The following is a 72,089-nucleotide window of genomic DNA, read 5'->3' as shown; positions in this document are numbered from 1 at the left end:
TTCATTCCGTTTGGACTCCGTTTGATATTCTTTTTCTGTGAAACTCTGAAATAGGCAAAAAAAATAGCAATTCTGGGTTGGGCCTCCCGTTAATAGGTTAGTCCCAAAAATAATATAAAAGTGTATAATAAAGCCCAATAATGTGCAAAGCATGATATAATATAGCATGAAACAATCAAAGATTATAGATACGTTGGAGACGTATCAAGCACCATGAATAAATGTGAACCACCATCAGTCATTAAATATCTAGGGACTCCAAACCTCGAAAAAATAACTTCTTTAAGCATCTTAATAGAAGTGTTATGATCAGCACTACTAGTTGGAATGGCTTCTACCCACTTAGTAACGTAATCAACAGCAACTAAAATATGTGTATACCCATTAGAGGAAGGAAAAGGTCTCATATAATCAAAGCCCCAAACATCAAATGGTTCAATAACAAGTGAATAGTTCATAGGCATTTCCTGACGTCTACTAATATTACCAATTCTTTGACATTGATCACAAGACAAGACAAACTTACGAGCATCCTTGAGGAGAGTAGGCCAATAGAAACCGTATTGCAATACCTTCTGTGCAGTTCTATCTCCAGCGTGGTGTCCTCTGTAAGACTCGGACTGGCACTTGCATAGGATCTTTTCATGTTCATGCTCAGGTACACAATGGCTAATAACACCATCTACTCCTTCTTTATAAAGGTGTGGGTCATCCCAGAAGTAATGTCTTAAATCGTAGAAAAACTTTTTCTTTTGCTGGTATGTGAAACTAGGTGGTATAAATTTAGCAACAATGTAATTAGCATAATCAGCATACCATGGAGTATTATGAGAAGCATTTATGACATTTAATTGTTCATCAGGAAAATTATCATCAATAAGCAGTGGGTCATCAAGAACATTTTCTAACCTAGATAGATTGTCTGCAACGGGGTTCTCAGCTCCCTTTCTATCAATAATATGCAAATCAAATTCTTGTAACAAGAGAACCCATCTAAAAATTCTAGGTTTAGCATCTTTCTTTTCCATAAGATATTTAATAGCAGCATGATCAATGTGAACAGTTACTTTGGAATCAACAATATAAGGTCTGAACTTATCACATGCAAATACAACTGCTAAAAATTCTTTCTCAATGGTAGCATAATTTCTTTGGGAACTGTCTATAGTTTTATTAGCATACTGAATAACATTTAATTTCTTATCAACTCTTTGTCCTAGAACAGCACCAATAGCATAATCACTAGCATCACACATAATTTCAAAGGGTAAATTCCAATCAGGTGGCTGAACAATAGGAGCAGAAATCAAGGCTTTCTTAAGTAATTCAAATGCTTCTACATAATCATCATCAAAAACAAAAGGGACATCTTTTTGCAAGAGACTAGTGAGAGGCCTAGAAATTTTAGAGAAGTCTTTAATAAACCTCCTATAGAAACCAGCATGACCAAGGAAACTTCTTATACCTTTGATATCTTTAGGACACGGCATCTTTTCAATAGCATCAACTTTAGCTTTATCAACTTCAATACCTCTTTTAGAAATTTTATGCCCCAAGACAATACCTTCATTAACCATAAAGTGGAACTTCTCCAAGTTCAAGACAAGATTAGTTTCTTCACATCTCTGCGAAACTCGATCAAGGTTGCTTAAGCAATCATTAAAAGAAGTTCCGTAAATGGAGAAATCATCCATGAAAACCTCAACAATCTTTTCACAGAAGTCAGAGAATATAGTAGTCATACATCTTTGAAAGGTACCGGTGCATTACATAAACCAAAAGGCATACGTCTATAAGCAAAGGTACTGAAAGGGCAAGTAAAAGTGGTTTTCTCTTGATCATCTTTTGACACAGGTATTTGAGAGAAACCAGAATAACCATCTAGAAAGCAAAAATGTGTATGTTTGGATAGCCTTTCTAGCATTTGATCAATAAAAGGTAGAGGGTAATGATCTTTTCTAGTAGATTTATTTAATTTGCGAAAATCAATTACAATTCTATAGCCTGTAACAATTCTTTGAGGGATCAATTCATTCTTATCATTAGGAACAACAGTAATACCTCCCTTCTTAGGGACACAATGAACAAGACTTTCCCATTGACTATCAGCAATAGGGTAAATTATACCTGCCTCCAGAAGCTTTAGTATTTCATTTCTTACCACTTCTTTCATCTTAGGATTTAACCATCGTTGATGATCAACAACTGGTTTAGCATCTTTCTCTAGTTTAATTTTGTGCTGACATAAAGTGGGACTAATGCCCTTAAGATCATCGAGAGTATATTCAATAGCAGCACGGTGCTTCTTTAGAGTTTTCAGTAATTCCTTTTCTTCATGCTCTGAATGGTTAGCAATAATAATAACAGGATATATCTTCTTTTCATCAAGATAAGCATATTTCATAGTATCAGGTGATTGTTTAAGCTCAAACACGGGATCACCCTTGGGTGGAGGGGGATCCCCAAGGATTTCAACACGCAAATTGTGTTTCAAAATAGGTCCTTGATTAAAGAATACTTCATCTATTTCCCTTCTTTCATTCATAAACATATCATTTTCATGGTCTAGCAGATATTGTTCTAAAGGATCATAGGAGGCACGGCAATAGAAGCAAGACCAATAATTCCATCCTTACTAGGCAATTCTTTATCATGGGGTTGTCTATGAAATTTAGAGAAATTAAAATAATGAGACATATCCCCTAAACCAACAGTAACAATATCTTTTTCGCAGTCTATCTTAACATTAACCATATTCAAGAAAGGTCTACCAAATATAATGGGACAAAAATTATCTTGTGGGGAACCAAGAACAAGGAAATCAGTAGGATATTTAATTTTCCCACACAAGACTTCAACATCTCTAACAATCCCAATTGGTGATATAGTATCTCTATTAGCAAGCTTAATAGTAACATCAATATCTTCTATCTCAGTAGGTGCAATTTCATTCATGATTTCTTTATATAAGGTATAAGGAATTGCACTCACACTAGCACCCACATCACATAAGACATGATAACAATGATCTCCTATTTTAACAGAAACAACAGGCATGCCGACAACAGGTCTATGTTTATCTTTCATTTCGGGTTTAGCAATTCTCGCAGCTTCATCACAGAAGTAAATAACATGCCCATCAATATTATCAACCAAGAGATCTTTAACAATAGCAACACTAGGTTCAACTTTAATTTGTTTAGAGGGTGTAGGTGTTTTAGTATAACTCTTACGAACCACGGTTGAAGCTTTAGCATGATCCTTTATTCTAACAGGGAATGGTGGTTTCTCAATATAAGCAGTTGGAACAATAGGATCAACATTATAAGTAATAGTTTCTTCTTCAACTTTAATAGGTTCTACTACTTTAACTTCAATGGGAGGATGATATTTAAACCACTTCTCCTTGGGGAGATCAACACGAGTAGAAAAATATTCACAAAAAGAAGCTACTATCTCAGAGTCAAGTCCATATTTAGTGCTAAAATCACGAAAAGCATCGGTATCCATAAAATATTTAACACAATCAAACTTAAGGTTCATACCTGACTCTTTACCTTCATCGAGATCCCAATCTTCAAATTTTTATTTAATTATTTCCAACAAATCCCATTTTAATTCAATATCCTTCTTCATATAGGAACCAGTACAAGACGAGCATGGATCGATCATTATGAGAAAGTTGAGCATAAAAGTTTTGAATAATAATTTCTCTTGAGAGCTCATGATTGGGGCATGAATATAACATTGCCTTAAGCCTCCCCCAAGCTTGAGCGATACTTTATCCTTCAGGAGGCCAAAAATTATATATATAATTCCAATCACGATGAACCAAATGCATAGGATAAAACTTCTGATGAAATTCCAATTTCAATTGGTTGTAGTTCCATGATCCAATATCATCCAATAGCATGTACCATACCAATGCCTTTACCTTAAAAGATAAAGGGAATACCTTATTATTGACAACATCCTCGGGTATACCTGCAAGCTTAAATAATCCACAAACTTCATCCACATAGATTAGGTGCATATCGGGATGTAATGTTCCATCTCCTGCATAAGGATTAGCTAGTAGTTTCTCTATCATGCCCGAATAAATTTCGTAATAAATATTTTCAGTAGGTGCAGTAGGTTGAGGAGTAGCTAATTGTGGTTCCTGTCGAGGTGAAGATACCCCAAACAAACCCCTCAAAGTATTATTTTCCATACTAACAAGTGACAGTAAATTTCAGCACACTATGTAAATGTTTCATTACCAAATTCCACTTACCAAACGCACTTCATTCCCCGGCAATGGCGCCAGAAAAGAGTCTTGATGACCCACAAGTATAAGGGATCTATCATAGTCCTTTCAATAAGTAAGAGTGTCGAACCCAACAAGGAGCAGAAGGAAATGATGAGCGGTTTTCAGCAAGGTATTCTCTACAAGCACTAAAATTATCGGTAACAGATAGTTTTGTGATAAGGTAAATCGTAACGGGTAACAAGTAAATAAAGTAACTAAGGTGCATCAAGGTGGCCCAATCCTTTTTGTAGCACAGGACAAACCTGGACGAACTCTTATATAATGCAAAGCGCTCCCGAGGACACATGGGAATTGTTGTCAAGTTAGTTTTCATCATGATCATATGATTCGTGTTCCTTTGATAATTTGATATGTGGGTGGACCGGTGCTTGGGTGCTGCCCTTCCTTGGACAAGCCTCCCATTTATGATTAACCCCTCTCGCAAGCATCCGTAACTACGAAAGAAGTATTAAGGTAAACCTAACCATAGCATGAAACATATTGATCCAAATCAGCCCCTCACGAAGCAACGCATAAACTAGGGTTTAAGCTTCTGTCACTCTAGCAACCCATCATCTACTTATTACTTCCCAATGCCTTCCCCTAGGCCCAAATAATGGTGAAGCTTCATGTAGTCGATGTTCACATAACACCACTAGAGGAAAGACAACGTACATCTCATCAAAATATCGAACGAATACCAAATTCACATGATTACTTATAACAAGACTTCTCCCATGTCCTCATGAACAAACGTAACTACTCACAAAGCATATTCATAATCATAATCATAGGAGTATTAATTATCATTAAGGATCTGAAAATATAATCTTCCACCATATAAACCAACTAGCATCAACTACAAGGAGTAATCAACACTACTAGCAAGCCACAGGTACCAATATGAGGTTTTGGGACCAAAATCAAATACAAGAGATGAATTAGGGTTTGAGAGGAGATGGTGCCGGTGAATATGTTGATGGAGATTGACCCCCTCTCAATGAGAGGATCGATGGTGATGACGATGGCGATAATTTCCCCCTCCCGGAGGGATGTTTCCCCAGCAGAACAGCTCCGCCGAAGCTGTAGATTGATTCTGCCCAGGTTCCACCTCGAGATGGCAGTGCTTCACCCCGAAAGCTTCTCTCTGATTTTTTCCAGGGAAAAACACACCATATAGCCAAAGATGGGCACCGGAGACCTGCCAGGGGCCCACAAGGTCGGGGGCGCGCCCAGGGGGTAGGGCGCACCCTCCACCCTTGTGGCTGGCTGGTGGCCCCCCTCTAGTTCTTTCTTCGCCCAATATTTTTTATATATTCCAAAAACATGCTCTGTGAAGTTTCAGGACATTTGGAGTTGTGCAGAATAGGTCTCTAATATTTGCTCCTTTTCCAGTCCAGAATTCCAGTTGCCGGCATTCTCCCTCTTAATGTAAACCTTATAAAATAAGAGAGAATAGGCATAAGTATTGTGATATAATGTGTAATATGATGCGGCTTGAAGCTATGTCGGTATTTACCCAAAGAGGAAGGGATGATGCAGCACAACGACGGTAGGTATTTCCCACAGCGATAAAACCAAGGTTATCGAACCAGTATGAGAACCAAGCAACAATACGTAAACGACACATGCACACAAATAACAAATACTCGCACCCGACGTATTAAATGGGTTTGTCAATCCCTTTCGGGTAACGGCGCCATAAATTGGCAAACGTGCGGGAATAAACTGTAGTAGATTGATAGATCGAACACCAAATAAAATAAATAAGAATAAATTGCAGCAAGGTATTTTTGTATTTCTGGTTTAATATATCTGAAAATAAAAGGCAAATAAAATAGATCGCAAAGGCAAATAATATGAGAAAGAGACCCGGGGGCCATAGGTTTCACTAGTGGCTTCTCTCGAGAGAAATAGCAAACGGTGGGTAAACAAATTACTGTTGGGAAATTGATAGAACTTCAAATAATCATGATGATATCCAGGCAATGATCATTATAGGCATCACGTCCAAGATTAGTAGACCGACTCCTGCCTGCATCTACTACTATTACTCCACACATCGACCGCTATCCAGCATGCATCTAGTGTCTTAAGTTCATGGTGAAACGAAGTAATGCAATAAGAACGATGACATGATGTAGACAAGATCTATTTATGTAGAAATACACCCCATCATTTTATCCTTAGTAGCAATGATACATACGTGTCGGTTCCCCTTCTGGCACTAGGATCAAGCACCGTAAGATCGAACCCACTATAAAGCACCTCTTCCCATTGCAAGATAAATAGATCAAGTTGGCCAAACAAAACCCAAATATCAGAGAAGAAATACGAGGCTATAAGCAATCATGCATATAAGAGATCAAAGAAACTCAAATAACTTTCATGGATAAAAAGAGATAGATCTGATCATAAACTCAAAGTTCATCGGATCCCAACAAACACACCGCAAAAAGAGTTACATCATATGGATCTCCAAGAGACCATTGTATTGAGAATCAAACAAGAGAGAGGAAGCCACCTAGCTACTAACTACGGGCCCGAAGGTCTACAAAGAACTACTCACGCATCATCGGAGAGGCACCAATGGAAGTGGTGAACCCCTCTGTGATGGTGTCTAGATTGGATCTGGTGGTTCTAGACTCTGCGGTGGCTGGAACTAATTTTTGTGAATCCCCGGGGGTTTCTGGAATGTTGGGGTATTTATAGAGTAAAGAGGCGGTTCAGGGGGCACCCGAGGTGGGCACAACCCACCAGGGCACACCTGGGCCTCCAGACGCGCCTTGGTGGGTTGTGCTCCCCTCGGAGCAGCCCCCAAGCGCTTCTTCAGCCCATTGGTTGTCTTCTGGTCCAAAAAATCCACAAAGTTTCATTGTGTTTGGACTCCGTTTGGTATTGATTTCCTGCGATGTAAAAAAACATGCAGAAAATAGCAACTGACACTTGGCACTATGTCAATAGGTTAGTACCAAAAAATGATATAAAATGACTATAAAATGATTATAAAACATCCAAGATTGATAATATAACAGCATGGAACAATCAAAAATTATAGATACGTTGGAGACGTATCAGCATCCCCAAGCTTAATTCCTGCTCGTCCTCGAGTAGGTTAATGATAAAAACAGAATTTTTGATGTGGAATGCTGCCTAACATGTCATCTCATATTCTTTTCTTTATAGCATGGACATTTGGACTTTTATATTATTCGAAGCAATAGTCTAGTTTTGACATGATAACTTAAATACTCAAGCATATCAACAAGCAACCATGTCTTTCAAAATGTCAATGCTAAAATAAGCTATCCCTAGCCCATCATGCTCAATCATTGATCCATTCGTGAAACACACTCGCATATTAACCCAATGCTCAAGTACGATCATAGTGCCTCCTAGTTGGTGCTTTTATAAGAGAAGATGGAGACTCAAATTCAAAAATAAAAAATGCATAAAGTAAAAGAAAGGCCCTTCGCAGAGGGAAGTAGGGATTTGTAGAGGTGCCAAAGCTCAAAGCGAAAATTGAGAGATAAAAACATTTTGAGAGGCATACTTTTCCCACCAATGAAAACGACTTAGAGTTCCCAACACTTTCCATGCTAGATATATCATAGCCAGTTCCCAGACAGAAATTAAAGTTTATTCTTTTTTCCACCATACTTTCACTTTCCATGGCTAACCGTATCCATGGGTGCCTTCCATACCAACATGTTCCAAGGAATTTATTATTTGACAACATAAAGTAAATTCATTTTTCATTTCGGGACTGGGCATCCCTAATACCTTTGCCTTACTCTCATGCAATGATAAGTGAATAAACACTCATAGTGAGAATCTAGTATGGAAAATATTAGCCACCCCTCACCGCCTCGCGAGCGGTACGAGCACACAAAAGAGAAATTTATTTTGAATACTAGAGATGGCACATACAAATTTGCTTAGAACGGCAAAAGAATGCCGCATATAGGTAGGTATAGTGGACTCATGTGGCAAAAATGGTTTAAAGGATTTTGGATGCACAAGTAGTGATCATACTTAGTGCAAAATGAAGGCTAGCAAAAGATTGAGAAGCGACCAACCAAGAAACGAATAATCTCATAAGTGAGCATTAAGCATAATTAACATCGAATAATGCACCACAAGTAGGATATAATTTCATTGCATGACTATTGACTTTCGTGCTTACATAGGGAATCACAAACCTTAACACCAATATTCTTACTAAAGCATAATTACTCATCAACATGACTCACATATCACATCATCATATCTCAAAACTATTACTAAGAATCAAGTTTATTTTGTCCAATGATCTTCATGAAAGTTTTTATTATATCCTTCTTGGACATCTATCACTTTGGGACTAATTTTCATGTGTTGCTTTTGATAAGCTCAAACAAATATAAGTGAAGATCATGAGCATTATATTTCTTTCTCTCCAATTAATTTAAGTGGAGCAAGAGAGAATTTCTTCAAAATTTTACTAACTCTCAAATAAATCTAAAAGAATCAAGAGAGCATTTCTTCAAAAATACTAAAGTGCACCGTGCTCAAAAAGATATAAGTGAAGCACTAGAGCAAGTCTATAGCTCTTAAAAAATTTAAGTGAAGCATAGAGAGCAATTCTAACAAGTCATGGCATAATTTTGGCTCTCACAAATAGGTGTGTCCATCAAGGAATCAAGACTTAAAACACAAAATAAAACAAGCAAAGACTCATATCATACAAGACACTCCAAGCAAAACACATAGTATAAAAAAAAGGGCAACCTGGTGCATGTAGCTCCCGCTTGCGCAGGGTCCAGGGAAGGGTCCGACCACTTTGGGTCTATAGTACGCAGCCTTTCCCTACATTTCTGTAAGAGGCTGTTTCCAGGACTTGAACCCATGACCTCATGGTCACAAGGCAGTAGCTTTACCACTGCACCAAGGCTCCCCTTCAAGCAAAACACATAGTATGTGACGAATAAAAATATAGCTTCGAGTAAAATACCAATGGTCGTTAGAAGAAAGAGGGGATGCCACTCGGGGCATCCCCATAGCTTGCTCTCTTCGGATAATAGCTTGAGATGTTGGGGCATCCCCAATCTTGGGCTCTTCTTACTCCTTATTTCTTCATCCATATTAAGATAACCCAAAACTTGAAAACTTCAATCACACAAAACTCAACAAAACCTTCGTGAGATCCGTTAGTATAAGAAAGAAAATCACTACTATAAGTGTTGTAGAAAACCAATTCATATTTTGTTCTTGCATTATATCTACTGTATTCCAACTTTTCTATGGCAAAAACTCATCAAAGAAAACCATAGAATCATCAAAACAAGCACACAACGCAAAGAAAACAGAATCTGTCAAAAACAAAACAGTCTGTAGCAATCTGGATATTCTGAATACTTTTGAAGCTCCAAAAACTCTGAAACATTAGGACGTCCTGGGCAATTTTTATATTAATCTTCTACAAAAAGAGTAGGTAATTTTATCGCTCTCTGGTTACAAATGAGAATTGTTTTCATGAGCGTGAAAGTTTCTATTTTTTAGCAAGATCAAACAACTATCACCCAAGAAGATCCTAAAGGCTTTACTTGGCACAAACACTAACTAAAAAAAACACAATCATAACAGTATTATGATTGTGCTAACACTCAAGAACAGAAAGCAAAAAGTAAAAATAAATTTTATTCATTGGGTTGCCTCCCAACAAGCGCTATCGTTTTACGCCCTTAGCTAGGCATAAGATTTCATTGATGCTCACATGAAAGATAATAATTGAAACAAAGAGGGCATCATAAAACATGTGCAAAACATATTTTAGTCTAAAATACTTCCTATGCATAGGAATTTTATAAGCAAATAAATTATTAAGACAAGAAATATCTAGCATATGCAAAGGATAGGAATAAAACATTGAAAATCTCAGCATAACAAGAAGTAATTTAGTAACATAGAAATTTCCACAACCATATTTCCCTCCCTCATAATAATTACATGTAGGATCATACTCAAATTCAACAATATAGAAATCATATAAAAATTTCTCTTCCTGATCCACATGCATAAAAGTTTTATAATCTTCCAAGATAGTGGGATTAACATCAACTAAAGTCATGACCTCTCCAAACCCACTTTTGTCAAAATTTTCACAAGATTGAACACTCTCCAAATATGTGGGATTATTTTGAGCTAAAGTTGACACTCTTCCAAACCCACTTTTAATATTATCGCAAGCATAGCCATCATGAGATTTAAATAAATTTTCAAGATCATAAGAATCATTATCACCCCAGTCATGATCATTGCAACAAGTAGTGGACATAACAAAACAAGCATCCCCGAGCTTGGGGGTTTGCATATCACTAACACAATTGACATTAATAGAATTTACAATAACATCATTGCAATCATGTTTTTCATTCAAGGGGCTATCATGAATCACTTTATAAATTCCTCCATTTAACACTTCATCACAATTTTCATATTCATGAATCTCAAGCAAAACTTCATAAAGATAATCTAGTGAACTCAATTCACTAGCAATTGGTTCATCATAATTGGATCTTTTGAAAAGATTAGCAAGTGGATGAGGATCCATATCAATTGATTTTTTAGCAAGCGAAGATGCAAGCAAATAGAAGACACATGGCAACACAAGCAAACATGAGATCTGACGAGGAAACAGTGAACGAAAAAGAGGGTGAATAAAACAGCAATTTTTTGTGAAGTGGGGGAGAGGAAAACGAGAGGCAAATGGAAAATAATGTAAATTGCAAGGAGATGAGATTTGTGATTAGGAACCTGGTAGATGTTGATGATCCTCCCCGGCAACGGCGACAGATATTCCTTTTGATGCGGCTTGAAGCTACATTGGTATTTCCCTAAAAAGGAAGGGATGATGCAACACAGCGACGGTAGGTATTTCCCTCAGTGATGAAATCAAGGTTATAGAACCAGTAGGAGAACCAAGCAACAATACGTAAATGGCACCTGCACACAAATAACAAATACTCGCAACCCGACGTATTAAAGGGGTTGTCAATCCCTTTCGAGTAACGATGCAAAAATTGGCAAACGAACGTGAATAAATTATAGTAGATTGATAGATCAAACGCCAAATAAAATAAATAAGAATAAATTATAGCAAGGTATTTTTGTATTTTTGGTTCAATAGATCTAAAAATAAAAGGCAAATAAAATAGATCGCGAAGGCAAATAATATGAGAAAGAGACCCGAAGGCCGTAGATTTCACTAGTGGCTTCTCTCGAGAAAAATAGCAAACAGTGGCTAAACAAATTACAGTTGGGCAATTGATAGAACTTCAAATAATCATGATGATATCCATGCAATGATCATTATATAGGCATCACATCCAAGATTAGTAGACCGACTCCTGCCTACATCTACTATTATTACTCCACACATCGACCGCTATCCAGCATGCATCTAGTGTATTAAGTTCATGGAGAAACGGAGTAATGCAATAAGAATGATTACATGATGTAGACAAGATCCATTTATGTAGAAATAGACCCCATCGTTTTATCTTTAGTAGCAATGGTACATACGTGTCGGTTCCCCTTCTGTCACTGGGATCAAGCACCGTAAGATCGAACCCACTACAAAGCACCTTTTCCCATTGCAAGATAAATAGATAAAGTTGGCCAAACAAAACCCAAATACCGGAGAAGAAATACGAGGCTATAAGAAATCATGCATATAAGAGATCAAAAAAAACTCAAATAACTTTCATGGATAAAAAGAGATAGATCTGATCATAAAAGTTCATCGGATCCCAACAAACGCACCGCAAAAAGAGTTACATCATATGGATCTCCACGAGACCATTGTATTGAGAATCAAACGAGAGAGAAGAAGCCATGTAGCTACTAACTACGGACCCGAAGGTCTACAAAGAACTACTCACGCATCATCGGAGAGGCACCAATGGAAGTGGTGAACCCCTCCGTGATGGTGTCTAGATTTGATCTGGTGGTTCTGGACTCTGTGGCGGCTGGAATTGATTTTCATCGACTCCCCTGAGTTTTCTGGAGCATTGGGGATATTTATAGAGTAAAGAGGTGGTTCAGGGAGCACCCGAGGTGGGCATAACCCACCAGGGCGCGCCTGGGCCTCCAGACGCGCCCTGGTGGGTTGTGCTCCCCTCAGAGCTGTTGGGGAACGTTGCAGAAAACAAAAAATTTCCTACGGTTTCACCAAGATCCATCTATGAGTTCATCTAGCAACGAGTGATTGGATTGCATCTACATACCTTTGTAGATCACGCGCGGAAGCGTTCAAAGAACGGGGATGAGGAAGTCGTACTCGACGTGATCCAAATCACCGGAGATCCTAGCGCCGAACGGACGACACCTCCGCGTTCAACACACGTACGGTCAGCGTGACGTCTCCTCCTTCTTGATCCAGCAAGGGGGAAGGAGAGGTTGATGAAGATCCAGCAGCACGACGGCGTGGTGGTGGATGCAGGAGTCACCGCAGCAGGGCTTCGCTGTTCTACTGTGAGAGGGAGAGGTGTAGCAGGGGAGAGGGAGGCGCCAAGAGTCAAGGGTGCGGCTGCCCCTCCCTCCCACCTTTATATAGGCTCCCCTAGGGGGGCACCGGCCCTAGGAGATGGGATCTCCTAGGGGGGCGGTGGCCAAGGGGTGGAGTGCCCCCCAAGCCAGGTGGGGCGCCCCCCCCCCCCCACCCTAGGGTTCCCAACCCTAGGCGCATGTGGTGGGCCAAAGGGGGCGCACCAGCCCACTATGGGCTGGTTCCCCTCCCCACTTCAGCCCATGCAGCCCTCCGGGATGGGTGGCCCCACCCGGTGGACCCTCGGGACCTTTCCGGTGGTCCCGGTACCGGTGACCCCCGAAACTCTCCCGATGGCCGAAACTGCACTTCCTATATATAATTCTTCACCTCTGGACCATTCCGGAACTCCTCATGACGTCCGGGATCTCATCCGGGACTCCGAACAACTTTCGGGTTACTGCATATTCATATCTCTACAACCCTAGCATCACCGAACCTTAAGTGTGTAGACCCTACGGGTTCGGGAGACATGTAGACATGACCGAGATGGCTCTCCGGTCAATAACCAACAGCGGGATCTGGATACCCATGCTGGCTCCCACATGCTCCTCGATGATCTCATCGGATGAACTATGATGTCTAGGATTCAAGCAACCCCGTATACAATTCCCTTTGTCAATCGGTACGTTACTTGCCCGAGATTCGATCGTCGGCATCCCAATACCTCGTTCAATCTCGTTACCGGCAAGTCACTTTACTCGTACCGTAATGCATGATCCCGTGACCAGACACTTGGTCACTTTGAGCTCATTATGATGATGCATTACCGAGTGGGCCCAGAGATACCTCTCCGTCATACGGAGTGACAAATCCCAGTCTTGATCCGTGTCAACCCAACAGACAATTTCGGAGATACCCGTAGTATACCTTTATAGTCACCCAGTTATGTTGTGACGTTTGGTACACCCAAAGCACTCCTACGGTATCCAGGAGTTACACGATCTCATGGTCTAAGGAAAAGATACTTGACATTGGAAAAACTCTAGCAAACGAACTATACGATCTTGTGCTATGTTTAGGATTGGGTCTTGTCCATCACATCATTCTCCTAATGATGTGATCTCGTTATCAATGACATCCAATGTCCATAGTTAGGAAACCATGACTATCTATTGATCAACGAGCTAGTCAACTAGAGGCTTACTAGGGACATGTTGGTGTCTATGTATTCACACATGTATTACGATTTCCGGATAACACAATTATAGCATGAATAAAAGACAATTATCATGAACAAGGAAATATAATAATAATCCTTTTATTATTGCCTCTAGGGCATATTTCCAGCAGTCTCCCACTTGCACTAGAGTCAATAATCTAGTTACATTGTGATGAATCGAACACCCATAGAGTTCTGGTGTTGATCATGTTTTGCCCTAGGGAGAGGTTTAGTCAACGGATCTGCGACATTTAGGTCTGTATGTACTTTACAAATATCTATGTCTCCATCTTGAACATTTTCACGAATGGAGTTGAAGCAACGCTTGATGTGCCTGGTCTTCTTGTGAAACCTGGGCTCCTTGGCAAGTGCAATAGCTCCAGTGTTGTCACAGAAGAGTTTGATCAGCCCCGACGCATTGGGTATGACTCCTAGGTCGGTGATGAACTCCTTCACCCAAATTGCTTCATGCACTGCCTCCGAGGCCGCCATGTACTCCGCTTCACATGTAGATCCCGCCACGACACTCTGCTTGCAGCTGCACCAGCTTACTGCTCCACCATTCAACATATACACGTATCCAGTTTGTGACTTAGAGTCATCCAGATCTGTGTCGAAGCTAGCATCGACGTAACCCTTTACGACGAGCTCTTCGTCACCTCCATAAACGAGAAACATGTCCTTAGTCCTTTTCAGGTACTTCAGGATATTCTTGACCGTTGTCCAGTGTTCCTTGCCGGTATTACTTTGGAACCTACCTACCAAACTTATGGCAAGGTTTACATCAGGTCTGGTACACAGCATGGCATACATAATAGACCCTATGGCTGAGGCATAGGGGATGACACTCATCTCTTCTATATCTTCTACCGTGGTCGGACATTGAGCTGAGCTCAATTTCACACCTTGCAACACAGGCAAGAACCCCTTCTTAGACTGATCCATATTGAACTTCTTCAATATCTTATCAAGGTATGTGCTTTGTGAAAGACCTATGAGGCGTCTTGATCTATCTCTATAGATCTTGATGCCTAATATATAAGCAGCTTCTCCAAGGTCCTTCATTGAAAAACTCTTATTCAAGTAGGCCTTAATGTTGTCCAAAAGTTCTATATCATTTCCCATCAAAAGTATGTCATCTACATATAATATGAGAAATGCTACAGAGCTCCCACTCACTTCTTTGTAAACGCAGGCTTCTCCATAAGTCTGCATAAACCCAAACGCTTTGATCATCTCATCAAAGCGAATGTTCCAACTCTGAGATGCTTGCACCAGCCCATAAATCGAGCGTTGGAGCTTGCACACCTTGTCAGCATTCTTAGGATTGACAAAACCTTCCGGCTGCATCATATACAATTCTTCCCTAAGGAAACCATTAAGGAATGGCATTTTGACGTCCATTTGGCATATCTCATAATCATAGAATGCGGCAATTGCTAACATGATTCGGACAGACTTCAGCTTCGCTACGGGTGAGAAAGTCTCATCGTAGTCAACCCCTTGAACTTGTCGATAACCCTTAGCAACAAGCCGAGCTTTATAGATGGTCACATTTCCATCCGCGTCTGTCTTCTTCTTAAAGATCCATTTATTTTCTATGGCTCGCCGCTCAACGGGCAAGTCAGTCAAAGTCCATACTTCGTTTTCATACATGGATCCTATCTCGGATTTCATGGCTTCCAGCCATTTGTCGGAATCCGGGCCCGCCATCGCTTCTTCATAGTTTGAAGGTTCACCATTGTCTAACAACATGATTTCCAAGGCAGGGTTGCCGTACCACTCTGGTGCGGAACGTGTCCTTGTGGACCTATGAAGTTCAGTAGCAACTTGATCTGAAGTTTCATGATCATCATCATTAACTTCCTCTCTAGTCAGTGCAGGCACCTCAAGAACATTTTCTTGAGTTGCGCCATTTTCCGGTTCAAGAGGTAATACTTCATCAAGTTCTACTTTCCTCCCACTTACTTCTTTCGAGAGAAACTCCTTCTCTAGAAAGGATCCCTTCTTGGCAACAAAGATCTTGCCTTCCGATCTGAGGTAGAAGGTATACCCAATAGTTTCTTTAGGGTATCCTATGAAGACGCATTTTTCCGACTTGGGTTCGAGCTTTTCAGGTTGAAGTTTCTTGACATAAGCATCGCATCCCCAAACTTTTAGAAACGACAGCTTAGGTTTCTTCCCAAACCATAATTCATACGGTGTCATCTCAACGGATTTCGACGGAGCCCTATTTAAAGTGAATGCGGCAGTCTCTAAAGCATAGCCCCAAAATGATAGCGGTAAATCGGTAAGAGACATCATAGATCGCACCATATCTAATAGAGTGTGATTACGATGTTCAGACACACCATTATGCTGAGGTGTTCCAGGCGGCATTAGTTGTGAAACTATTCCACATTTTCTTAAGTGTGTGCCAAACTCGTGACTCAAGTATTCTCCTCCACGATCTGATCGCAAGAACTTGATTTTCCTGTCACGTTGATTCTCAACCTCACTCTGAAATTCCTTGAACTTTTCAAAGGTCTCAGACTTGTGTTTCATTAAATAGACATACCCATATCTACTCAAGTCATCAGTGAGGGTGAGAACATAACGATAGCCACCGCGAGCCTCAACACTCATTGGACCGCACATATCAGTATGTATGATTTCCAATAAGTTGGTTGCTCGTTCCATTGTTCCTGAGAATGGAGTCTTGGTCATTTTACCCATGAGGCATGGTTCGCACATGTCAAATGATTCGTAATCAAGAGACTCTAAAAGTCCATCTGCATGGAGCTTCTTCATGCGTTTGACACCTATGTGACCAAGGCGGCAATGCCACAAGTATGTGGGACTATCATTATCAACCTTACATCTTTTGGTATTCACACTATGAATATGTGTAGCATTACGCTCGAGATTCATTAAGAATAAACCATTCGCCATCGGAGCATGATCATAAAACATATCTCTCATATAAATAGAACAACCATTATTCTCGGATTTAAATGAGTAGCCATCTCGAATTAAACGAGATCCTGATACAATGTTCATGCTCAAAGCTGGCACTAAATAACAATTATTGAGGTTTAAAACTAATCCCGTAGGTAAATGTAGAGGTAGCATGCCGACAGCGATCACATCGACCTTGGAACCATTCCCGACGCGCATCGTCACCTCGTCCTTCGCCAGTCTCCGCTTATTCCGCAGCTCCTGCTTTGAGTTACAAATGTGAGCAACCGCACCGGTATCAAATACCCAGGAGCTACTACGAGTACTGGTAAGGTACACATCAATTACATGTATATCACATATACCTTTTGTGATGCCGGCCTTCTTGTCCGCTAAGTATTTGGGGCAGTTCCGCTTCCAGTGACCACTTCCCTTGCAATAAAAACACTCAGTCTCGGGCTTGGGTCCATTCTTTGGCTTCTTCCCGGCAGCTTGCTTACCGGGCGCGGCAACTCCCTTGCTGTCCTTCTTGAAGTTCTTCTTACCCTTGCCCTTCTAGAACTTAGTGGTTTTATTCACCATCAACACTTGATGTTCCTTTTTGACTTCTACCTCTGCTGATTTCAGCATTGCAAATACTTTAGGAATGGTCTTTTCCATCCCCTGCATATTGAAGTTCATCACAAAGCTCTTGTAGCTCGGTGGAAGCGACTGAAGGATTCTGTCAATGACCGCGTCATCCAGGAGATTAACTCCCAGCTGAGTCAAGCGGTTCTATAACCCAGACATAGTGAGTATGTGCTCACTGACAGAACTGTTTTCCTCCATCTTACAGCTGAAGAACTTGTCGGAGACTTCATATCTCTCGACCCGGGCATGAGCTTGAAAAACCATTTTCAACTCTTTGAACATCTCATATGCTCCGTGTCTCTCAAAACGCTTTTGGAGCCCCGGCTCTAAGCTGTAAAGCATGCTGCACTGAACGAGGGAGTAATCATCGGTACGTGTCTGCCAAGCGTTCATAACGTCTTGTTCTGCAGGGAGAGCAGGTGCTTCACCTAGCGGTGCTTGTAGGACATAATCTTTCTTGGCAGCTATGAGGATGATCCTCAGGTTCCGGACCCAGTCCGTATAGTTGTTGCCATCGTCTTTCAGCTTGGTTTCTCTAGGAACGCATTGAAGTTGAGGACAACGTTGGCCATTTGATCTACAATACATGTTGTAAAGATTTTAGACTAAGTTCATGATAATTAAGTTCATCTAATCAAATTATTCAATGAAATCCCACTTAGATAGACATCCCTCCAGTCATCTAAGTATAACATGATCCGAGTTAACTAGGCCATGTCCGATCATCACGTGAGACGGACTAGTCAACATCGGTGAACATCTTCATGTTGATCGTATCTTCTATACGACTCATGCTCGACCTTTTGGTCTTCTGTGTTCCGAGGCCATGTCTGTACATGCTAGGCTCGTCAAGTCAACCTAAGTGTTTGCATGTGTAAATCTATCTTACACCCGTTGTATGTGAACGTTGGAATCTATCACACCCGATCATCACGTGGTACTTCGAAACAACGAACTGTCGCAACGGTGCACAGTTAGGGGGAACACTTTCTTGAAATTATTATGAGGGATCATCTTATTTACTACCGTCGTTCTAAGTAAACAAGATGCAAAAACATGATAAACATCACATGAAATCAAATAATAATAGTGACATGATATGGCCAATATCACATAGCTCCTTTGATCTCCATCTTGGGGCTCCATGATCATCTTGTCACCGGCATGACACCATGATCTCCATCATCATGATCTCCATCATCGTGTCTCCATGAAGTTGCTCGCCAACTATTACTTCTACTACTATAGCTAACACGTTTAGCAATAAAGTAAAGTAATTTACATGACGTTTCTCAATGACACGCAGGTCATATAAAAATAAAGACAACTCATATGGCTCCTGCCGGTTGTCATACTCATCGACATGCAAGTCGTGATTCCTATTACAATAGCATGAACATCTCATACATCACATATATATCATTCATCATTCATCACAACTTTGGCCATATCACATCACAAAACACTTGCTGCAAAAACAAGTTAGACGTCCTCTAATTGTTGTTGCAAGTTTTTACGTGGTTGCAATAGGGTTCTAGCAAGAACGTTTTCTTACCTACGTGAAAGCCACAACGTGATTTATCAACTTCTATTTACCCTTCATAAGGACCCTTTTCATCGAATCCGCTCCAACTAAAGTGGGAGAGACAGACACCCGCCAGCCACCTTATGCAACTGGTGCATGTCAGTCAGTGGAACCAGTCTCATGTAAGCGTACATGTAAGGTTGGTCCGGGCCGCTTCATCCCACAATACCGCTGAAGTAAAATAAGACTAGTAGCGGCAAGAAAGTTGACAACATCTACGCCCACAACAAATTGTGTTCTACTTGTGCAAAAAGAACTACGCATAGACCTAGCTCATGATGCCACTGTTGGGGAACGTTGCAGAAAACAAAAATTTTCCTACGGTTTCACCAAGATCCATCTATGAGTTCATCTAGCAACGAGTGATCGGATTGCATCTACATACCTTTGTAGATCACGCGCGAAAGCGTTCAAAGAACGGGGATGAGGAAGTCGTACTCGACGTGATCCAAATCACCGGAGATCCTAGCGCCGAACGGACGGCACCTCCGCGTTCAACACACGTACGGTCAGTGTGACGTCTCCTCCTTCTTGATCCAGCAAGGGGGAAGGAGAGGTTGATGAAGATCCAGCAGCACGACGGCGTGGTGGTGGATGCAGGAGTCACCGCAGCAGGGCTTCGCCGTTCTACTGCGAGAGGGAGAGGTGTAGCAGGGAAAAGGGAGGCGCCAAGAGTCAAGGGTGCAGCTGCCCCTCCCTTCCCCCCCTTTATATAGGCTCCCCTAGGGGGGCGCCGGCCCTAGGAGATGGGATCTCCTAGGGGGGCGGCGGCCAAGGGGTGGAGTGCCCCCCAAGCCAGGTGGGGCGCCCCCCACCCTAGGGTTCCCAACCCTAGGCGCATGGGGTGGGCCAAAGGGGGCGCACCAGCCCACTATGGGCTGGTTCCCCTCCCCACTTCAGCCCATGGGGTCCTTCGAGATGGGTGGCCCCACCCGGTGGACCCCTGGGACCCTTCCGGTGGTCCCGGTACAATACCGGTGACCCCCGAAACTCTCCCGATGGCCGAAACTGCACTTCCTATATATAATTCTTCACCTCCGGACCATTCCGGAACTCCTCGTGACGTCTGGGGTCTCATCCAGGACTCCGAACAACTTTCGGGTTACTGCATATTCATATCTCTACAACCCTAGCGTCACCGAACCTTAAGTGTGTAGACCCTACGGGTTCGGGAGACATGTAGACATGACCGAGACGGCTCTCCGGTCAATAACCAACAGCGGGATCTGGATACCCATGTTGGCTCCCACATGCTCCTCGATGATCTCATCAGATGAACCACGATGTCGAGGATTCAAGCAACCCCGTATACAATTCCCTTTGTCAATCGGTACGTTACTTGCCCGAGATTCGATCGTCGGTATCCCAATACCTCGTTCAATCTCGTTACCGGCAAGTCACTTTACTCGTACCGTAATGCATGATCCCGTGACCAGACACTTGGTCACTTTGAGCTAATTATGATGATGCATTACCGAGTGGGCCCAGAGATACCTCTCCGTCATACGGAGTGACAAATCCCAGTCTTGATCCGTGTCAACCCAACAGACACTTTCGGAGATACCCGTAGTATACCTTTATAGTCACCCAGTTACGTTGTGACGTTTGGTACACCCAAAGCACTCCTATGGTATCCGGGAGTTACACGATCTCATGGTCTAAGGAAAAGATACTTGACATTGGAAAAACTCTAGCAAACGAACTATACGATCTTGTGCTATGTTTAGGATTGGGTCTTGTCCATCACATCATTCTCCTAATGATGTGATCTCGTTATCAATGACATCCAATGTCCATAGTCAGGAAACCATGACTATCTATTGATCAACGAGCTAGTCAACTAGAGGCTTACTAGGGACATGTTGGTGTCTATATATTCACACATGTATTATGATTTCCGGATAACACAATTATAGCATGAATAAAAGACAATTATCATGAACAAGGAAATATAATAATAATCCTTTTATTATTGCCTCTAGGGCATATTTCCAACAAGAGCAGCCCCCAGGCGCTTCTTCAGCCCATTGGTTGTCTTCTGGCCCAAAAAACCCACAAAAAGTTTCACTGCATTTGGACTCCGTTTGGTATTGATTTCCCGCGATGTAAAAAACATGCAGAAAACAACAACTGACACTTGACACTATGTCAATAGGTTAGTACCAAAAAATGATATAAAATGACTATAAAATGATTATAAAACATCCAAGATTGATAATATAACAACAAGGAACAATAAAAAATTACAGGTACGTTTGAGACGTATCATAATAACATCCCATAATGCAATAAATATCAATATAAAAGTATGATGCAAAATGGGCGTATCAGTACGCCGCAAGGCTGCTCCACCCCCTTCTAGTTCTCCAGCGACGTCTACTTCTGGATGTCGAAGCGTTGTCGGATTGATGATCTCATATGTGTGTGTGTGATCCATAGAGAGATCGTGTTTTTCGATCTTTGTTCGAGGGACAGTCCAAGGGAGGAAATTATCACTGTTGGAGGTTGTAAATCATAGCTGCGGGACGATGCATCAACGGATCTTCACCAACTCTTCTTCCGCTGCTACTCTGAGTTGGTAATGATATGATCTAAACCCTTTGCATCTTCATAGTGTTCCTATGAACTTGATTCGTAGGACGATTTTTTTGGTCTCTACTATGTTCCCAGAAAGTATAGTGTCATGTACACCCGATATTGCACAAATGCAATGTAAACCCAACATTGAGTGCTTTTAACTATCCAACATGTAGTGACATAGAGTCTACAACTCAAATAAGATCAAATAAGGTCTAGCCCTCTCAAGGATAGGGGCGGTGTCCTTATCCACCGTGTATGAGCATTGTGACTTGGCGCCGTGAATATATAAAACTTGGATCGAAATCAAAGCCCTCTTTTAAGCACATTAGTCACATACAAAGTGGGATATATCAATGTTTGCATCATCCAGGGGTGTGTAGACTCATGAATTGAGTCACACCCCCTATTTCTACACATACATCCAAATTAGATAACAATTTAAGTATAAGTGTGTGAGCAATATTTCACTCCAAGCTTTGAGATTCGATGATAGTGAGCTCATGCCTTAACACACAAAATCTAGTTTCACCCTAGGGGCTTGGTGAAGATGCCCACTAATTGTTTATCCATCCCCACATAACTTGTCCCAATTTTTGCTCGAAGCACATGATCCCCAAAGAAGTGTTAAAGATTCTATGTGTTTGGTTTGGAAGTATTGGACGAGGTTGTTGGATATGGATATTGCAGTTTCATTATCACGCAAAAGAGGCACCTTGTCAAAGATCACATCAAAATCTCTCAGTGTTTGCTTCATCCACAATAATTGGGCCAACAATTACTGACGACAATGTATTTGACTTCTTCTTTTTGCGAGAAAACTTCTAATCTATCCATCTTCAATCACAATAGTGTATTCTCTTCGATGGTGTAAACGGAAACAAAGATTTGTTTCTTCGAGGCCCGACTAACTAACATCTCCCAAGGAATTGGGATGTTATGGAGGTGGACTTCCTATCTACGCGATCTCTCGTGTAATTTGAATATGAATAACTTACGAGATCAAAGGTGGCATCCTTAAATATACCAAAGCCCAAATTTTCAGGTATAAACAAGATATCTAAGGTTTCTTAACCATCATAAGACGTCTCTCTGGAGTGACTTGAAATATGGCACACATGCACAAAGATAATGCAAGGATCTAATCATAGATCAATATATCTTTTGATCCACTGGTCTACCTTCTTCATCAATGTTAGTGAAACCAAATTCATGGAAGGAAAAGTCTGACCGATGAATGAGGATAATTTATTGGCGCAAAATATGTCTACACACCAGCTTGGTAACAAGCAAACATCAATTTGTTATTTAGGGATGATTTTTTCGGAAATCCCCTTTGGAGCTCGGGCTGCAGTGAGGCCTCCAAATTTAAATTTGAAATTTCATTGAAATTCATATTTTTACATTTCAAAAAATTATGAAAAAAATTACAGGCATATATGAAGGCATAATACATATATGTGCTTATTTTCAGTTGAAAATACATTGAAATAAGGGTTGTGCAAAAAAGACAAATCTGAGGTTGTTTAACACATGATACTATCCATCCTCCCAGGCCATGAATTTGTCTTTTTTGTAGAGGTCGCAACTCAAGGTATTTCATCATGAATTTTTACACACATGTGAGTAACATCCTTACATACACACATATTTTTTTGAACCATAAAAGTTTGAATTTGATTTTTTTTTAAATAAAGGCCTCCATGGAGCTCGGCCTCCAAAACGCCTTTCTCTTTTTTTTGTTACTACGATGCGAACAAGAATTCATCTTAATCGACGCATAATCAAAATGCTCCTAGTTGTCATTTTGGCATTCAATAACATATGAAGTTATGAACACACTATCATGTTATTCTAAATTTAGATCAAAAGAAACAAACAAAGACAAGATATGAATCTACCTTCTTAATTCGATTCCAACTTCATACACATTGTGTGCTAATTTAACATGACATTTTTTTATTTGTGCAACAATTTAGGCACATGCTTTGTACAAATTCCTGTTTCTTTATGCTTTGCACAAATTCAAAGATTTCAAAGAGGCGTCTTAACATTAACACATTGCTAGCACATTAGCATGATCAAAGTGGAAGAATCATGTCTGAAAATGTGGTCAGTAAAAAATAGTACTCCGTTAGATGTGGAATAAAGCCGTTGAAAACGAACCGTTAGAATAGAGCTGTTGAAAAAAAATGAACGTTTAAATTATTACCATTGGTATTGTAACCGTTACGAAACAAATATAATCTTTGTAAATCGTAGTAAATAAATCGCTGTAAATAGGGGTGATTAGAAATTAGTAGAGAGGAAATATTTTTAACGGTGGTCTATATAAACAGGGAGGGTGAGAGAGATGCTCACCATCAAGCCTCCAAGCGGCGATTTTGCTCTCACAACACTCACCAGCTGTCTCGTCGAAACGAGAAGGTCTTAAGCGCCGGTCTGACAGCTGTGCCCCCACAAGCACTCGCTGACTTCCCCCACCCCCACCCGCACCCGCACCGCATGGATTCCTCCGCCGGTGGCGGCGGCGTGGAGCCGGCCCGGTCGCTGGAGATCGCTGCCAAGCTCCTCGCCGCGCGCGACCTGGTCGGCTGCAAGCGCTTTGCGGAGCATGCGGTGGACGCCGACCCCCTCCTCCCCGGCGCCGACGAGCTCCTCGCCGTCGCCGACGTCCACCTCGCCGCCCAGCGCCTCCTCCCCTCCGGCCGCCCCGATCCCCTCGCCATCCTCCAGCTCCAGCCCAACCCCGACAGCGCCGACGTCAAGCGGGCCTTCCGCCGCCTCGCCAACCTCCTCGCCCCTCGCCGCAATCCCCACCCCGGCGCCGACACCGCCCTCCGCGCCGTTGAAGAAGCCTTCGCCCACCTCTCCGAGAGCACCTCCACCGGCGCCGCTCCCGCTCCTGCTGCTCCCGGCGGCGCCTCCGCCGCAGAAGATACGTTCTGGACGGTCTGCCCCCACTGCTGCCATGTGCACCAGTACGAGCGCCTGCTGGTGGGGCGCTCGCTCATGTGCGCGAGCGCCGGGTGCCGGCGAGCGTTCGTGGCCACCGAGCTCCCGGCTGCTCCGCCTATTGTGCCCGGCACCGACTTTTACTACTGCGCCTGGGGTTTCATCCCAATGGGGTTTCCTAAGCCCGCTGATCTGAGTACTGACCGGAAGCCGTTCTTCCCGATGCCACGGGATTCATCTGCTCCACAGCCAGCATCTCAGCCAGCACCTACGGATAATTTTGGTAAGCAGAATGTTGGGAATAATGTTGGAGTTGGACATCCTAATGCCAATGCACCGCCATCAAATGCACATCCTGGGAATAAGAGTGCTGGTGGTGGCACTGTGGCAGGGCCGCCTAGAGGTAAAATCAAGAAGACAGCAGCCCGCAAGAAGGTTGGGGGAGGCCTCAAAAAGCATGCTTCTGGCGGTGTGGAGAGCGGCATTGAGCCATCTTTGCTTGGGCCTGATTGGAGTGAAAATGCAGAGACTGGACACACTGAGAATTCAAGAGGAATTAACATAAATGAGGTGGCAAAGGCAACTGATGACAGCATGATGTTGCATTTTGGTGCGGATGGTGACATTGGGTTTGATTTGGATGTTGATGCATCAGATGATATAATGGAGAATTTGCAGAATCTGCCGTTCCTGAGGGAAGATGACAATTCCAGGAGGATGTTTTAGTTGATGCGATTGGTGAGGTATATTCCATCAAAATGGTGTAGGATAGCATGGTTGGAGGAATTCCTACATAGACTGCTCCTTTGCTGTCACTTCTGCTTTTAATTTCGTGTCTGTCATGTTAGTCTTATGTTGTGTGGTAATCAATCCTGTGTCTATGGGTAGCTGGTAATCTGTTGTAGCATCTAGATGAGTTCTCCCAAAAGTCTGTAGACTGTAGAATATCCCCAGATTAGTTTGGGGATTCATAGTATTTGTCGTCCCCGAAGCAAAGCAACTTAGGGAACTTATGGTGAAGCAAATAAGGCACCCTGCATGGATGAAAGAAAGTAAGTTTAAGGCTCGCCTTTATTTGTAAGGCCATTGTTTGCAATTAGCTCCTGATTGCATGATTCTATTTGCACTCTTCATACTACACAAAGTTGATTATGTGATGCTTTTGATTTGCGGATGCATGCCCATGGCTATTAAATGGTGATCCCTATTCAACAATTCACCAGCCTTATTGTTGTCCTGATCATCATGTTGTTAGTACAATTCATCTTATTGATATTTCATTTTATTGCCTGTTTATCATATAATTTATTTTGATCAGAATTTACATCAGAAAAGCACATTATTACGTTTTTGCTTGAATTTTTTGTAAAACTGTGAAGCGTATGCAAATGTTACGCTGGTCACGTGGAACAGTTATGAATTAGACTTGTGATAAAGCTCGTAGGTGGCTATAGCAAAAAAAAAAGTAACAGTAACTAAATGTCAGTTTGCTTCTTTTATGTGGACTTAGGTTCTGTAACACTTGGTGGGCTTACAATATGTATTGTGCTAATACTGTATCATACAGTCAATGAGCTGCATTTTATAATCTTTCAAGTTAGCTTTAAGTTGTGTTTTCGTATGCTCCTATCAGGAAGTTTAATAGAATAATACTTCATAAAAATGGTCCATAGAACCGTCTAAAAATTGTCTGCAAAGTTTAATTGAAACTGCAGCAAACCACAGCTGTGGTAATTTCCAGAGATGTATTGAACTTTTTATGCAACAAATTCTTGTCCTGAAACTGTGTCACCGCATCCCTTTCTCTGTGTGGTTCATCATATCCTCGAATTGCATGGACTGTCTACTGGCTTTTTGCTCGGATGAATATATTCGAGTTTGAACTGATGTTTACGCCCTTTTGTTTCAGATATCTGGACTGCAAAAGCTTTTCTCTGGTGACATCAGTGGAGCCTTCACCACCCATCAAAAAGCTGAATAAGAAGAGCGAGCGGATTGGTTTAGGGACTATCAGACATCAGTAGCTTGCAAAACATACTTGCTCTTTTCTGTTGTTCGCTTAGATGTTCGTCTCCTAGCCTGAATCGTGAGCGGAAAATTCTAGCGGTGTCTGTTTTTGCGACTTGTTCGCCGTGTTAATTATCAGGCTCCAGTGTCGCGTTTTATCCTCGAATCGCAGTCCTGTCTTTTGCTGCTGGAGTTGTTGTGTTTCTGTGAGCGGCAACTCTCTCGAGTGTTTCTTTCGTTCCCTAGAAAAAAGAATAGTTTGTTGCCTGCACCCTGCATGTTTGTTGTGTGCCTGGAATCCTGAATTCCTGATGTTGGAAGTGTGGGAACGAAACGTCGTACCCAGTTCAGGGCGACGGCTACGTGTTATAAAGACAGGTTACGTGTTATAAAGACAGGTTCAGGGCGACGGCTACCTGTTATAAAGACAGAGGCGCAACTCCCTGATAGCGTATAAGTTGTTGGGATTGAAACTTAAGATACAAGGGATAAGCTACTTGGAGTACAAGAGATAAACTAGAAGGAGAATATTGTTACAGAGAATATCTATCTAGTCTATGCGGTTGCACCAGAATATATGGCTGAACCGAACCACCTTAACACCATAGCAACGTTGTTTAACACTCTTCCTTAATCACAACTTGGTCAAGTGATTGCGCTTGAATTCTTCAAAAAAAAATCATAGGCAATGCTTTTGTGAAGTCATCTGTAACCTGATCTCGTGAATGCACAAAGCGGATATCCAATTGTCTCCTTGCAACTCTTTCTCTGACAAAATGGAAATCTATCTCAATGTGTTTTGTCCTGCCATGAAAAACTGGGTTAGCAGACAGATAAGTAGCACCCAGATTGTCACACCATAAACATGGGGTTTTGGTGTGCTTCACAGCCGGCCCTCTCAATATGGACTGAACCCAGATAATCTCAGCAGTAGCATTTGCTAATGCTTTATACTCAGCTTCAGTGCTAGATCGTGATACAGTAGCCTGTTTCTTTGCACACCATGATATAAGATTTGGTCCAAAGAAAACTGCAAATTCACCAGTGGAGCGTCTGTCATCTATGCATCCTGCCCAATCAGAGTCAAAAAAAGCACTGATAAGAGTTGATGAAGATTTGGTGAATGTAAGACCAAGACTCATAGTATTTTTCACATATCTCATTATGCGCTTGGCAGCAGTCCAATGAACAGTAGTGGGTGCATGAAGAAATTGGCATACTTTGTTGACTGCAAATGATATATCTGGCCTTGTTAAGGTGAGGTACTGAAGTGCGCCTACTAGACTTCTATATCTAGTACTATCCTCTTGACCCAAGAGATCTCCCTCTTCAAGTGACAATTTTTCTGTGCTAGATAAAGGAGTTGGGGAGGCTTTACATCCTTGCAAGCCAACTCTTCTTACCAAATCAGCAGCATACTTTTCTTGAGAGAGATGAAGACCATCTTCAGTTTTCTTTACCTCAATCCCTAGGAAAAAATGTAAGTCTCCCAGATCTTTAAGAGCAAACTCAGCACTTAGGTCTTTCAACAATCCTGTCACTGCTTCATTAGATGAACTTGTGACAATAATATCATCAACATAGATAAGAACAAAAATAGATGTTTTGAACTTATTATAGATGAATAGAGATGTATCAGATTTTGAAGGAACAAAACCAAGTGCTTGTAGTTTCTGACTGAGACGAGAATACCATGCCCTGGGAGCTTGCTTCAGTCCATATAGAGCATTATCAAGCTTACACACATGAAAGGGTTTATCCTTGTTCTCAAAACCAGGAGGTTGTTTCATGTATACTTCCTCTTCCAGAACACCATGAAGGAACGCGTTCTGTACATCTAGTTGTCTGAGACTCCATCCCCTGGAAACAGCAATAGACAGTACAAGACGAATAGTAGCAGCCTTAACCACTGGACTGAAGGTGTCCTCATAGTCTATGCCATATCGCTGTTTGAAGCCTTTTGCAACAAGTCTGGCTTTGTAGCGATCTATGGTTCCATCGGACTTTCTTTTGATCCTATAAACCCACTTACAATCAATCAAATTTTTACCTCGCCGTGGAGACACAAGATGCCACGTCTTATTTTTCTGAAGTGCCATGTATTCTTCTCCCATGGCCTTTTCTAGCGTGTATCCCTGAGAGCTTCATCAAGCGTACCAGGTTCACCTATAGTACACGCTAACCCGAACTTAGTTATTTGTTTGTAATTGACGGGTTGAATTACTCCCTTCTGTAGCTGTTTACGAGGTTGATCAAAAGAGGCGGCGTCGTTGGCGAGCACAGAAGATCCAGCCTCTGGATCAGACAATCCCGAGGCAGATCCCCCTGGCGCTCCTGACGCACCAGCCGCGCCAGCAGCTGTGTCAGCGGGATCTTCTGTGGCGACGGGTGATGCTGAAGCTGTGACGGGAGGCGCAGAAGATCCAGACCGCGTGGAGACCACGGGCCTGACCGGATCCGCCTCGAATCGCATGCTTGTCGTGGGCTGGGGCGAATCCGCACCGGATCGCGTGCCCAGCTGGCGGCGTATGTAGTGGCGGGGTCCGCCCGTGGGCTAGCGGGCTGAGGGCTCCTGCCGCGTGGCCTCCAGGGATTGGTGCGGGCCGGACGCCGCTTCTGGCCCAGATGAGGCGAGCCGCGTGGCCGCTGCTGGGTCGCTGTCGCCACGCCTGACGGGCGACACGGGATCTGGCGCGCTGGTGCCCTGCTGCGACACAGATCCCGGGGCAGATTTGCTGCCACGCTGCTGGAGCTCCAATCCCGATGAAGATCTGTTCCCCGCTGTGTGACACATGAAATGTGGGCTGTTTGGGTTGATTTCTTCACCGTTCTCTGTGATTCCTTCGCCATTTTCTGCACCATTGCCATCTGCATCATCACAAAGCTCAAGTGCACGGTTATGAGGATTAGTCATCACATGATCATTACAGTTATTTCCCCCTTGATCTAGACCGGTGAGACTAGGTGGTAAGAGAAGAATTTCTTGACGAAGTAAGGCACCGGCATTGGGATGAAGGGTGGCAAAGGGAAATTTTGTTTCATCAAAAACAACATCTCGTGAAATATAGACGCGTCCGGTTGAAACATCAAGGCACTTGACGCCTTTGTGTTGAGCACTATAGCCAATGAACACACATTGTTTGGACCTAAAGCTGAGTTTTCGATCATTGTAAGGGCGAAGATTGGGCCAACAGGCGCATCCAAACACACGGAGAGAAGTGTAGTCTGGTTTGGTGTGGAGAAGCCTTTCAGTGGGAGTTTCATTGTTGATAACACGACTAGGTAGCATATTAATGATATGAACTGCTGTGAGAAAGGCCTCGTCCCAAAATTTTAAGGGCATGGAGGCGCCAGCAAGAAGGGAAAAACCAACATCGACAATGTGTCTGTGTTTGCGTTCAGCAGACCCATTCTGTTGATGGGCATGAGGACACGACACATGATGAGATATGCCAAGTTTTTGAAAAAAGGAGTTTAGCTTCTCGTATTCGCCACCCCAATCAGATTGGAGGGCTATGATTTTGGTGTCGAATTTCCTTTCAACTAAAGCTTGGAAATTAAGGAAAACTTGGCATACATCGGATCTTTTCTTAAGAAGATAGATCCAGGTAAATTTGCTATAGTCGTCAATGAAACTCACGTAGTATGTATGTCTACCAACAGAGGAGGGAGCAGGTCCCCACACATCAGAAAAAATAAGTTGCAAAGGCTTGGTAGAAATACTTGTAGAAATAGGATAAGGCAACTGATGACTTTTAGCTCTCTGGCAGGAATCACAAATTGTTTCAACATCACGCTCTCCAACATATGGGAGCTTATTTTTCCTAAGCAAACGCTCAACTAAAGAAAAAGATGCATGTCCTAATCGATCGTGCCACCGTGTAGATGAGACTTTGGTGGCACTAAAAACTTGTTTATTGAATCTTCGAATCTCCGGAATCAATGGGTAAAGCCCGCGAACACATCTACCTCGATATAGCACCCTCCTCGTGGCCTGATCCTTGATCAAAAAGAAGAAGGGGTGAAATTCAAGAAAGACATGATTATCAATGGCAATGCGATGAACGGAAAGAAGACTCTTGGAAGCACTAGGAACATGCAAAAAAATTCTGAGATGAATTTTTCTATGAGGGGTTTTAATAACAGAATGACCAATGTGACCAATCTTCATACCTTCTCCACTAGCAGTGTGGATATGATCTTGGCCGCGATACTTCTCGCGCATGGTCACCTTTTCCAGCTCACCGGTGATGTGGTTCGTGGCTCCGCTGTCGACGTACCAGTTCGTGTCAACACCATATGAGGCTTCAGCTGCCCCGGCCACTTTTTCATCTTGGGACGATGCATCATCATCATCCTCAAACCGGTACCAGCAATCTTTAGCTGAGTGTCCCAGCTTACCACAGATTTGGCACCGAACAGCGTCCGGGCGCGATCTGTTGCTGTTGGAGGAGCTGGTGCGCCGGCCCCTGTTGTTGTTGGAGGAGGGCCGGCCGCCGCCGCGCATGTTGTTGCCGTTCTGGCCGCCGCTGTTGCCCCCGCCAGAGCTCTTGCCCTTGTGGCGAGGGGGTCCACGGTAGCGAGAGCCGCCACCGTCGCGGCCGCGGGTGGCGATGTTTGCCGAAGACGTGAAGCCGCCTCTGGTCCCTGCCCCTTGGAACAAAGCCACCCTTTGATCAAAGTTACTCATCTGAGCAAACAATTCATCAAGGGTGACCGGGGTGGTGCGGGCGTCAAGGGCAGAGACCAGCGGCTGGTAGTCCATGTCGAGGCCGTTGAGGATGTAGGAGATCAGCTCGTCATCCCGAAGTGGCCGCTCCGCCGCTGCAAGCTCGTCGGCGAGAGAGCGCATGTGCGCAAAGTACGTGGCCACCGATTGCGTCCCCTTCTGTGCGTTTGTGAGGGCGGCGCGGATGTTGTTGATGCGGGACATCGAGGTTGACGAGAACATCCTCGCCAACACCATCCATAGCTCATGCGCGTGGGTGATCGCGGTCACCTGTACGAGTACTTCTTTGGACAGATTATTCAGAGGATAACCCAATACCTGCTGGTCTTCCCTGATCCAAAGTTGATGTAGAGGATTCGGGGTGGTCTCCTCCTTGCCATCCTTGTCCTTGGAGACGACGACCTTGGCTGGCTCCGCCATGCTCCCGTCCACGTACCCGAAGAAGCCAGCACCGCGGAGTTGAGGCGTGATCTGGGCACGCCATAGGATGTAGTTGGTGCGTGTGAGACGCTCGGTGACTTGGCCAGAGAGGGTATGGTTGGAGGCGCTGGAGGAAGCCATGGTAGGAGGTTTCGGTGGAGGAGAGAAAACCTAGATGTAATGGAAGAGTTAGGCTCTGATTACCATGTGGGAAACGTCGTACCCAGTTGAGGGCGACGGCTACGTGTTATAAAGACAGGAGCGCAACTCCCTAATAGCGTACAAGTTGTTGGGATTGAAACTTGAGATACAAGGGATAAGCTACTTGGAGTACAAGAGATAAACTATAAGGAGAATATTGTTACAGAGAATATCTATCTAGTCTATGCGGTTGCACCAGAATATATGGCTGAACCGAACCACCTTGACACCATAGCAACGCTGTTTAACAGGAAGTGGCTCGATCCTTGGATCATGATGTGCTGGAGTCTTGGGCTGTGAGGCTGTGAGCTATGGTGCATTTTTATGCATGATGATGGTTATTTGCACGTGGATCATACTTGGAAAAGGAAAGGCCCAAATCCATCTGCAATCTTGCAATCCATTGCAATATGCAACTGTACCTTACATGATCTAGTTTCCTTGTTTTTCATATTTACTAAATCCAGTTAAATTCACTAAAAAAACCAAATTCAGTTAAAAGGCTTTTTTTACCAAATCCAGTTTCCTTGTTCCAATAAGAATAAGAATAATACTCTTTTTTTTAGGGAAAAGAATAAGAATACTCAGTTCAGCAAAAGTCTCAGTTTGATGCCTGATCTGCTGCGCACAAGACAAGACAATAAAATCCAGCTGGACGAGATAAAGAAAAACCTCGTGGCCAGTCAGCCGCCGTCCGATCAGAAATCAACGCCCGCGATCGCTTGATCCAGCGACCCGTGCAGCTGCGCGCGGCCTCGTCGGCGTCTTCCCCCCCCCCCCCTCGTCTCCACCTCCCCGTGCTCGTTCACGCTGTCCGTTCCTCGAACCGCCGCGGCGTCACGTCACAGCCACGGAGCTCGGGGCCTGAGGAGAGGGGAGCTGGAGGCCGGCGAGGCAGAGGAGGGCGCGCGGGGGAGAGATGATCTCGCAGTTCTTCGTGCTGTCGCAGCGCGGCGACCACATCGTCTTCCGCGACTGTAAGATCTGGATCCTGCCCCCTTCGTTTTTTTCTCGCGGAATTTGTCGTGATCTGCCGCTGATTTGGGGTGGGGATGTTGCGGGTGGGCGGGATGCAGATCGCGGCGAGGTGCCCAAGGGCAGCGCGGAGATCTTCTTCCGGAAGGTCAAGTTCTGGAACGAGGACGAGGCCGAGGAGGCGCCTCCAGTGTTCGTATGCATCTGTTCCCCTCTCCCTGCTTGTCTCTTGTTATTCGTACTGGGCAATCTGATAAACCATCCTAATTTTGAGGTTTTTGGGTGCTGAGTTGTTGTGTTACGTTGAAGTGATAGGCTGATTAGCTATGTTTATTATGGGTTGTTTGAATATGTGTTGAGAAGCTTAATAGCATCACCTATTTCCAGATAGAACATGAGCTTACGGATCGCCGGTTCTGTTTGAGTCATTGCGCGTCCAGTATGTTTGTTCCTTGCACCGTAATTGAGCATTTGGTTAACTGCATATGGGGCATCTGCATTCCTGTGTAAGTAGTTCCTAGGGCAAATGCTTTAGATGGACTGATAAAAAAGTTGACTAATCCCTCCTCCAGCAACTCTTCAACTGTTTAGGAGGTCTGGGAAGTGGGGACTAAGCTCACCAGGAAGGAAACTTTTAGTGCCTGTTCTCCATTATGGTTCTTTGGGTAGTGAGCAGGGTTATAACATGATGCATTGTTAGCTCCATATCAAATAAGCATGAAGCTTGCCTTGGAGGATCTGCTTATGGAAAAAGTTTAAGTTAGATGCAGACAGTTTATTATGATTATCTTGTAGGGTTGTAGGATATTCGACTCTTGATAAAATGAAGGATTGAGCGTTACATATGTGTATGGAAGAGACAACAATGATTGCATTCCTCTTTCTGTCGATTCACCCATTTCTTTGCCACTTGATCTGACATGTGGCATTTTCTACATTTTGTACATGACAGAATATCGATGGGGTTAATTATGTCCATGTCAAAGTTGCGGGATTATTTTTTGTAGTAACCACAATGGTCAATATCTCCCCGTCGCTTCTCTTGGAACTTCTGCAAAGGATCGCACGTGTTACCAAAGACTATCTCGGTGTTCTAAATGAAGATTCCCTGAGGAAGAATTTCATTTTAGTGTACGAGTTGCTCGATGAAGTTATTGTAAGTACTCTACATTCCACACTACCTTTCTTCATACAATATTAACTGCAACCTGTTTTGACCATGTTTTGGGGCCACTAGCAAATTTTAATGTGTGTTTATCAAGCAGTTAGTGTGGTTTTGAACTGGCTAGTATGATTCATCTGTTTAGGACAAAACACAATACTATCATCTTCTGGTAGAACTATGTAATTATTTATGTGTTGAATTGTGTAATTAGGACTTCGGATACCCACAAACAACTTCTACCGAGGCTCTGAAGTCGTACATATTTAATGAGCCAATCATGGTTGATGCCGGACGGTTGCCACCACTTGGTCCTGCTGCTATGTTCATGGTAAAACTTCTGCCTATTATTCCGAGAAAACATGGCTTTAGGGTCTCACTTGACCAAGCAGTGTGCTACTCACCATTTTACTTTGTTAATCTCATAGTTTAATTTGACAAATTGTCTAATGCAGCAAGGCACGAAGCGAATGCCGGGTACGGCTGTGACAAAATCTGTCGTTGCTAATGAGCCAGGTGGGAAAAAGAGGGAGGAAATTTTTGTTGATATCATTGAGAAAATAAGTGTGACATTCAGCTCTAGTGTAAGTTCTGATATACACATGCCTTGTTGCTGTTTTTCCTTTTCTTCTTCCTGACCTGAAATCTCAAACATGTTGCTGTTCTGTAGTATTAATAGGGCCGTTTTTAGCTTTAAAATAAGTGCAATCTTGCTCCCAGCTTTTGTGATAAGTGATTCTTAGTTCATTTCTTTAACTAGGTCAATAATTAGAGTCTCAACATTTTAATCGGCTTATTTTTTCCGGAAGGCAGCTTGTTTTTTACCGTAAATTCCGATACTAATCAATGCTGCTTATAGTTGTATGGTTATGATCTCTTTGTCTTCTGTCACTACTAGATATCTTGGTTTACAACTTAAAATTGGACATATAGATGTATCTTGTTGCCCTTACTGTAAAATTCCAAATCCATGGGATAGGGACGACATGACCTTTTGGTTCTGAATAGCTCAAATGGGATACTTGCACTTTGTGAGGCACCAACATATAATTAGACACAGGTGAATACATGCTTTGTTCTAATGCAGCAGTAGTACTTTCATGTGCTTACTATCTTCTATTTAAAATTTCATTATACAGGGTTATATACTTACCTCTGAGATTGATGGAACCATCCAAATGAAAAGTTACCTTAGTGGAAATCCAGAAATCCGTCTAGCTCTGAATGAGGATTTGGGCATTGGAAAGAATAGCTCTTCTACACATGGTACGGCTGTTAACTTTTCTTCCTTTAATCACCTGACTTAGGAAAATGTTATACTACTACTTTCATTGATTGCTGGATGTCTATAAGCATGACCTGAATTTTATTTTTCTTCGCTGTTCTTGATCTTGTGCTCATAGTGTTGAAAACGTGTTAAGTTTTTTCTTAATGGGTTATTCAATGGATACATTTAATCATTAATATCAGTGGAGACCTTCTATTTGCATTTTGTCTTATTAACAATTCCTATCTTAACCGAGATTTGGTATTCACTATAGCTTTTTACCACTTGAACAAAGTGAGTTTGATGTGCTGTTGCTATCGTGTAAATTTGATCTGGTTACCATCACTTTATTCTTACATCTTGTGAATTAACAATACTACAAATGCTTGATACCAGATTACAGAAGTTCTTCTGGAGGAGGATCCGTTGTTCTTGATGATTGTAACTTCCATGAGTCAGTGCAGCTCGACAGTTTTGACATTGACAGAACTCTGCATTTAGTAAGTACTACTGATATGATTTGTTTTTTCTTCCTTTTTTCTTCCAAATATGCACAGCAGCAAAATTTGACAATCATATTTACCAATGAGTAGATACCACCTGATGGAGAATTTCCAGTGATGAACTACCGGTTGACTCAAGAATTTAAGCCACCCTTCCGTGTAACTGCACTAATTGAAGAAGCTGGCCCATCTAGGGTAAGGTATTTTGTGTTTTTGCGGTGCTGATAAAATTAATATTTCGATATTGGTGTATCTTGATTCAAGATCTTGGTTTATGTTACACAGGCTGAAGTTCTACTGAAAATTCGGGCAGACTTTCCTGCAAATGTCACTGCCAACACAATCACAGTACAGATGCCAGTGCCCTCTTACACAATGAGGTCAGTTGCAGCTTTATTTTGTCCTTTTGAGTTCAGACAAAGTTTAAACATTAAATTCTGCTTGTGATAATTGGTTAAAGGGTTGCATTATGGAATTACTTTGCAGGGCAAGTTTTGAACTGGAAGCTGGAGCAGTTGGACAGACAACAGATTTTAAAGAAGGAACCAGGAGACTGGAGTGGAATCTAAAGAAGGCAAGTTCCAAAAAGGATTTAATCTTTACTTTTCTCTTGTTTGACATCTATTATATGCACGCCCTATTTGAAGATGATTACATGCAATGCAAGCCTGAATTTGTTAGCCAGTCTGCTGTACTTTGCTGAACAAGTTTAACTTTTGGCAGATTGTTGGTGGTTCCGAGCATACCCTTCGTGCAAAGCTCACATTTTCCCAGGAGACACATGGTATGCTCTTGACTTCTAGCATGGCCTGTCTATGCTCTGAGTGACTATTATACTATGTTTTTGTGACACACATCTTTATGAACACAGGAAACCTCACAAAGGAAGCCGGACCAGTAAACATGAACTTCACTATACCTATGTACAATGCTTCAAAGTTACAGGTAAGACCATCTGCTGCCATCTCTGTGCCAACACTAACATGATTTAAGATTTTTTTCTTAGCTGTTCTATTATTCGATGTGTTTGACTAGTAGATCGATGTATAGCTTTTATGCTTCCTGAACACCAACACCACCCACACACGACTGAACTATTCCCTTCCCCGCTGCAGGTCAGATATCTTCAGATAGCGAAGAAATCCAAAACGTACAATCCATACAGGTGGGTGAGATATGTGACACAGGCCAACTCGTATGTAGCTCGCCTATGAGGACATTGCTTGTACAATTCTTCTGAATGCTCTTCCCACCTGTTCCTTGTGCAATTATCTTGGACAGACTTGAAGCTTTGGACAGAGTGACATGTATTGTAACTCTATAGTGGGGATCCCAACATCACTCTGCTCCTGTAGCTTAACTTTCTTTTAGTGTTAAATTTTTCCTTCTGCAATATGCAGAAAATACATGATGGTTGTTTGTATTCTGAGAAGTGAATAAATTTCTTGTTCATCTGGTAATTACAAACTGAAACTGTCTCGCTTCGGAAATAGCACGGAAGATGAATCATATGATGGAATGCATCGGATCATTGGCTGCTTTATACTCCATTTCTAAATATAAGCCTTTTTAGAGATTTCAAATACAGACTACATATGGATGTACATAGACATATTTTAGAGTGTAGATTCACTCATTTTGCTCTGTATGTAGTCCATATTGAAATCTCTAAAAAGGCTTATAAGTATATAGGAAGAGAGGGAGTATTTCTACTGGTGATGCCGGATGAGAACCCGAAATGAGGATTTTAGGACAGTGGCAATCTTGTCTGAAGCTTCATTCTTTTTATGTTGACAAACATTACAGACGTACAAAGCTACCATGCTCAATTTTGCCACTCATCAGCATGTAATTATGGGACAAACATTACGGACGAACAAAGCTACCATGTGCTCAACATTGCCACTCAGCATGTTTCAAGAAAAGGAAGATCATATGAACACGAATCCAAACGAGTAACGACTGTATATCCTTGGAGTAACGAACGAACAATCACCGACGACTTGATCTTGGCTGGCCACTGGAGCCGAGAATGCGCGACTTGTTCTCACCGAACAGTTTTTTTTTGACGGGGTGTTCTCACAGCACTGGAGCGTTGACATCACTCCCCAAAGTACGTGGGCCTCAAACACACGCTGCCTTAAGCCCAGATGAGCCCAGCCAGCCCAGTAATCGCGGAGTCGTCACAGGACCTGTAACCCCCGGCCCACGTCTTCTTCTGCTCTTCCTCGCCGCAACTCGGCAGTTTCAGCGCAGTGCACTCGGCAGCCAGGTCCAACGACGCGGCGACGACGGCGAGCGTGACCGCGAGCGCGCCCAGTCTCCCTACAGATCCGCGCGGCGGCCGGCAAGGTGCGGCCCTCTCCCTCCGTCTCACCTGCTCTCTTCTCTCAGATCGCATAGGGAATTTTTGCTCGCGCGAAGAGTTCCTGCCCGTCCCGCCGCGGCTTCTTCTGTCTTCCTCGTCGTGGTTTACGGCAGATCCGTTCGATTTGGGGCGGGATCCGTAGTTGTCTACGTGGAGTCACAAGGGGGTGACTGAGTTGCGCGGCTGCTTGGCCACGATCTCGTGGCCGGATCAGCTTTGCATCTCGTGAGATCTCGTTCGATTTGATTCCGGAATTCCGGCAGGAAATGGTCCGGGCTCAGTCCACTCTGTCCCTTTTGTTGGATTTTGTTCGTAGGTTTAGGGTAATTGCTGTGGTGCTCTTTGGGGGATCACCCGGTGGGTGTGCCATGCCATAGGTGAGTGAACGTAATCCGCTTGGTCAGGTTCAGGCGCCAGATGCAGTAGCCTGATATCCTTTTAGGATGATTTTTTTAAGTAATTCTCCAGTTTTAGCCGTAAGAAGATTATGCAACCCACCGAGCAGATTAAGCTATATTGAGTGAACAGCTAAGGAGCTGAATTTGTACATGTTGATAATAGATGATATGATTTCCCCCCCTTAAAACATCAAACCTAAGGTAGAGGCGAGGCTGAGTTGGTGGGTTCGCAAACTCTTGCATACAAGAAGAGTTCTCTTGGCAGTAGAAACTTGGGAAGGGCAATGAAGATATGAAGACCAATGAATTGGTGCACCAGGAAGATCGTGTTATGTGTGTTTCTCTGTATAGCTATCATTGCACGTTTCTTGCATGTTCTATTACACTGCAGAGAGAGTGCTCTTGTACAGCAGTTAACTAAATTTCACACCTCCATTCATGTGTTGCACTGGATCTGGTTATCGAAATTTTGTTTCTGTTATCTTCTATCTTTCTGTCTTGCTTTCATTTGAAACTTTCTATAGATATTAGTAGTGCAGGTTCAGTCGCACCATCTTATGTAATCTAGCTCTATACATCAGTAGCAGTATGCTCTTCATAGCTTAAAGTATGGTCATTCTTTCTGATCATGCTACACCACTAAAAGTTTATCTAGCTAGTCTCCCATCTCCCACGACTCATCCCTGAACTACAGTAGGCAGAGGACACCCTTCCCATCTCGGGTACATGGATGGCCTAATTTGTATTTTGTACATGCAAGGTTCCTTAATCAATGCATATCATGATAAAAGTGGATTGCACTTAACCCCAGTTTATTTGCTATTTCTACGTATCTTTTTGGAGAAAGTGGAGTCAGAGTGATGCTGACTTGGTGACATCCCAATCTGTCATCAAATTAGATTTGTAGGAACATGCCCCTGAGCTCAGAGATCTTTGTTTGGAATTATCAGGACCATATGATGGTTAAGCAGGGCTTTACCACATGTTTGACTTGCTGTGTTTTGTATTGACAGCCTATCCCATAATCCTATAGTAGCTTAGTGCTGCTTCTTGCCTTCCTTTCTGACACCACACGCACAGCTCGTTCATACCTCTGTTTGTATGTTGTGCTTTAGCCTTTGTTTCCATGTCATATACTTCTGATAAGTGGCAACCAGTACATTTGACTATCATCATCGATTGCCTGTTTTCACATCTTAACTATCCTTTGTTTGCCAATGTTTTCTGCAGATGTTTGACGATCAAGACTTGGGTTTCTTCACCAACTTCCTGGGGATCTTCATCTTTGTGTTGGTCATCGCGTACCACTTTGTGATGGCAGACCCGAAGTATGAGAACTGATCGCCTTTTGTTTAGCAATGAGACCATATTATACTTGGAGCAAATAGGGAAATGTGTCTGTTAATGGTAACAGAGCGCTTGACAGATCTTCTTAAGTGCAATTACCTGGCATTGTGACTTGAATCATGTTTAATCTGTTGAACAAGTGAACTGTGGAGATTTCGAAAGATCGATTTACTATCTGTCTATGTTGTACCCTGCTTGTTATTTGCTGTTTGATTATGTGATCTGTATTGCCTTTGGGGTTGCAAAATTCTCATATCTGGGACTTGAACCCCCTAGCTTCATTTTTGCTATGTTCTTCAACGATATAACTATTTTATATCTAATCAATAAAGCTTGCCGGATGGCATTCCATAAAAATGAAAAGACATTTAAGATGCACTGGAACCTTGTCGATGAAGCAGAGTTTCTGTTCTCCGCCTTGTTTTACCCATGCGAAGCAGCATCCTGCCATACACCTATGGGTTGCCGGTGCACAGATCACAATTACATGTGCTTTGTATTTCCTGCCATTTATCAGTCTTCCGTATTCAGAGAATGGAAGTTGCTAAGATTTTGGATTGTGCTTAAGCAAACCTTTTTCTACAGTGGTAGCAAAAATGAACAGTTCAATAGTTCTGGGATCTGTTTGGATGGACGTAAGGGGGCATCCGTGGAATTGACGGTACAGCATGTTTGAAAAAATGACCACTGTGGGTTATTTTAGTTCAATTGTTACAACAAACACCAGCAAGACAAAAATGGCAAAATGTTGGCATAACTCTTGCATGAAATATACTCTGAGAAGCAGAATTTATCTCAGTTCTTGCAAGAAGAAATATGCTGATAAACAGCCACAGAAAATCTAACACTCTTGACCGCAGTACATGTGTTTGGCCGAATAAGGCATTATTCTACTCCCGTCTTCGTATAGTAATGAATTGTTCTGCAAACCCGCTACTAAGAAATATTATGACAACTATTTAGTCGCAAAGATAAAAATGAAATGTAAACTAACAACTTCAAATACTTGGGAACCAGATAAGCAAATGACATAAGCTCTCACCCCGGACATTGTCAAAAAGAAAAGAAAAAATGTCTCACCCTGAACTGAAGAAAGAACTAGATGCTTCTGAATGAGATTTATCATCCATATGAATGGCGAAAGGTTGAAAACTAGAGACAAGTGGTTGGATTTCTTCTTCGCTCCTTTGAACAACATGACATGAGGCCAACCTTTTTGTTCGCAAATATTGTAATGTACTCTCCACTTGCTTCATAGTAGGCCTTTCTTCTCCCTTGAGACGCAAACACGTCTCCGCAAGAGAGGCAATGATACAAATTTCATCCTCGCTTGCTTCTTCAAGAACTTGAGTGGCTACCACCTCTCTTACTGACTTTGTTTTAATCTCTGTAATGAAGTAGATGGACAAGTTTTGCTTTGAACCTGAATTACTTCTAAAAACAGGCTCTTTTCTTGTAAGTAACTCTATGAGTACCACACCAAAACTATACACATCGCCTTTCTCATTTAGTTGCCCAGTTTGATAATATTCTGGATCCAAGTATCCGAATGTTCCTTGTACATTTGTGGTAACATGAGTTTGGTCAATAGGAACTGTTCTTGAAGCACCAAAATCTGAAACTTTAGCAGTGAAATTTCCATCTAACAGGATATTCGAGGACTTCACATCACGATGAAAGACCGATATCGAGGCAGATGTATGTAGATAACAGAGAGCTCCAGCAGTTTCTTGAGCAACCCTCAAACAATCATCCCAGGATAAACATAGTCTACTAGTTGGCTCACCATGCAAAACATCAAATAGAGAGCCATTAGGGATAAAATCAGATACTAAGAGCGGCACTTCTGTTTCAAGACAACATCCAAAGAGCTTCACGATATTTTGATGATTTATCTGGGAGAGGATTACAACCTCATTAATAAACTGATTGATCTCAGATTCCTCAACAAGTTTTGACTTTTTTATAGCCACCATACGTTGGTCCGATAAGATGCCTTTGTATACCATGCCATGTCCTCCACGGCCTACAATACGAGTTTCATCAAAGTTGTTTGTTGCCTTCTCCAACTCCTCTAAGGAGAAAATCATTGTTCTATCACGCATTTTCATCTGATAATATGAGTTGTTCCAATAGAAGGCCTTGGTTTTTCTGGAAATAAAGCCTGCGTTGTTGTTTTTTGACGTATCTTTTCCATCAATAGGAGATGGACATTCCACTCAAGCCAAGAAGTAGCATTCCAAAGCCCGCACCCAGCCCAATGGTAACACCTATGTAAAACCATATGCCAATAAGCTTATTGTTGTTTTCATATACCCCATAATAATTGAAAGGTAGGTACCTATGACGAGAGTTTTCTTTTTGGTAGAGGTGCACTGCATTTTTTTGGGATCATATTTTGTTCTCGGAGGACAACAGATGAAGTCTCCAATGATATTGTGGCACGTCCCTTCATAATTTTTTGGGTCAAGGCACTCATCGACATCTGCAAAATGAGGCACATCTTGGTAAGGTGCACAAGCAAAATAATATCAAAGAAAAACCTTATTTCCCCAAGGTAATACATATGTTCTTGTCTTCTTGACAAGATTAGGAGATCTGAATCAGAATATTAGCCATGTCATGGGGCAAAAGACTGGCTTTCCTAGAACTTGGGCGGGTAATATATTGACTATCATACCTAGAATGATAAAACACGACTGCAATTAATAACACGTGCATATCGTCAGCCTTTTCCATGAAACCGACATTTCCAGTTCTACTGGTAGCTAAATAACCATTTTTGGACGAAGATAGCCAGACAACTAGGTACCTACAATCTGACTCAATTTTTTCTTTTTTTGTGTGAATAATCTGACTCTAATTCTAATATTGCCTATGAGCCACGCGGACTGTTTGATATATAATCTTAACAGCTGAGGTCACGCCTTTTTCCCGAAAAGGAGGATAACTCCTTTTGGCATATTTAACATGGTCATAGTTCCTGAAATAATGTATAACATTTTCACCTTCGTGAAGCCATTGACCTATCTTACAACGACTCTAATGCAGAACGTCAACATTGTTTTTATCGTAGTGCAAATTGTGGGCTTTGATTGGGGGTTAAAAAGATTATCGTAGTGCAAATTGTGGGCTTTGAGAGATTAGGTTTACCCTTTTAAAATGCATAGTGATTTTTTGGGGTCGAAATTTGCTTAATTCCATGGACCACCAACATAAGGATTTTACACGCCTGTTTAAAAATTGCTTTAAAGAGAGGCTATAGGGCTCTTGATGGTGAGGTGACATAGTTTACATTAAAGGGGAGTCTACGGTTGTAATGGCAGGTTTAGTGTTTGTACATTAGTCCGTAGTCTCTCAAAACCACATCATGAATTAACTCAATTAAATCAAATCTTATCAAAACCCCAACTAAATCAAAACTTTCCTTGCTTCCCGTACCCTATCCAAATCAAATTGAATCTTAGCAAAACCTCACCTAAATCAAAACATTCCTTGCCTTCACTAACCATACTCAAATCAAATCAAATCTTACCAAAATCTAGAATATGGTGGGTGTAAGGTATATGTCGGACACGATTGGTGTTTTTTTTTTGTGCGTGGGGAAAATTTCTAATCTATTCATCAAACATAATGGCAGTAAGAACACTAGAAGTAAAATAAATTACATTATGTTTGTAGACCACCAGCGATGACTATAAGCACTGATGCGAGTCAAAGGCGCGCTGCCGTCATGACCCCTCCCTATCAAAGCCGGACAAACCTTGTTGTAGTAGATAGTCGGGAAGTCATCATGCTAAGGCCCCAAAGGACCAGCGCACCAGAACAACAACTGTCGCTGATGAAGAGAAGCATAGATCAAAAGAATACAATATGTAGGCACACATATGCGGATGAACGAAGACCGAATCCAAACAGATCCATCGAAGACAGACATCGAACGTATCCCATAAAATCCGCCGGAGACACACCTCTACTGTCACGCCCTCGATGCGGCTATATCTCCCACGTGTCGAAGCACGACTTAGAGGCATAACCGCATTGAAAGCAATGTCGCAAGTGAGGTAATCTTCACACAACCCATGTAATACATAAGGGAAAGAGATACATAGTTGGCTTACAATCGCCACTTCACACAATTACATGAATAAAACATTACATCATCCAGATACAATCAAGGTCCGACTACGGAACCAAAATAAAAGAAGAACCCCAAATGCGACAAAGGTCCCTGATCGACCCCAACTGGGCTCCACTACTGATCAACTAGAACGAAACAACACAAAGGGCAAGATCTTCATCGAGCTCCTCCTTGAGCTTCGTTGCGTCATCTGCACGGTAACATAGGCACCTGCAAACTGGTTTTGGAAGTATCTGTGAGCCACGGGGACTCAGCAATCTCGCACCCGCGAGATCAAGACTATTTAAGCTTATAGGAAGGATGGAGTAATGAGGTGGAGCTGCAGCAAGCGACTAGCATATATGGTGGCTACAATCGCAAAAGAGAGCGAGAAGAGAGGGCAAAGCACGGTCGATAAAAGTATGATCAAGAAGTGATCCTATAGCAACCTACGTCAAGCATAACTCCAACACCGTGTTCACTTCCCGGACTCCGCCGAGAAGAGACCATCACGGTTACACACACGGTTGATGTATTTTAATTAAGGTCAACTTCGGGTTTTCTACAACCGGACGTTAACAAATTCCCATCTGCCCATAACCGCGGGCACGGCTTTCGAAAGATCAATCCCTGCAGGGGTGTCCCAACTTAGCCCATGACAAGCTCTCACGGTCAACGAAGGAATAGACCTCCACCCGAGACACTCCGATCAGACTCGGTATCCTGGTACAACAAGACATTTCGACAGGGTAAAACTAAACCAGCAACACCGCCCGAATGTGCCGACAAATCCCGATAGGAGCTGCACATATCTCTTTCTCAGGGCACACTCAGATGAGCAATCCGTACAACTAAAACCAAACCTCGAGTTTCCCCGAGGGGGCGCTGCACAGGGCTCTAGTTCGGACCAACACTCAGAGGAGCACTGGCCCGGGGGGGGGGGTTTAAAAAAATGATGACCCTTGAGTCTGCAGAACCCAAGGGAAAGAAAAGGCTAGGTGGCAAATGGTAAAACCAATGTTGGGCATTGCTGGAGAAGCTTTACTTAAGGCGAACTGTCAAGGGGTTCCCATTATAGCCCAACCGTGTAAGGAACGCAAAATCCGGGAACATAACACCGATATGACGGAAACTAGGGCGGCAAGAGTGGAACAAAACACCAGGCATAAGGCCGAGCCTTCCACCCTTTACCAAGTATATAGATGCATTAATTAAATAAGATATATTGTGATATCCCAACAAGTAAACATGTTCCAACAAGGAACAACATCTCCATGTTCCAACAAGGAACAAACTTCAATCTTCACCTGCAACTAACAACGCTATAAGAGGGGCTAAGCAAAGCGGTAACATAGCCAATCAACGGTTTGCTAGGACATGGTGGGTTAGAGGTTTGACATGGCAATTTGGGAGGCTGACAAGCAAATGGTAGGCATCGTAGCATTGGCATGGCAAAAGAGCGAGCAAACTAGCATAGCAAAGATAGTAGTGATTTCGAGGGTATGATCATCTTGCCTGAGATCCCGCAAGGAAGAAGAACGAATCCAAGAAGAAGACAAACGGTCGTAGACGAACAAATCCTCACAACTCCGGAACGAAACCGAAGCTAATGAGAGAAGCAACCCGGAAAGAAACAAACAACATAGTAAACACACAAGCATAAACAAGTCATGATGCACAAACAAGTATGATGCATGTCCGGTTTAAATATGCATGGCATGGCAAAGTGCAACAAACAATACTACAAATTAAGTGGAGCTCAATATGCAACGAGTTGCATATTGACAAAACACCACATCAATTATTTAGTTCTCTCTCGTTAAGGAACACAACAATATTAAGTGTGGTTAAACATGGCAAGGGGTGAAACATAATATAAACTATACCATCTAAACAATTTAAATGGGGCCGGATATAAAAACAACAAATCCGGTAAATCCCCATATGCATTTAGCAATTTAATGCAACAACAAGTTTAAACATTTTAAATATTGTTATCATGATGCGGATGACATATACAAGTTTTATGCAATTTTATGAAAATGTTGACATGAGCATGTTAAGGAGCATTTGTCGCCATGGCGGAACGAAAAGGGTGCCACGGCGGCGAAACAAAAATGGTGCCACGGCAACATTCCGGTTCCGGTAGCTCACAGAGATACCGGTGCAAAAGGAGGCGTGAGCGTGTCATGCAAGATGGTGGGGTGCCCCCGGCTACCGGGTTCCCACGGAATTGTGGCATGGAAACGAGGAGGAACTTGCAATGACAATTCGGACACGGTGCAAACATAAGCATCTCATACAACAAAGCATTCGGTCCACGGACGGCGTCTCGGGGTTATACCTTCGAAGCGTGCGTTTTCAGAGCGGTTTGAGTCGTCGAGGGAAGTAGTTGTTCACGTGGCGACGGTAGTGGTACATATCGTAGTGGAAGTAGTTGTTCATGTCCCGTGGATGTTTGGGGTCCACGGGGTCTTCGAGGGTCGACGATAGTGGTACACGTGGTAGATGAACTTGGCGATCCGAAGGGGTACTTGGCAGGTCGTCGAGGTACGCGTTCTTGGCGATCCCGTAGATGCGGTAGAGGTACTTGACGCGTCACCATGTAGTGGTACTTGGCAAGTGATGGTCGTCGTGGTACTTGGCGTCTCACCGTGTAGTTGTACACGGAGTCGAACAGAGGGCCTTGGCGAAACCAGGGTGCATCTTGGCGGTCTCGTCTCAGTCTCCAAACCAAAACGAAGCAAGGCAAAAGACTCGGTGCGGTGGTGGTCGGCAGGTGCATGAAGGGGAAGCAGGAGCAGAGGTGTGGCGGAGCTCGGGACGCCATGGCAGCAGAATCTCGGGGCCGAGGACGAGGTCGAGAAGAAGGCAGGGAGGCGGTGGGCTCCTCCGGGCGCAGATGAAGACGGCGGCGGGCACGAGGAGAAGACAGGGGGCCGCTGAACGAGCTTGAGGGCAACGGAGGGGCGCCGGAGTTGGCCGTCCCGGTGGAGTTGCGGAGGCCGGGCGTGGGGCTGATGGAACGGGACACGACGGAGGCAAGGAGGCCGACGGGGCTCCGGCCTGGCTCTCTTCTCCGGCGAGGGCGGAGCGCGGGAGCAAGGGGAGGACCCTGGAGGCGAGGCGACGAGCGAGAGGAGGGTTCGGGCGCGGTGGAGAGCTCGGCAGCGGGCCAGCAGCGGCAACCGCGAGAGGCCGAGGCTGGCAGGGCGCGGGGGCGCTTGAGAAAGGGAGGCATCGCGAGGTGGAGATGGTTCGGCGACGGGGTCGCGCGCGAGGTGAGAGGCGAGAGGGAGATGGGGATCGAGAGGAGGGAGTGGGGTCGAGCGCTGGCGGCGCTCCCTGGCGATGCGGGGCTGCGTGCGATGGGGATCGCTGAACGAAGGTGGCGGCGCGAGGGGATGAGGAGGAGGGATCGAGGGGATCGGGCTAGGGTTAGAGGGGGGCGCGGCTGGGCCTGCTTAGATAGTGGGCTACGGCTGGCTGCGGCTGGAGAGGTGGGCTGCGAGGAAGCAGGCCGGCCCGGCCTGGTTTTGCTCGTTAGGCTGGGCTCTCTCTCATTGTTAAAAGAAAAGAAAAAACAGAGATGAGAAAGAAAAGAAAAAGAGGTTAGAGGTGGAGCTTGAGCAGGAGGGTATTTTCCCGGACTCATAAAAATGAGCTCGTTCCAAGAAAAATAGAAGGCCATGATTGAAAGATTTAAATTCAAACTCATTTGAATTTAATTCAAATGGGTTTGAACTAGGACTTGATGAAAGGAAGGTCCAAAAATGTTCGGATTTTTGGTGGAGCTCCGGAAAATGATGAAATAAATATTGGCAAGGTTGAAGACCAAACTTGAAGCAGAAAAGGAACGAAATTATTTTGTAAGTGTGTTTTGGTGATTCCAAAATAGTGGAATATTTAATATAGCTCCCTAATATTGGAGGATATGTTATAAAGAGAAGTCACCATGTGAATTCCCTCGATTTAAATAGATCGAAAAATCTATGCATTTTATTTAGTTGAGGTTTTAAAAATTAATGATATGATGGCATGATGACATGATGCAATGCACATGATGCAAGGATGAATGCAACAAATAAAACAAATCACACGACGAAACTCGGAATAGCTGGAAGTCTACTGGAGCGTCGGTCTCGGGGCGTTACAACACTCCACCACTACAAGAGGATCTCGTCCCGAGATCTAGAATGGCACCGGAGAGAAAACGGAAGAGAAAGAGAAGAGGTAAAACTAAGTTGCTTCTTCGACCAATGAGTGAAACCAAAGAACCTTGAGAGGTTGAGCAATTTAAAAGAAAGAGCACAACTGAGAAGAACGAGATTGCAAACAATCCGTTGGAAAAAAAAAGGAACAAGGAACATTACGAGAACTTGAAGGTTGCAAAGACATGAATCAAGAGTTTAATGGACAAGATAGAATTCGAAACCACTCCAGTTAAAACAAGATGAGAGAGAAAGAATTTGGGAAGCACTCCGGTTGAAGATGGAAGGAAAAGAACATGAATTTGGCAAAATGAAAGCACTTGGATGAGACTCCGGTTAAATGGATAAGCAAGGAAAAGAACACGATCCTCACAATTCGAGATGATGAGTGAAAAGCACAACATCACAATGCCTCCGAAACAAAAGAATAGAAGATAGGTAATTGAAATAGAAGAATGGAGAAGAAAATGCCAACTTCTGCCACAAATGAGTTTGGAAAGCATCCTTGCAAAGAAGAATTGAACGGAGTTGTTGGAAAATCAACAACAAAAAGCACAAGCTTGTAGTGGGCTTATGGAAAACATCTCAAAATTATGAGGTGACAACCGGCCACTAACGGAAACAATTGCTTGCTTGAGATCAACGAAGAGATGAAAACTTCTTCCACCAAGATGATAAAGAGATAACTTGGATCATTGGCAAGCACCACAAATAGCAACATTCCCAATGGAAGGCTTTTAGGTGAAATATGACACAAGACAACTCCAACAACGAGGTTGATGGATTTAAAAATAACTCATTCTTAACAACATGTGAATCATGGAACATGAACTCAAATTATCAAGAATGACATAATACCACCTCCAAAATATGGTAGAAAGAATTGCACTCCGGATTACCATATGAAGAAAGCTTGAGCTCCTTAGGAAAGAATCTCGATGAAAACTTTGAGAAGGGAATTAAATCCTTGATGAACCATCATGTAGAACCTCCATGAAGAACTCCGGTAAACAAAAGGAATGAAAAGAAAGAGAAATTGAAAACACAAGGTGAACCCTTGCAATGGTTAGATAGATCTTTGGAATGATAATTAGATCTTGGAACTCCGGGAAAGAAAAGATGAGCAACTCGAACTGAGAATGTGATACGATGAACCACTCCGGAAAAGAAATTGAATAAACTTGATGAAACAAGAATAAGAATTATGTTATGTCTATCCTTCACCAATTAAATTGATGACAATCAATGGATTTGACATATTACTTATTCTCGTAGAAAAGATTAAGAGAGATATAACGTAAACTTGAGAAGGTCTTCAACGAACCACCGGTAGGATTGGAACAACAAATGAATTGATATGATAAGAAAGAAGAAAAAATCTTGAACGAACCATCGTACGGATTGAAAATGAATTAAGGGAAGACAAAGAAACACCGGGAAGAATAGTGAAATGAACGAAGATACATGAGACAATCTAGATACATGAGAACGAAGAGATCAAGAACTGATTAGAGATCATTGAACAATGCACCGGCAAGATAGGAGAATGATAACTGACGGCTGAGAATGAATAAACCTGAATTGATGGACTCCGGATGACAAACTGAGAAGACTCTTGAATATCTCCTGATGGGTGAAAAAGATTCTCACAATCGAAAACAATTATGAGAGGATGGCAACAAGCTAGCACCATGAATCTTGAAGAGAATAGAGCAAGATTAAAGAGAAACTCTTCTTCGGTCTTCAAATGATGAGAATGACAACGAGAAACACCACCAAGAATTATTGAGGCACACCGGAAGAATCAAAAGCGAAGAGGTTGAGCCAACTATGAAAAGAATTTGAAAGATCTTGGAGAAAAAGCACTTGACTAATGATAACTCATTCTTACGTCAAACTTGGAGAAGAATTTAGGATAGCTCTGGGAAAATAGAAGAGTCAGGTAAGATCCTGGGAAAAGACCTGTGGGTTAGGGCCCACTCAAAAGAAACACCGTTGAACAATTTGAAGAGAGATAATGCACCGGTTGAAATAAAAGACTTGAATGAGATACCAATCTCGAAAGAGCTTGAACGAATGCAGAGTGGAAACACAAATCTTCGAGATATCTTGAGCACTCCGGAACAATTTAATAGCGAGAGATGGATGATTAAGAGGTGCACCGGCATAAGAAAAGCATTGGAAAAAAAAGAAAAGGAGTATGCTTAATACCAAAGCTTGAATTAAATCCACCGGAGAAGAAAACGAGTGAAGAGTGACGAACTTGAAGCTCCGCTAGAATATACGTGAGAATCACCGGATAAGAATATTGACGGAAAAGAATGGAGAAACTTCCCATCAATAAAATGGATACTTGAAGAAGAAATCTTAGTCCTTGAAGAAAAACAAAAGGGAGGGAGGGTGGGAAAAACAAAGGCAACTTGGAGACGGATGAAACAACACCGTTGAGAAGAAGTGATAAATGATCTTGCAAATGTTGACGTGAACGGATCCACTTGAGGAGAGACACACCGGTTAAAAAAATGATTGACAAGACAGACTCGATGATCAAGAAGGATTAATATTCACATAGGAATATGAGAACACCATTTGGAAAAGGTATGGAATCAACATTTGACTTCGAAGCAACTCGAATACCACAACTCAAAACAAAACAAAGGATTGGCTTGCAAAATAAGCCAGAACAAACATATGATAGAGATTTCGTCCGAAGTTTTCGTGGTGGGGCCTACACGGGCTCGATCGTACAGCACCATCATGTACAAGGCAGTGCACATGACATACGAAGCGTCCCCGAGTCAGCATAGCCAAGGACTCTTTAAGACACAACGAGACCACTGTAAAACCAACCGTGAATAGGCGGACCACTAGACGTCGAACCCCAATTTCATATCATACATCCGTCAGAAAGATATCCTAAGAGCTACTTGAATTCCCACCTATGAAACTCCCGAAATTTTCCGGTTATGCAATCAGGTGTTGGGGATACAGGGGAAGCATAATATCTCACCCAAACTAACAAATCCTACATCCAGCTGTATCCATCCTTCAACACATAACCAAGAAACCTTCGGAAATCGTCTACCTCAACCTTCGAAAAGCATCCGTTATACAAGTCATGGCAATACTCCCGTACTCACCTCAGTACTGGGTTATCGGGGTTATCTCACCAACAACTGCATAAAAGAGATTTTCGATGTCGGCGTACTAAACTCAGGTATTCCAGAACTGCAACGATAAAATTATGATGACAACACCTCAGAGCTCAACTCCCCGGGACACTTCCACTAAACCCCTGACAGGAGGCACCAAGACAATGTTCTCATCATAAAACCATCGGAACGATTCCAAGATACCCGCGTGATCCTAAAATTTTTTAGTGAAATTTGAGAAGAGAAGAGTCAAAACTCTACGTCAGGATGCCTTACCAGAGCGATGAAGAGACTGGGGAGTAAAAAGAATTCCTAACTCTCCGATATATAATTCCTAAATGACTCAAAACATTTTTCTAGACACAACTCGGCCGCTAAAAACGATCAAGCAGTGGGGCTCCTAAGGTCGGGGAAGGCTCTGATTACCAACTTGTAACGCCCTCGATGCGGCTATATCTCCCACGTGTCGAAGCACGACTTAGAGGCATAACCGCATTGAAAGCAATGTCGCAAGTGAGGTAATCTTCACACAACCCATGTAATACATAAGGGAAAGAGATACATAGTTGGCTTACAATCGCCACTTCACACAATTACATGAATAAAGCATTACATCATCCAGATACAATCAAGGTCCGACTACGGAACCAAAATAAAAGAAGAACCCCAAATGCGACAAAGGTCCCCGATCGACCCCAACTGGGCTCCACTACTGATCAACTAGAACGAAACAACACAAAGGGCAAGATCTTCATCGAGCTCCTCCTTGAGCTTGGTTGCGTCATCTGCACGGTAACATAGGCACCTGCAAACTGGTTTTGGAAGTATCTGTGAGCCACGGGGACTCAGCAATCTCGCACCCGCGAGATCAAGACTATTTAAGCTTATAGGAAGGATGGAGTAATGAGGTGGAGCTGCAGCAAGCGACTAGCATATATGGTGGCTACAATCGCAAAAGAGAGCGAGAAGAGAGGGCAAAGCACGAGTCGATAAAAGTATGATCAAGAAGTGATCCTATAGCAACCTACGTCAAGCATAACTCCAACACCGTGTTCACTTCCCGGACTCCGCCGAGAAGAGACCATCACGGTTACACACGCGGTTGATGTATTTTAATTAAGGTCAACTTCGGGTTTTCTACAACCGGACGTTAACAAATTCCCATCTGCCCATAACCGCGGGCACGGCTTTCGAAAGTTCAATCCCTGCAGGGGTGTCCCAACTTAGCCCATGACAAGCTCTCACGGTCAACGAAGGAATAGACCTCCACCCGAGACATTCCGATCAGACTCGGTATCCCGGTACAACAAGACATTTCGACAGGGTAAAACTAAACCAGCAACACCGCCCGAATGTGCCGACAAATCCCGATAGGAGCTGCACATATCTCTTTCTCAGGGCACACTCAGATGAGCAATCCGTACAACTAAAACCAACCTCGAGTTTCCCCGAGGGGGCGCTGCACAGGGCTCTAGTTCGGACCAACACTCAGAGGAGCACTGGCCCGGGGGGGTTTAAAAAAATGATGACCCTTGAGTCTGCAGAACCCAAGGGAAAGAAAGGCTAGGTGGCAAATGGTAAAACCAATGTTGGGCATTGCTGGAGAAGCTTTACTTAAGGCGAACTGTCAAGGGGTTCCCATTATAGCCCAACCGTGTAAGGAACGCAAAATCCGGGAACATAACACCGATATGACGGAAACTAGGGCGGCAAGAGTGGAACAAAACACCAGGCATAAGGCCGAGCCTTCCACCCTTTACCAAGTATATAGATGCATTAATTAAATAAGATATATTGTGATATCCCAACAAGTAAACATGTTCCAACAAGGAACAACATCTCCATGTTCCAACAAGGAACAAACTTCAATCTTCACCTGCAACTAACAACGCTATAAGAGGGGCTGAGCAAAGCGGTAACATAGCCAATCAACGGTTTGCTAGGACATGGTGGGTTAGAGGTTTGACATGGCAATTTGGGAGGCTGACAAGCAAATGGTAGGCATCGTAGCATTGGCATGGCAAAAGAGCGAGCAAACTAGCATAGCAAAGATAGTAGTGATTTCGAGGGTATGATCATCTTGCCTGAGATCCCGCAAGGAAGAAGAACGAATCCAAGAAGAAGACAAACGGTCGTAGACGAACAAATCCTCACAACTCCGGAACGAAACCGAAGCTAACGAGAGAAGCAACCCGGAAAGAAACAAACAACATAGTAAACACACAAGCATAAACAAGTCATGATGCACAAACAAGTATGATGCATGTCCGGTTTAAATGAGGCATGGCATGGCAAAGTGCAACAAACAATACTACAAATTAAGTGGAGCTCAATATGCAACGAGTTGCATATTGACGAAACACCACATCAATTATTTAGTTCTCTCTCGTTAAGGAACACAACAATATTAAGTGTGGTTAAACATGGCAAGGGGTGAAACATAATATAAACTATACCATCTAAACAATTTAAATGGGGCCGGATATAAAAACAACAAATCCGGTAAATCCCCATATGCATTTAGCAATTTAATGCAACAACAAGTTTAAACATTTTAAATATTGTTATCATGATGCGGATGACATATACAAGTTTTATGCAATTTTATGAAAATGTTGACATGAGCATGTTAAGGAGCATTTGTCGCCACGGCGGAACGAAAAGGGTGCCACGGCGGCGAAACAAAAATGGTGCCACGGCAACATTCCGGTTCCGGTAGCTCACAGAGATACCGGTGCAAAAGGAGGCGTGAGCGTGTCATGCAAGATGGTGGGGTGCCCCCGGCTACCGGGTTCCCACGGAATTGTGGCATGGAAACGAGGAGGAACTTGCAATGACAATTCGGACACGGTGCAAACATAAGCATCTCATACAACAAAGCATTCGGTCCACGGACGACGTCTCGGGGTTATACCTTCGAAGCGTGCGTTTTCAGAGCGGTTTGAGTCGTCGAGGGAAGTAGTTGTTCACGTGGCGACGGTAGTGGTACATATCGTAGTGGAAGTAGTTGTTCATGTCCCGTGGATGTTCGGGGTCCATGGGGTCTTCGAGGGTCGACGATAGTGGTACACGTGGTAGATGAACTTGGCGATCCGAAGGGGTACTTGGCAGGTCGTCGAGGTACGCGTTCTTGGCGATCCCGTAGACGCGGTAGAGGTACTTGACGCGTCACCATGTAGTGGTACTTGGCAAGTGATGGTCGTCGTGGTACTTGGCGTCTCACCGTGTAGTTGTACACGGAGTCGAACAGAGGGCCTTGGCGAAACCAGGGTGCATCTTGGCGGTCTCGTCTCAGTCTCCAAACCAAAACGAAGCAAGGCAAAAGACTCGGTGCGGTGGTGGTCGGCAGGTGCATGAAGGGGAAGCAGGAGCAGAGGTGTGGCGGAGCTCGGGACGCCATGGCAGCAGAATCTCGGGGCCGAGGACGAGGTCGACCAGAAGGCAGGGAGGCGGTGGGCTCCTCCGGGCGCAGATGAAGACGGCGGCGGGCACGAGGAGAAGACAGGGGGCCGCTGAACGAGCTTGAGGGCGACGGAGGGGCGCCGGAGTTGGCCGTCCCGGTGGAGTTGCGGAGGCCGGGCGTGGGGCTGATGGAACGGGACGCGACGGAGGCAAGGAGGCCGACGGGGCTCCGGCCTGGCTCTCTTCTCCGGCGAGGGCGGAGCGCGGGAGCAAGGGGAGGACCCTGGAGGCGGGGCGACGAGCGAGAGGAGGGTTCGGGCGCGGTGGAGAGCTCGGCAGCGGGCCAGCAGCGGCAGCCGCGAGAGGCCGAGGCTGGCAGGGCGCGGGGGCGCTTGAGAAAGGGAGGCATCGCGAGGTGGAGATGGTTCGGCGACGGGGTCGCGCGCGAGGTGAGAGGCGAGAGGGAGATGGGGATCGAGAGGAGGGAGTGGGGTCGAGCGCTGGCGGCGCTCCCTGGCGATGCGGGGCTGCGTGCGATGGGGATCGCTGAACGAAGGTGGCGGCGCGAGGGGATGAGGAGGAGGGATCGAGGGGATCGGGCTAGGGTTAGAGGGGGGCGCGGCTGGGCCTGCTTAGATAGTGGGCTACGGCTGGCTGCGGCTGGAGAGGTGGGCTGCGAGGAAGCAGGCCGGCCCGGCCTGGTTTTGCTCGTTAGGCTGGGCTCTCTCTCACTGTTAAAAGAAAAGAAAAAACAGAGATGAGAAAGAAAAGAAAAAGAGGTTAGAGGTGGAGCTTGAGCAGGAGGGTATTTTCCCGGACTCATAAAAATGAGCTCGTTCCAAGAAAAATAGAAGGCCATGATTGAAAGATTTAAATTCAAACTCATTTGAATTTAATTCAAATGGGTTTGAACTAGGACTTGATGAAAGGAAGGTCCAAAAATGTTCGGATTTTTGGTGGAGCTCCGGAAAATGATGAAATAAATATTGGCAAGGTTGGAGACCAAACTTGAAGCAGAAAAGGAACGAAATTATTTTGTAAGTGTGTTTTGGTGATTCCAAAATAGTGGAATATTTAATATAGCTCCCTAATATTGGAGGATATGTTATAAAGAGAAGTCACCATGTGAATTCCCTCGATTTAAATAGATCAAAAGATCTATGCATTTTTATTTAGTTGAGGTTTTAAAAATTAATGATATGATGGCATGATGACATGATGCAATGCACATGATGCAAGGATGAATGCAACAAATAAAACAAATCACACGACGAAACTCGGAATAGCTGGAAGTCTACTGGAGCGTCGGTCTCGGGGCGTTACATCTACACACCCTCCGATGACGCTAGACACACCACTAAGACATGGGCTAGGCGGGAGAACCTTATTCCATCTTTAGGGAGTCGTCGTCGTCTCGTCTTCTCGAGCAGGACAAAAACCCTAGACAAACTCCAAATAACACCTAAAAAGGAAGCAGGAGCCTCCCGCCGGCGAGGGCCGGGATCCACCACGCCTCCATGGCCCTAAGGTCGTAGGATGCAAGGCAGATCGGCGCCAGCGTGACAGGAGGCAGGGAAACCCTATTCATTGGGTGCTCTTGTGTGAGGAGGAGAAGCGAAAGGGGTAAACATACTACATATCACAGACACGATTGGTGTTGAACCTATGTCCCCATTGCAACGCACGGGCAATTAGCTAGTAGATGAAAAATTGGTATTACTGCCACCTGAAAATTCGATGTTGTGTCAAATTTACTGTTTCGTAAGAATATTCTTCCATTTTTTAAAATCAGAAAACTAATTTCAAGTTGTATTTTGCTTTGAAAAAAATCAAATTCGTTCTACAAGGATGGAGAGGGAGTAATAAGTTACTACCATGCAAAAGTAAATTAAGATTGGAACCTCGGTTTGGTGCAAGAATTGTCATTACTTGGACCAGTAGATGGTTTGGTGCAATAGTGAGACTAATCTTGGAAAATCTTGGAAAAGGTAAAAGAAACGGCATGTCAACAAAATTACCATTTCTTGCTAAAAAAACACAATTTTTTTTTACCATTTTACAAGAATATTCGTCCATTTTAGAAGAATATTCGTCCATATTTTAATCAGAAAACCAATTTCACGTTGTATTTTGCTTTAACAAACCGAATTCATTTTTTAAGAGAAACAAACCGAATTTATTCTGCAACAGATGGATTAATAAGTTATCCTGAAAATTGAATTAAAGACTGGAGACTTGGTCGTATGGTAAGTGTGGAATTGTTGTTAGTCTTTTTGTTACCTTTGCATCCGTATGGAAGGTAAGGATTTCCTTGGTACCCTTTCTTGCATCTGCAGAAGTAGCCTCGTCCAATAGGCGAGTCGATGCACACGCTGTCGTTGCCGACGCACGGATAGGACTCCGGCTTGGCGCGTGCTGACTCGCAAGTCTCCCCTTGCAGCGTTCCAATAGCCCAGTCCACCACCAGCGGCGCCTGCCCGCCGTAGGCGTCGACGAACGCCGACGAGGAAAGGTAGGCGGACGAGAAGGTGAAGTTGGACGCCTCCACCAGCGCCGCGTAGCTACAGCGGCCGGTGCTGAAGCTCCCGTCGAACCACACCCGGTAGTTCTCCAGCCCCCTCGGGATCGCCGTCCGGCAGCAGCCGATCCCCTCGCAGGAACCGTTGGTCAGCAGCGAGAGGTTGCCGTCCTTGCATGTGGCCCCGCACACGGCCGTGTACGACGTGACGTTGTCCGTGTCGCCGATGTAGGCGAGCCTCTTGCAGCCGAGCACGGTGAACTTGTTGGCGGTGTCGGAGAGCCGGAAGATGGAGCCCTCCAGGTCCATGTTCGACGGCGGGCTGTTGACCTCCATCTCCCCGGCGGTGGCGTTGTAGCAGTCGGAGGAGATGTTGTTCAGCCACCGGACCTGGCCATGCTCCAGCGAGATCTCCAGCACCTCCTGGTTGATGTAATGTAGCCTCTTGCCACGGCCGCCCCTGTCTAGGCAGCGGAGCTTGAAGCCTTGCCGGCGGTCAGAAAGTTGGCAGCCATCCTCGAGGTCGATGCCAAACGGGTAAGGGATCTCCAGCCCACCGCATTCCCTCGTGCAGTTGCCTGGTGGCACAGAAGCTCCAACGCCGGTGAGGCGGAACGCCGTCAGCGCTACGATGAACCCTACTGCAGGTGCTAATTTGTTGAAAGCCATGCTGAGTGGTAAGGCTACAATTTGCAGCAGCTTTTCTGATCTAGTGATTTCGGGCTACCCAGTCGCTTGTTAGTCTGAATAATGTTGCCATGATTATATACATATATTCACATTTTGAGGGTAGGGTAGGTGGGACTGGACTGGTTCCTCTTGTTATCCTTCCCTGCTGTTTCGTGTTTCCTATCAAGAAAAAAGGCAGAAGGAGAATAGTCCATGGAGCTGCTCTATGGAATACGCGGTGTGACATACAGTATTCGATAAGAAACATGCACCAAGTGTACATCCTAAACAGTGCAGTGTATTGGTGCTGTGGTAAGTATATTTATATTCCATCTATAATAGGGCCGTATTATCTTTGTTACTGGGCTACATCGCGAAAGGAAAGTTTAGGTAGAGAGAAAATGATTCAGGTTCCATCGACATCACCATGTTATATAGGGCTTCAAGCCTTCAACGCGGACCACATTTCAAAAGGAATTTAAACAAACCAGGCAAATTGGACAGTTATCATTAGAACCATTACATTTTTGACATATTTCAACTAAACAAAAGCGAATGGCATTTTTTTTAACTTAGTCTATATGTTCGTCGACTGTTGCGTCCTCCGTGTTCTACATCATGCCTTCCTCATGTCCGGCAAACTCACCGGCCATGAGCCCCAGGAAGTGAAGCTGCGGGAGAGGGGGAGGGGGAGAGAATAGGACGTGGGGCACGGCCCACATGGGACACTAGGCGTGCCCACGTCCCATGTCCTACTCTTTCTCGCCGGAGTTCACCGTGTCGACGACGTCTGACGTGGATGGGTCGGCCTTGTGGTTGTTGTGGCGGGGCATGAACAGTAGGGGCGGCGACATCTATGGTCACACACGCCTCCTCTTCGCTCCCCTTCGCATCAAGGTCCATGAACAAGGCGCCACTCTCCACCCTTAGGACCCGCAGCCGCCATTGCTTGCGGCAGATGTCGCGGGCGATGCGCATGGACTGTTACAATGCCCGCTGCTCATCCAAGAAGCCCAGATCCTCCACGACCATGGCCACGGCGATGCCATCGTTCTCCTGCTCGTCAGCGATTTGCCCCTCCGCCAACCGATTCTCCGCCAATCGCCAGGATTCCGTACAATCGGTCAAACAACCACGGTGGTTGCACGCTAGGCCATATTTTGTTCTGTCTGCGGGGTTAGTTCCAACACAACATATAGGCATGTTTATAGGCATTCAAATGTCACTACAACACACGATAATTTTGCGCAAGACAAAGGCCTCATTAGAACAACTCTTCTCAACTTATCCTCCATGATAAAACTTCAACACTCTTTTATTGAAACGAAAAACAAAAACTTACTTTTCTACCTTATTCGCGTGGGTTGCCTCCCACGAAGCGCTTGTTTTCGGTCAGCTAGCTCGACCATAGTGATTCACTTGGGTAAAAAGACACCGAGCCCATAGCTTCGAGCATTGACGATAATGCCGTCTCCGGTGTATGTCTTCATTTTCTTTTTCCTGGGAAAATGTCTCACAAAAAGATCCTTCCCAGTAAGGTCAAATCTCACATTTCCCTCAAACACATTAATAACAGTCTTTATGGTCATAAGAAAATGCCTACCAAGAATTATAGGAGCAATGAGATCTTCAGGCATATCAACTATAGCAAGATCAATCGTGACAGGGCAATCATTTATTTGAATGATAACACCATGCTTAATCGTGACAGGTCAAACCAATCTCAATCTCACGCTCAAAATCATCTTCTTGCTTAGCAGGTAACTTATTGAATAGTTTTTTTCTTTGATCGTCCAACTCGCGTACCTTCGTTGCAACATGATTAAGAAAGACATTATATGCCTCATCATTTGGTACCTCAGGTAGTGGGTGTTTCATTGCTATCATCTTTATGAAGTCTGTAACTGTATAAGTATACTCTCGCACATTGCACTCTCTTTGTTACTTCTCATCATCTTGACATCTTCAACCGGGTTAGGTTCTGGTTTACCTACATAGAATCAGAGTTTGGCTCTCTGCAATTTTAGCCACTTGTGCTTCCATGCTATTAATTCTTCCATCTAGAGCCTGCACATTGTTAGTGAATCCAACAATCTTACTGGTCAATTGACCAAGTAAGTTATCATGATTCTTCAAGATATTTTTAAAGGTTTCATTCTGCTCACTCTGACTAGCAATAAAAAAAATTCTAAATTTCTTCTAGAGTATTTCTATTTCCATTAAAATTGTTAGGTGCTCCACTATTATTGGGATAAGGTAATCTAGATGCATACCCATTATTTTTTCAGTTGGGATTATAGCTATTACGAGCAATAAAATTGACATCATTAACCTCTTCATCAGTAATAACGTTCACATTTACCTCTTGTTTGCCTTTCATGGCGGAGATGAGTTCATCAATCTTAGCGGTCAACTCTCTTGGTGGTAGCCCTCTCAACATGCCACCGGGCATAGTTTTCTTGCATTTCATCTAGTAACTTTTTATCATCAACGATGGGCTTACCCATAATAGTTCCTCCTGCAGCAGTATCAATCATAGTTTTTGACATAGGATTTAAGACATTATAAAACATATGAAAAATTAACCACTGTTCCATTCCATGGTTACGACAATTTCTTATAGCATCCTTTGTGCGAACCCACACAAGCGCTAGTGGCTCGCGATCTTCCTGCTTAAAACTTGTTATCTGTGAACGAAGTTGCATAATTTTTGCAGGTGGGAAAAACTTAGATAAAAACTTACTGAATCAATCAGTCCATGAAGTTATATTACCCGTAGGCAAAGATAGAATCCATTCTTTTGCTTTTCTTCTCAAGGAGAAAGGAAATAGGTGCAACTTCAAAGCGTCAAGATCATAATCTTTAATGTGTGTCATGTTGCACAATTCAGAAAAATTATGCAAGTGCGTACCGACATCCTCAGAAGCAAAGCCTCCAAATTGATACTATTGAACCATAGAGACTAGGTTCGGTTTTATCTCATACTCAGCGGCAACAACATCAGGTTGTGCTATAGGTTCACGCATGAAACTATTGCTAGGAGTAGCAAAGCTTCCTAGGTTATGACTCGTAGTAATATTTTTTAGGTTTTCTACTGACAAGACTTGCAACAAAAAGTAAACTAAAAACTCAAACAACACTCTTAATAAAAACTCTAAACACAAAGACTAGGCACACAAAGCCTCCTCGGCAATGACGCCAGAAAATGGTTCGATTACTTCCTTTAGTGAGCCGAAAATGGAGCAGAAAGGATTCTCGCCTTTTTCCCCAGAGGTGACCCTGAGTTACCGAACCCACGAGAGGATGGTGCCATTTAAGCTAGGGTATCAAACAAGGTATTGCTAGAGAATTAAATTCTATCTTTTGACCAGATCGTAAATCAAGCTGACACTGAAAACACTTATAATAAAAATAGGCATGGGTATGAGGACTTATGCTTACAACCATATATTTGTGTCGGGACCATCATGAATCATGATCTTAATTTGTACTCTGGAAGTCATCCATCAAGATGTGCTTGCTACATATCGAAGTGGGGCATGTGTCTAAATTATGTCTTGACCGGCACGCGTCCTGCATCAAGAGTCAGTTGTCCAACCGAAGGCCTTGTCCGTTGCACGGGGTTGCCCTGTTAATTAAGACTGCAATAATCAGACAAAAGCATTGGGCATTTAATGACTACACCTCTTGAATCTCCAAGGATACGACTTGTGTTATCACACTAAACATTTCTGCCATTGGTGTTTGGAATAACACGTCACGGTCTCCCTACCCTTAGCATCTTTGTGACTCACTCTCCATGATCTTGGGTACCTGCAGGGATGAAGAACACGAACGAGACATGAGACAACAACGGAACATTTTTTATGCTATGCATACAAGACGTTAATTCAACGTACTTCCATTGAACTCTCCAAAAAAATACATCGGGTTGCAAGACCCTTGCCTCAACCCATGACCTTACCGAACTACCTACACATGAAGATCAGATCAAACGAAGAACACATCATGAAGATTTATTGATTGATAATATGTTTTACAATGGATGCCGTGTGTGATACATGATTACAAGTATGACTAGATTGCTGAGAACTATGGTGGTGGTGAAGGTTGTGGCTATGGCGATGGAAAATGGTGGCGGCTATGGTTGATGGAGATGGCTTTAGTGAAGATGAGAATGACTAGCTTGTTCTGTGATGTTCTGGTATTCATTTGGCGCCAAGCCCTTTATAAATGTCGTTCACGTAGACCAGTCGCCTCGGTTGCCATGCCATACAACTATCCATAAGAGCGCGGATAGTCGTATGGAAGGTCGCCTTTTGCTCTGTTTCCTCTGGTGCACCACCCACTTGATCTCCTCTATCTCCACTTTACCCCTTTTCATGTATTGGCTTGATTTTGTCCATAAATAGCCAATTTCTCGTGGAAATAAAATAAAGATCGAATATTTAGAATCGTTTGCATTCATTAGTCATTAGTAGCAATATCAGAGCGAATATCTCGGTTTTAATAAAATATTTCTACTTAAACTTAGGTTAGAGGAGTGTAAAAATAACACTCATCAATTATCTTATCACAAAACAAAACAAAATTGTTGTGCGAACGGTGAACACATGCCGTGGAGATACACGGTCACGACAACAGGAATGGAGTTGAAGATGCATGTTCCCGTCGGATCCTCGAATAGTTTCTCACGGTTTGTCCAAACTATGAATCTTCGACGTCTCTAAGATATCCATGCGTGCAGGGAGAAATGTCGGGCAGCGAACTGCTAGGTCCACTCGCACGATGTCAACATGCGACTGACGATGACTAGGTCGTGGAACTGGTCGAACTCTTTTCAAGGTCTTGCCCCTCCAATTATATAGACGTTCGAGATGGACTCAACACGTGATATCCATTATCCACACCCAATCAACTTGGATCCAATCTGAGTGGGTTCCTGCCCCTTAAACACGCAACCCTATATGTTCATGCACACATGGACACGACGCAAGTCGATAGCTGGTAGCGACTCCTAGTAGAACGCGACTATGAATACGGTTCATGATTCGAACAGAAAAAGAATGAGAACAGAGGGAAAGAAGCCCCCTGTCTTATTCTTATAGGAGAATGAGGAGACTCGAACCCAGGCCGGCGACAACAACCTTTGTGCTGTCGCGACTATGAATACACCTTCTCTCATGATTCGAACAGATGATTCAAGGGATAAAACATTTTGAGAAAACAAATATATGAGAAAAAGACAAACAAGCAACCGACACATGCGTCCCGTGCATGCGAAGAAAATCCCACCAAAACTTCCAGATTGCGGTAAGTGCCGCACATGCAATGCATCACTTGTCATCATGAGAGAAGGTGTGAGTGACCTTTGCACGGGGTTAACTAGTGAGTTTGCTCATCCCTGCGAACGCCAAATGAGTCGCTCTAGTATGTATTGCAGTGACGATTATTTATATTCATTTCTTGGCCAATTTTTTGTTTCAATCGGTTTTCTTTAAAATACTTTCAATTTTTAAAAGTAAATCAGGAATTTAAAAAAACCATGAATTTTAGAGAACATTCCCAATCTAAAACATTTTCCCAAATCAAAATAATGTGAATATAAAATTATTCCCTAATTTTTAAAAATGCTTCCAAAATTTAAAAATTACAAAAAAGTAAATTTCATGAATTTTAAAAACATTCTCAAACTTCAAAGAAATGAAAAATTAAAACAATATTCATGAATTTAAAAAAATGAATTTAGAAAAATCATAAATTTAAGAAATGTTGCTGTATTTTAAAAAGTAAAATTGTAAAATAAAAATAATAGGAAAATGCGAAATAAAAACACAGTAAAAAGGAAAAGTTGTCAAGGAATGTTCTACTAGTAGAATCTTTCAAAACCGGAAGAGAGAGTCTTCCGAAGTCTGCTTGAGCTGGCCCAGTAATGGTGGGTAGCGTCAGGTGAGCAGATTATGCGAGGTTGACAAACCTCGACCTTTGTCTCAAAAGAAAAAAGGACAAACCTCGACCTATGCGTTGAATAGGATCACCTCAGAAAAAAAGAAGAAGCGTTGAATAGGATCAAGTTCAAGGACCAAAACGCTGTATACTTGAAGCGAGGTGAGCAGATTACGCGAGGTTGACTTGCTGCATTTTTTATTGATAACCTGTGGCCATGATCCTATAGTAGACACTAGGCGCACAGCTCGTTCATAACCTCTGTTTGTATGTTGTGCTTTAGCCTTTGCTTCCATGTCATATACTTCTGACAAGTGGCAACCAGCACATTTGATCATGTATCATGGCTAGCTTGTTTTCAGACCTTAACTATCCTTTGCTTGCAATGTTTTCTGCACATGTTTGACGACCAAGACCTGGGTTTCTTCACCAACTTCCTGGGCATCTTCATCTTTGTGTTGGTCCACTTTGTGATGGAGGACCCGAAGTACGACAACTGATCATCTCTTGTTTTGCACCGTCTTACTCGGAGCAAGTTGGGAAATATGTCGGTTAATGGGGACGGAGCGCTTGACGGTTCTTCTTAAGTGCAAAGTATCTGGCAACTTTTTTTTCTTTTTTTATCGAAAAGGGAGAGTTTCCCGGCCTCTGCATCAGAGTGATGCATACGGCCATCTTATTAACCAAATAAAAATCCGAACAAGGTTTCAAAGTCTCCAACTAACAGAACAAAAAAGGAAAGTTCACACAGAGCTAAAAAGGCTAGAAACACCAACTAGCCAAGAAAGAAAAGCCACAACCGGCTGGCTAAAGAAAGATAGGTAAACTAATTGCCTATCTTATTACATGACCGCCATCCAAACCAGTTGAAGATATCCCGAGCTACCATCTCCCAGCGGACAGATCCAGTAACCAAATGCTCCCTGACTTCCGTCAGAGTGAGTAGCGACCACGAACGGATCAGTGTGGTGGCTCGGAAAATAACCTGCAAAAAGTGAATACGTGATATTCTGTTAAACACCAAATCATTTCTGCAATTCCAGATAGTCCACAGCAAGGCGCAAACTCCAACACGAATATGTCTCACTAAGTCTGGCTCAATCCCATTAAGCCATATCCCAAATAACGCATTGACAGAGTTCGGTGGAGTAATCTTAAAAGCAATGTGGACCGTCCGCCATAGAACTTTGGCTAACGGGCAATTAAAAAAGAGGTGTTGAATCGTCTCATCCCGATCACAGAAACTACACCTAGTAGTTCCTGTCCAATTACGCTTTATCAAGTTGTCCTTGGTTAAAATGACTTGTTTATGGACAAACCACATAAACACTTTTATTTTCAAAGGCACTTTAACCTCCCAAACATGCTTAGAGGTAGGAATGGAGGACGAATTAATAACATCAATATAATTGATTTAACTGTGAGAACTCCAGACCTAGCCAGCTTCCAGCGTAATTTATCGGGTTGTTGAGAAAGCTGAACCTCCATCAGTCTCCTAACTAGACGGAGCCAAGCTTCCCAACGATTGCCCGCTAGCGACCGTCTAAACTGAATATTAAGGGGGATAGATTGAAATACCGTTGCAACGAACACCTCACGTCATTGAACAATACGATATAAAGACGGATATTGAATGGCCAAGGGTGTCTCTCCGAGCCAAGTATCCTCCCAAAAATGCGTACTAGCACCGTTGCCAATAATGAACTTTGTCCTATTAAGAAAGGACTGTTTGACTTTCATCAGTCCTCTCCAAAAAGGCAAGTCGGTCGGCCTGACTGTAACCTGGGACCAAGTTTTTGTGTGGAGGTACTTGCTACGAAGGATTTGCGCCCACGTGGCATCAGTCTCAGAAAACAGTTTCCACAGCCACTTACTAAGAAGACATCTGTTCTTAACTTCAAGATTCTCGATCCCGAGACCCCCTTGGTCTTTCGGTCTACAGATGATATCCCATTTAGCTAGCCGGTACTTTCTTTTTAAGTCATCAACCTGTCAAAAGAAACACGATCGATAGAAGTCCAGTCTTTTCCTGACACCAACTGGGACTTCAAAGAATGATAAGAGAAACATAGGCATACTCGTGAGTACCGAGTTAATCAAAATTAATCGGCCACCGTATGACATGAGCTTGCCCTTCCAGCAACTCAGCTTCTTCTCAAATCGGTCTTCGATGCACTTCCATTCTCGGTTCTTCAGCCTACGATGGTGGATCGGGATATCTAAGTAGGAGAAAGGTAACTCCCCCAACTCGCACCCAAACAATTGCCTATAAGCGTCCTGTTCATCCTTTGCTCTACCAAAGCAGTACAACTCACTCTTATGAAAGTTAATTTTTAACCCGGTCAATTGTTCGAACATGCATACCACCAGCTTCATATTTCTCTCCTTGGCCAAATCATGCTCCATGAAGATGATTGTATCATCAGCGTACTGTAGGATGGATACACCTCCATCAACAAGATGGGGTACCAAGCCACTTACTTGACCATTCTCCTTAGCCCTCCCTATCAAAATTGCTAACATATCAACCACAATGTTAAACAATATAGGGGACATCGGATCTCCTTGTCTTAGGCCTTTATGTGTCTGGAAGTAACGACCAATATCATCATTCACTTTAATTCCCACACTACCTTTTTGCGTGAATGATTCAACCTGGCGGCGCCAGGCTTCATCAAAACCTTTCATACGCAATGCCTGTTGGAGGAATGGCCATTTGACCTTATCGTACGCTTTCTCGAAATCCACCTCAAAAATTACTCCATCTAATTTTTTTGAATGGATTTCATGGAGCGTTTCATGAAAGACGACCACCCCTTCAAGGATGTTTCTGTCCGGCATGAAAGCAGTTTGGGACTGTTGCACCACAGAAAGCGCAATCTGTGTAAGCCTATTAGTCCCGACCTTGGTGAAAATTTTGAAACTAACATTGAGAAGGCAGATTGGCCTGAACTGCTCAATTCTCACAGCATCCGTTTTCTTAGGGAGCAGTGTGATAGTTCCAAAGTTCAAGTGAAATAAGTGAAGCTGTCCAAAGAACAGATCATGAAACACAGGAAGCAAATCCCCCTTAATGATGTGCCAGCACTTTTTGTAGAACTCAACCGGAAAACCATCCGGTCCAGGAGCCTTATTATTTTTCATCTGTGCAATAGCATCAAGCACCTCCTTCTCAGTGAACGGGGCAACCAGAATATCATTATCAGCAGCCGACAATTGAGGCACATCCTCAGTCCTGGACTCATCGAGGGACACACAGCTATCCTCCGGCGGTCCAAACAACTGCCTATAATACTCTGTTATATAGGTTTTGAGGTTGTCTTGTCCTAAAATAGTGCCCTCATCTTGTTCAAGTTGAAAGATCCTCTTCTTTCTGTGCTTACCATTAGCAATCAAGTGAAAGAATTGAGTATTTGCGTCCCCTTGGACCACTCTGTGGACCTTAGCCCGCAACGCCCACTTCAGTTCTTCTTCGCGGAGAAGTTCTTTCAACCTCTTCTCCACCTCAGCTTTAACCTGAAGCTCAACAGGCAACAAAATCGTGGATTTGGCCTTTATGTCTAGTGCATGTATAAGAGAAAGGAGCCTGTCCTTTTCAATCTTGTACACTCCGCTAAGGTGCTTAGCCCAACCCCGTAAGAAACTTCTCAAATTCCTAATCTTATTCTGCCAGCGCTCGACTGAAGTCCTCCCTCCTGCACCCTTAGCCCATTCCCTGGCAATCAGGTCCAAGAATCCTTCGCGTTCGAACCAGGCCATCTCAAAAGAGAAGGTGTTTTTGTTCCCCACGTGGCTCGACTCACCAGAATCCACGAGCAAGGGTGTATGATCGGAAATGCCCCGCGAGAGAGGTTGTACCGTTACAAGAGGGAACTTCTGTTCCCACTCCACACTCGCGAGAACTCGATCAAGCTTTTCATAAGTCGGGTTTGGCAAAGCATTAGCCCAGGTAAACTTTCTACCAGAAAGCTCTATCTCCCTCAGATCCAAGCTTTCAATAATGGTATAAACATAAACGACCACCTGCCGTCAAAGTTATCATTGTTTTTCTCCTCTCTCCTCCTAATGATATTGAAATCACCCCCAACTAAAATTGGGAGCTGCTCTGACCCACAGATTCGAACAAGGTCCGCCAGAAATTCCGGTTTAAGCTCGGGCTGTGCGGCACCATAAACTGCCACCAAAGCCCAGTTGAAACCATCTACTTTAGACCTGACTCGAAACTTAACCGCGAAGTCGCCCATCACTACACTTCGGACTTCAAGCGAATCGCATCTCACACCCAGCAAGATACCACCTGATCTTCCTCGCGGGGGGAGACAATGCCAATCGAAATCAACACCACCCACAAGAGAGGAAAGAAACTCGGGCGCAAAGTTAGCTCGTCCAGTTTCTGAAAGAGCAACAAAATCTAAACGTTGCTCCAAAGATGCCTCAGCCAGAAACCTTCTTTTAGCCAAGTCCTTCAGACCTCTACTATTCCAGAAGATTCCTTTCATCGATCATCATAGAATTTTTTGGTGGTTCGAATCCTAGCACTCCTACGTACTGCAGAATCGGGATAAATCTTTCGTTTCCACTTGCGCTTTGGTTTACTAGGTTCAGTTTCCCGGTCCTCATAACCGGGTTCAACGGTACTAACAACTGCATCATCTATGGGCACATCATCATCCTCAGACTCATGGTTGGATGGTGCTAGATCCACACACAGATTATCCAGCACCCTGACCCCTAACGCATCAATCTCATCATCATTCATTGGTTTTACCGCTGCGAGATTACGAATTGTCTCTAAGGCACGCTCTGCCTCCAAATCTAAAAGATCATTCACCGACTTGGAAATCTCACTATCCGTAGCCCCTAGTGAAACTCCTAATTGGTTTGCATTATGTATAATGTCCTCATTAGAAAAATGCAATAAAGAATTAGATATGTTGACGGACATACCAGTAGAGATCGCGGCATCATGAAGCTTGGCCGCCCTCATAGCGCACCTCTGCTGCATGTCATCCACCTCCGGGAGCTCCTGAATGCGAGCACTCATCCGTCTCCCCGCCGAGACCGGGTTAGGGATCCCGCCAAAAGCAATGACCTCCTCCCTAGTAAAACCTCACGTTGAATCCCTCAAAGGGTCAACCAAGGTCACTGGAGTAGGCGGTTGGGGGCTCCCATGCCCCTCGGATAAGTGGCCCTCACGGAGGCCCTGAGCCGCGGGCGAGTCGGGAGAGAGAAGGGCGTGGGCCGCCTGCCTGAGCCCTCCTCCCGTCCCACCCCTCGGCGCCGAGTGGCGCGCCGGCTTCATCAGAGAGGCGGTCCTCCTGACCGCCGCAGAAGAAGGAGGAGTCAGGGCCACCTGCCACGAACCCTCCCCCCCAGCGCCACAGAAGGTGCGGACGCCGTCGTCGCCACTTGGGACGAGATAGCCGAGGCCACCTGCCTCGGACCACCTGTCGCAGCACCCGCCGACGCCTCCAAGACCGACATCACCGGCGACGGTGTAGGGATGGGAGTTGTCGAGGCCACCTGCATCGACTCCCCTCCCCCAAGCCCCAACTCGGGCATAGACATCATCTCCGGCACCTCGACCACAGGTGAAGCAGGGGGAGTAGAAGCAACCATAGGCTCAACGTCCCCAACTCCAACCAAAGTCCTCGGCGACGATGCCGTCACCATAAGTCCAGGCAAGGACCCGCCAGCTCCCTCGAACTCCAACAAAGGGAGCGTATGCTCGGACACATCATCAGAATCCACTCTGTCGCTCCAAAGTCTGGGAGGGGCAGAGGCTAGCTCGAAGGACCCAAACCTCAGCGAAGTCATAGGCACCGATGGTGAAGGTGTCGGCTCAACTCCGGACCCAACCCCGGGCAACTGAGCAATAGGGCCAGAACCGTTAGTCCCCTCCCTCGAGGACTCATCAGTCGGTGCCCCCCTGGCACCCGCACTGTCGTCACCCTCGTGCATATCCACGTCATTCCCATTAATGGCCTCAGCAAACAGATCAGTGTCCTCAAACTCAATCTCGAGCGGGAAAACCTCTCCCCTATACGCATCAGATCCATCGTCTCCCCACTGGCCTCGGGGCGGAGCAAGCGACTCATTGGCGATAGCATTCTGCTTATTCTGCGTCGGTCCCGACCGGTTCTGAACTGGCCTCGCGACGACGTGAGGCGGAGGCGCTGCCCGAGGCTGACCGCCCGTAGTAGTCGGCGCACCCCCAGGAGGAGCACCGCCCCGGACAGCAGCAGCCACACCGGCCGGCGCAGGAGGCCGAGGTCCACCATGACCCGCGGCCGGCTGAGCAGCGGGCACCGCACCCGGCGCCTGAGGCCTGAGCCCGCCCCTACCAGCGGGCGTTTGCACGGGCAGATGCCTCGACGGCCGCACACCCAAGTGACTGCTGCCACGGCCCGGGTTACCCAGCGGCACACTCCCGGCCGCCGGCGGCCTCTGGCCAATCGGCGCAAGGCCTCCACGCCCAGCGGCCGCCGCCGGCGGCGAAGCCGCCCTGCCTCGTCCAGCAGAAGTGGAGGACGCCATCTTCTTGGGAGGCGGCTGCGCCGCAGAACCGCGTCCGGCCATGCCCAGGAGAGGCCGGATTCTCCTAGCCCGGCGATCACCGCACTTCGGGAATCCACGGGTGCCGCACCGATGAACCCTAAAACGAGCAGGAGACGACGCTCGAGGAAAAGCAGTTCGATCGTCTGCGTATGTGCATGCGAAATCAATACGGGCAAGATCCTGGTCCGGTACAGCATGGGCCTCATACCCATCTGACCCTGGCCCATCTCCTCGCGGCCCCGTCTCCTTCCGAGCCGGCCCAGCGCAGCCCAATAAGTGATTCAAACGCATCGATCTCATCTCCGAGATCCCGGTCGCCGGCACGGCCAACACAGGCGCCGCCGGTACCTGTCGATGGTCGATCCGCCTCGCGTGCTTCTTCTTCTTTACAGTAATCCACGACTCCGGTCTAATCAAATCGAAAAGCGTAAGATTCGGAAGACTCGCCTTAGGTAGGGGACCCTTCCAAGGTCTTAGCGCCGACGCCGCCGTCCTCCGATGAACAACCTGTCGGATCATCTCGTTCTTCTCGCCCACGTGAAGACCGATGCGCGCCGGATCGTCCGCTGGGAGTACTCGATCAATCGTCGTTGCTACTTCCTCCTCGTTATAACCTGAGTTAAAAAAAAATCACAAATAAGATCCGAAGGAGTCGGAGAGGGCGGCGACTCTGCCGGGGGCGCATGCCTATCGTCGTTCGCATCGTCGTCATCGGAGTCGGCTAGCGCCCAAAACCGCCCGCCGACGCGCAGTTGATCACCGGCAGCGGCCGGCGCCGTCGCGGTCTCGCGCACGGGCGTCCGCCCTTCCGCCCGCCCCGTCGCCCTCATGACTGCCAATACTAATCCTAATCAAGTTGATTTGAGTGTTGAGCATGCTTTTTTAGGATTCAGTATCTGGCGACTTGAACTGTGTTTAATCTGTTGAACTAGTGAACCATGGAGATTATAAAAGATTGATTTACTATCTGTCCATGTTAACTCCTGCTTTTCGCTTGTTGCTTGTTTGATGATGTGATCTGTATGTATGCCAGCCAGTTGGATGTCCCGTGTCCCAAAGTCGTGCCCTCGTGGCCTTGCCTTTGAGCTCGTAACAGTTTCAGGATGAATCTTCTGAAAACACAAGCTTTGTTATGCCCGTGTCGTGTTGATGGTTACCATCGTCTGTCACACTCGTCTCGTGGTCGCAATGTGAATGGAGATCAGTGCACGGGCGGTCGTTGCTCCTCCCGGTGGCGGTCATCATGCTGTCGCCGGTGGCAGGTGGAACGGTCGAGGTGGAAAACCATGGTGGAACGTAAAGCCATTCCCGCAGCACGCAGGTCCTTCCTCCGATACTCCACGACGGATCGTGCGGTGAGTGGCGACATGAAGATTCGCACCCCGCATGGAGCATTTTTCTGTATAGAGGGGGTC

At 44.2% G+C, this 72,089-nt stretch overlaps 4 protein-coding genes and 2 pseudogenes across 5 annotated transcripts; 4 read left to right on the top strand and 2 right to left on the bottom strand.

The window, feature by feature from the left end:
• Positions 1 to 24,143: 24,143 nt before the first annotated feature.
• Positions 24,144 to 26,999, top strand: LOC123187922 (uncharacterized). Of its 2 annotated transcripts, none has more exons than XR_006494240.1 (2): positions 24,144 to 25,773; positions 26,631 to 26,999. XR_006494240.1 is itself a non-coding variant. In XM_044599917.1 (2 exons), exon 1 carries the CDS (start codon positions 24,272 to 24,274, stop codon positions 25,445 to 25,447), a length of 1,176 nt encoding a protein of 391 aa, XP_044455852.1. In that variant the 5' UTR covers positions 24,144 to 24,271; the 3' UTR covers positions 25,448 to 25,464; positions 26,631 to 26,999. The 2 variants fall into 2 exon arrangements, 1 of the variants encoding a protein (XP_044455852.1); XM_044599917.1 differs by having other exon boundaries at positions 24,144 to 25,464.
• Positions 27,000 to 31,402: 4,403 nt separating this feature from the next.
• LOC123038486 (uncharacterized) lies at positions 31,403 to 31,540 on the bottom strand (annotated as a pseudogene).
• Positions 31,541 to 32,853: 1,313 nt separating this feature from the next.
• On the top strand, positions 32,854 to 37,445 carry LOC123187920 (AP-4 complex subunit mu). Its single transcript, XM_044599915.1, has 13 exons — positions 32,854 to 33,055; positions 33,155 to 33,249; positions 34,006 to 34,209; positions 34,430 to 34,546; positions 34,671 to 34,799; positions 35,355 to 35,481; positions 35,879 to 35,982; positions 36,076 to 36,180; positions 36,271 to 36,365; positions 36,472 to 36,559; positions 36,709 to 36,769; positions 36,857 to 36,930; positions 37,101 to 37,445. The coding sequence occupies exons 1-13, from the start codon at positions 32,998 to 33,000 to the stop codon at positions 37,197 to 37,199; spliced, it is 1,356 nt and encodes a 451-aa protein (XP_044455850.1). The 5' UTR covers positions 32,854 to 32,997; the 3' UTR covers positions 37,200 to 37,445.
• Positions 37,446 to 39,981: 2,536 nt separating this feature from the next.
• On the top strand, positions 39,982 to 40,274 carry LOC123187921 (dolichyl-diphosphooligosaccharide--protein glycosyltransferase subunit 4C). Its single transcript, XM_044599916.1, has one exon. It carries the CDS (start codon positions 39,982 to 39,984, stop codon positions 40,090 to 40,092), a length of 111 nt encoding a protein of 36 aa, XP_044455851.1. The 3' UTR covers positions 40,093 to 40,274.
• Positions 40,275 to 40,892: 618 nt separating this feature from the next.
• On the bottom strand, positions 40,893 to 59,219 carry LOC123191580 (wall-associated receptor kinase-like 6; annotated as a pseudogene).
• Positions 59,220 to 64,514: 5,295 nt separating this feature from the next.
• Positions 64,515 to 64,616, top strand: LOC123184985 (dolichyl-diphosphooligosaccharide--protein glycosyltransferase subunit 4A-like). Its single transcript, XM_044597009.1, has one exon. It carries the CDS (start codon positions 64,515 to 64,517, stop codon positions 64,614 to 64,616), a length of 102 nt encoding a protein of 33 aa, XP_044452944.1.
• Positions 64,617 to 72,089: the final 7,473 nt, after the last annotated feature.

Source organism: Triticum aestivum, chromosome 2A (assembly GCF_018294505.1).
Source record: "Triticum aestivum cultivar Chinese Spring chromosome 2A, IWGSC CS RefSeq v2.1, whole genome shotgun sequence".
NCBI lineage: Eukaryota > Viridiplantae > Streptophyta > Magnoliopsida > Poales > Poaceae > Triticum > Triticum aestivum.
Note: the sequence above shows the minus strand (reverse complement) of the source record. Positions and strands in the feature narration are given on the sequence as shown.

Excerpts from the sequence above, each read along its gene's own strand:
- LOC123187920 (XM_044599915.1), top strand. The coding sequence starts at position 32,998 with ATGATCTCGCAGTTCTTCGTGCTGTCGCAGCGCGGCGACCACATCGTC. Across the intron at positions 34,547-34,670 it reads GTCCTGCTGCTATGTTCATG|CAAGGCACGAAGCGAATGCC; the intron begins GTAAAACTTCTG and ends TGTCTAATGCAG. Across the intron at positions 36,770-36,856 it reads ATTTTCCCAGGAGACACATG|GAAACCTCACAAAGGAAGCC; the intron begins GTATGCTCTTGA and ends TTATGAACACAG.
- LOC123187921 (XM_044599916.1), top strand. The coding sequence starts at position 39,982 with ATGTTTGACGATCAAGACTTGGGTTTCTTCACCAACTTCCTGGGGATC.
- LOC123184985 (XM_044597009.1), top strand. The coding sequence starts at position 64,515 with ATGTTTGACGACCAAGACCTGGGTTTCTTCACCAACTTCCTGGGCATC.
- LOC123187922 (XM_044599917.1), top strand. The coding sequence starts at position 24,272 with ATGGATTCCTCCGCCGGTGGCGGCGGCGTGGAGCCGGCCCGGTCGCTG.